Raw genomic sequence first — 72,089 nt, forward strand, 5'->3', positions numbered from 1 at the left:
ACTGCATTGAAGTTATGAAAGTTCAGCTGTCAAAATTCAATAATTAATCACAATAAGTCAGAATTTTTTTTCGAAGAAAACTTTAATGATCAGAGTTAAAAAAGTATGTACTGAATATTCGAGCAAAATGAATACGGTGAAATACACCATGATGAATTTTATCGGAGTACTGAAGAAGTTTTACCCATATCACACTCTTATGGTTCCATTAGAGCTATTATCTGTACCTGACCCAGACAACACCACATAATCGGATAATATCACGATCACGGTTTAAACTTTACAAAATAAGCACGTTTTCATCATCGAATTAGCGATGGTCGACTTTACAGACGATTATTCAAATAGACCAGGCAAAATGACTGCTGTAGGTCTCCGGGATGGCATAATTGAAGAGCGATCAAGACCATCTGCGATTGTGGAGGGTGGCTTACTAGGGTGGGAGGGGTTGATGGCCAGGGGGAGGGAGAGACGATCCTATCTGCCACGCGTTTCGCTAACGATAGCCATTCATCAGGCTAAGATCCCCCTCCGGACAGACAATCAAACCTACAACAATAAAACGCCTTCTAATGATTATTTTTAGTGTCGTATAGGCGAGTTGAAACACAGGCGCTTGTGGGGTGCGCTGTACCAATTTCACAGCTTATTGCAGTTGCATGCAAACTCTCGCACTGACAGCCGAACTGGCTACTTATTGCGATCTGCTCAGCGAAAGCACCAAGCACCGAGGGCTTGCGAGCAACTCAGCCGAAAGACAAAACCGTGAAACGGATCTTCATTTCATTCGTTTTTCGTTGTGATCTCCCTCTGACTTGATCTTCTTCTCACAGATTCCCTCTCCCTCGAGCGATCCTCGACTAAGTGCCCGATTTTATACGCCTCTAATCCTTTGTCTCACCGCCAAACCCAATCCAAGATAATAATAATTTACAATTCATCAACAGCTTTAGTGTTATCTCTGATCAAGACAAGTCAGCCGGTCTGTGCTAGCCGCTTCACAACAACTCGCTACAACAACTAGACTACATTCACATCGATTACCACAAGTATTTTATCAAAGTGACATGAACTGTAGTTTACTTCATTCATGTTAAACGGGGTATCACGACACATCGGTTGAGTGTGTAGAAATATTTACTTGTGTAATCAAGGGACTAAAGAGCAACTTCTTTTCCTTTGGCGAAATGTTTAAATGGCTAAAACGCCTGTTGCTGGATTTATTCTCATGATAATTAAATAGGATTACGTCTAGTCCCTTTTCATTGTCTTTCAAAATTTATGAAATAAGATGATTCCCAGAATAATCAATTATTTTTCTCTATTGGTGAAAATTGAATTGAGAACAAGTGATTCATTGATTAAATTGGATAATAATTGTAATAAATTATCACGGACATCTAATGTTACAATGTTGAATTCAAGTTTCTTGGAAATATTCAATAATATTATTCTAAGAAGGTCTACTTCCATGTACTGAGGGAGGAAAATCAAGGTTCCTTGCAAGGTTCCAAGTATATCAAGCTGCCGGTCCATTTATAGACTAGACATATTTTTTATATGAATAAAACTTTCAGTCGATGATACTTTCAATTCATAGCTTAATGGTTAACGATGGGAGTGAGCAATATTGGAAGATTTCCTAATGCTTATGCCATCTTGTAAATTTGTTCGAACATTAAAATCTCTGGATTAGTGCTTGATGGGACCCAAATGCGTGGTTCCTGGTAACTGGATCTAATAGCTAAACAATAATTTTCCTTAATATTTCAAATTTTATTTTCATAATCTCAAATTTTTATCTTATTTTTAAAATTTTACCTTCATATTTAATTTTTTTTAATATTTCAATTTTCAAATGAAATGAAAATATTTATCTGAAGATTTTAAAAGAGAATCTACTTGTGGAGAAGTTTATCTCCAATTATTAACAATTTAAATAAAATTGACAATTATGCTAATTAAAATTAAAAATTCCTTATTTTTTGTAGCGAATATAATAAAATATATGAAGATGGGGCCTACAGTTGTACATAGATACACATGGTTAGGGCTATAGCTCAGTCACATAAGAATGTAGATTTTTGAAGAAATACTTGAAAGGCATCAATGACAGAATATTATACTTTAATTGAGTAACGAATTAGAAACAGTACTTATAGCCTAAAAATAGAACTTACAGTACAAGATGTAGTAGGTACCTAGTCTCATAAACATATCTTGTTGAGTTCTCTATGTCTCACCCAAGAGATTATTCCAAAAAAATATATATAAATTTGGCTAATACCTATATTATTATTATCATAATGATTAAACAAAAAATCATAGGCCTAAATATCAGTAATTCATCAACCTTGTTCAATTATATTAACAGTCATTGATATCTCTGGACAACAACAGCACACAATAAAAAATTGTCATAAAAATTTACATATCTTATGACTGCATAAAGTCTAAAGTGTCATATTTGAGTAAGGCACAACGGTAAAATATACCTAGTTTCAAATCGAAAGTATCTCAATGAATTAATTTATTATAATATTGTATTAAGTTATGAAGTAAGTTATATGGCACATCCATGACAATTTCAAATGCAGTTGATGTTATGCATGAAATATGAATGAATAATCTACAGATAGTTCTAATACACTAGATAGTTCTTGTATAGAATTGATTATTTTATCTTATTTTACTGTCGATAAAAACCTATAAGCGAAAAACATATCATTAGTTTACAAATTATCGTACTTAAAATTACTGTGAATTTTGAAAACCTTAAAATAGAAATGACTCATGTTATTTACAAAAATGATGATATTATTAAAGCTCAACTGAAAGTAAAACTTTTCAAGATAGTATACTGTTTGATACACCATTGATTTCAGAAGGTTTATCATGAACCATGAAATTGAGGAAGCCATCGACATCATCAAGCTCCTTGGAAGTGAACTTGACGACGATCGTCGCTCGGCCAGGGAAGATTGGAATCATTTTGAAGGGTGCACTCAATTCTTCATTCGGTCCAACATTGCTGCAAATTTCAAGTAGATCATCAGCATTTGAACTTTGAAGTGCTTTGAAATTCAAGTATGTGACAAAGTTCGTTATATTATTAATCTTGCATCTAATACATTTTGTAGTCTGTATATGAATCAAATTGATAATATACATGGATAACCAACATAATGACAGCCTGTAAATAACATAGATTTATATTAGTCCAGGCAATGAATGCTCACGAAAAGGTATAGTGAGAAACTTTAGGAAGACAATTTTTGACCCCCCAGTTCTGTTTAGGGTAGTAAGGAAGTAAACATATCAAAAGTCCCCACCTACACCCTATGTTAAGTGGGTGGGGGTGGTTCAAAGATATTAAAAAACTTTTGTTTCTTCCATACATCTCGAAAACTATGGACATTACTATCCTATACAAAATAGGAGCTCACATAATTTTCTACAATATCAAGAGTTACAAGCCCTGAAAGAGCAAAAAAAAATGGATAAAAACCTATTATTTCAACAATTTTACCCATTCATGAGGGAATATCTCAAAAACCAATAAAGATATCACAAAATTCCACTGAGCAAAACTCATAGAAAATTCATCAAGTTTCATTTTAAAAATGTTAGACATGTCAGTTAAACGAACTGTTCTCAAGTAAGCGTCTAAGCAAAAATTAAAAAATGCAACTTTTAAACCACCCTCACCTCTATAGCACAAAGAGTAGGGATTGGGACTTTTTATATGTTCACCTCCTTACTGGTCCCAACAAAGCTGCAGAGTCAAAAGTTGTTTTCAAAAGATTTCCTCTAAGTTCCTTTGCCAATCGGCCTATTGTTTCAAAACTGAAGATTTAACACGCAACACTAAAGCTGCTGCAACAGTCGTAGGGGAATGCGTAAAATTGTGAAAATATACATTGAATTGAAGAGAATTCAATACTCTATAAGCTTATAGTCAGCATATATTTTTCCCATAAGTTGAAAAATAGCAAAAAAATGTTTTTTTTTTTTTCAAAAATATCACACTTTCAAGAGCGGATATCTCGAAAATATAGAAGATACAGAAAAAGTTGTAGAATAGATATTGCAGGGAAAATTATGTAAGCTTCAATTCTGTATAGAATAGTAATGTCCATAAGACGCATAGTTTTCGAGGTATATTGTAAGAAACCAAAAATGGTACCTTTGAACCACTCCCATCCCCTTAGCACAGTGGATAGGGATGGGGACTTTTGATGTTTACCTCCTTACTACCCTAAACAGAGCTGCGGGGTCAAAGTTCATAAACTAGATGAGGAAAAATGAAGTTATGAGAATTCAACTGGAATAATATTTTGAGAACTAAATTTACAAATCGGTTATTGTAGTCTAATATACAGTAAATGATTGTAATTCATTCAATCATCGCTTCATATAAACTACCTTAGAATCTTGTAATTTTTTCGTTTCAGACCTCTAAACGAATTCAAACAGAAGTTATTAGCAATGTAGAAATCCTTTTTTGACATTAAATTTCCAATTATCAACATGATAAGGCTGCAGCCACAAGACACCTTGCAGCTAAATATTGTTCCCTACTACCAAATTTGGAGTGTCTCGAGTTTAAGACATCATAAAAATGCTAATAGTATCTCGAAACTACACATTGTATTTCGTATATTACTAAAAGTCAGTTCTCATAGATTGAATATCCTCAAAATATTATTGAAAAGAAATCATTCTTTTATAGTTTTACACATCGATGATTTATTTTCACTTACCTAGTCAGTTTGACCTTATATTGTGATTCCAATCCAGGTCCTTCAATCGTAAACTTTCCTTTCTTCAAACTGATTGGGAGAGGATTGATGAAAGACACAGTACCTGTCAGAGGCTGTCCTATCAGTGCTTCTCCATCCAGCTGTACAAAGAGCATCATATCGATATCGAATATTAAATGGCGACATAAAATTGAATTGAAATTTAAAAAATTATCTAGTATCAAATAAAATATTTATTCATCTAAAAATTTATTCATCTAAAAGTAGAAGAAGGCCATAATACAAAATCATGGTTGTTGAACAAGGCTACATAAAATCTCTAATCTCCTTTACTGCAGTAATTCATCATTCAAGACTTTTTCAAATCAAATACTACATAGCATTCAGAAGGGAATAAACAAACACTCATATTATTATAAAGAAAAGAATCGGCTTTTACATGTACGGGGTAGTGAAAATTCACGATTGACGCATTATCACTCATGAACTAATGTACTGATTTACTTGCATAGAATAGAATATTCATTTTATTCAACAATAATACAGAAAATTTCCATACAGTTGAATAACGTCAGGAAGATTTACAGTCAAAATACTCTATAAAATATAATTCACACGGCAAGTTATTATGTAAATCATACATTAAAATTACATTGGCATACATAAATAACATTGAAACACACTACATTACATTTGAAAATTCTTCAATACTATTGTGATGGTGATAATATTGAGATAAATAAATTAATTATGGGTTTGTGTTTTCATAGAGATAAATTTAGTATGGGTTCATTCGAAAAGTGTAGAATTAGGACTTCAACAATGAGACTTTAGTGATCTTGTAGCTGAATTTTGTGTGTAAATTTTTATCGTGAGAAATTTATTTTTCTGTTAAAAAATAATTTTCTCACATTAAGATTTTGCTAACTTGCGTCCGGGAAGACTCCAATTTTATGCAGGGTTGAGGTATTCTCACGGAACTGTATCTCCGTTAGCGATGGAAAATACACGTGTATTTGGGAATATTTCAAACTTGCATTATTTTCCTTTCCCACGGAATTATGCTCGTCTCCACGTGGACCGTTGTCTCGTTGGTGGAAGGGGAACATAATTTGCGTGGAATAGTTCAGTTCCAATCAAGCCGCGGCCGAATTCACATAAAAAATCCAGAGGTAGCCTCGGGCCTCGAGGGCTCAAAATTAACGTGTGTGTTGAATTTGTTTGCTGTTTAAGTTTGTTAATATGTATTATTTTTCGCCGTGAGTTAAGTTGAAGTAGTTTATTAATTATATGAAGTGAATATGTCAATGTTTGTTTGAATTAGTAAGTTATCCGGGAGTAATCAGTGTAGTGAAAATTTCTAAATAGTAAGAGATTTATAAATTGATCGATTGTTAGTGCCATTATATTTTCTAGCTCATGCTAAAAACCCTTGAATGACCGAGTCCCTAGTATCATAAATTTGTAATTGAGAAATGAGTAAAGCCCACGCTACCTTCGTGAACAGTTAGAATCCAGATAAGCAGTTAGCAAAATCTAACATGCAGTCATCTTGAATTTTTAGAATGTGCAATGAACCGATATGGATTATTTTTGTTATTGTCCAAATTTGAATTAGTTTAATTCATTTAATAAAATTTTACAAATTCAATAGAATGCTAAAGTTTGTTGTTTAATAAAGTCCCATGACTCGCCCTTTAGAATTTAGGGATCTCTTAATTCTACCCCCATTCTGGTTCGGTTACAAAACTGGTGGCTTAGCGGTGGTATAGACTGCAAGAATGTCTATCGAATCATTTGTTTTTGAGCTGTTGGAATTTTACATGTATTAACTAGAGATGGTGTTTTTTTTTTATCTTTGTTGATTAATTGAGTCATGGGACAAAAGTTTATGTTGAAAATGTAGTTATATTGAAAGTATGAGCCGTTTTGTAGAAGAAATTTGAAGAATTTAATTGATATGAAATAAAAGTTGTAGAAATGTCATGATTTCAATCTTTGAAGATGATAAGATGGGTCTAATTATTGAAAACCGTGAGAAAAGTTATAAGTCTAGCTAGAAGTGTAATAGAATATCAAATTACGAGTGCGCCTAGAATAACAATGCGAAGGAAGTTGTTTTAAATCTCATCTCTATCCTAGTATTAGGCTAAGCTTATTTTATAAAACGTGTCGGGTAGTATGGAATGAAATTTAGATAATTTAGAAAAGAGAAATTCCAGTGTGTAACCATTGAGAATGTGTTAGAGTAAGTGTAGTCCAAGGAACTTGTTGATCAATACCAACAGATTAACAACAGAGAAATAAAGAAGATCAAGATTAGAATTGTTGAAAGAGTTGTGATGAGAAATAGGTGTATTGGAGATTGTGAATGATGAAGAGATGAATTTTATGAAAATCTGTACTAACTGTTTTGATGACTCAGTAATTATTGTTGGATTGAGTAGATCATATTTTATTGATAAGTCAGATCAGTTTAGTGCAGATAAATTTAGTTCGATTTAGTAAATTTAGTTTAGTTTGCTATGAGCCTGGCAGTGAACAGCTCAACAAAAAGGGAAAGATGGACCTCAGACATGAACCATTTTCCTTGTCCGCAGCGGGACTCTAAACTCAAGCTTATAATGAGAGTATTGGTAAGAGATTTGAGCTGATAATGTGAATGTCAGCGATATAGTACAGTGAGGTATTATGAAGACATGGATGGGTGATATCCATGTAGGAATCCGGAGGGATTTGCACTGATAACATGAATTTCAGCGGATAATACAGTGATGTATTATCAGGTTATGGATTAGGGAATCCGTGTAGTGTAGTGTAGTTGTTCTTTGTGTTTTTGTTTTTTTTTCTTCGAGGTAGTAACTATTTCTATGTTGGCCTCAAAATTGTAGTCCTGAATAGTGTACTGACCTACGATAGGAGAATGAGATAGAAAGAATATTTGGGATGAATGTAAAGTGTGTGAGAGAAAAAGTAGTTGAATTGTATGATGTTTAAGACGTTGAAGTGAGAGAGTTGATTAAGAGATTAGAGAGAGAAAATTGTGATGGAATGCCTTGGACTACTACTTGAGATGACTTGAGTAAACAATAGATTTACATCAGCAGAAATGAATAACTGTAAAACTGTGGCAGTAAAAATGATCTTAAATGTATTATGGAAAACGAGAGTGATCAATGAGATGGGATAGAGATAATAGAGAGAGTGAGAGAACAGGAGAAAGTGAAAACTGTATTCATAGATCTGTACTATTTTATTGACCTTGTGCGAAAGTAAACAAAGATGAACTTCTGTAATTCATTCATTATTATGATCCAGCTTGGAATTTACTACAGTTAAATGTGAGACAATGGAACATGATTGAAATGCAAAATTATACTAACTGGTTGATGTTGTGGTCTGATATAAATTGGAAGATAAATACCATAATAATTGTTTTTGCTCTTTGGAGAAGAGAATATTTTTAGTTGATTTCAAGTTATTCAGTTAGGGTTTGGACATGCGTTATCATTGTAAGAGAGTTTATTATCATCAGTTTACTTGATAAGTGAATTTAATTAGAAAAGTTATTGAATTGTTATTTTGGGAAATAGTCGATTTTTGCTAGGTAAAGGACTCGGTCGAATTCCCCCATGAGCTAGATATAGTTGTGTTTTGTGTTGGGACTGGCACATCCCCTTCAAGTGTGAGTGTGAATGTCTTCCCTCGGAAAGCTCGACATTTTCCAGTAAATTTTCTTCAACATCATGAACGTCTAGCCGAGGACTGAATGTCACAATTGTAAATGAAGTCGTGACCCATTCCTGGACATTGTATCCAGGAAGATCCGCTGCTCGTTCCAGTAAAACCGTCCAGAAGATGTGAGCCCAGGTCAACCACTGCCTGATACTCACTTTAGTCAACACCTACTGCGTAGATCGCTTTCGATACTGGGAGAAGAAGCTGTCAGCAACACAGTCCGATAACAGAGGAGATGAAAATTTGGCCAATAACCGAAGATTGACTCCTAAAACGTTGACACAGGTGTGTCATTGCCAGAACCACCCTTAAGCCCTAAGGAGGGCCAGACCAAGATCCATTTCAACCCAACTTGCGTCATAATACTGGCTCAACTACTAGTCTGTCTCTCACCGGAGTACTCAAGGAGATGAGAGCGTCGTCAAAGAATCAACTGCAACCGAGTCCCAAGAGTGGCAACGTATCTGCTCTGAGTGCTGCTTCAGCCTGGTACATGGGTGTACCTCCAGCTGCCTGAACGAGAGACTCTCCTAGGATGTGTGCGGGCGCACACCAGCCTCCCTCCGGGACGTTTACGCCCTGCGCCAGCATTGTGGGGTCACAGACTCATCACTCCTAAGTCGAGAAGAAGCTTCCAAGTGTCCAGTGTGCAGAATATTATTGTGAATAGTGTGAATGCAGAATCTTAGTAATATCGTCTTGTTTAGGGGAGGGGGTAGTGTGATGGTGATAATATTGAGATAAATAAATTAATTATGGGTTTGTGTTTTCATAGAGATAAATTTAGTATGGGTTCATTCGAAAAGTGTAGAATTAGGACTTCAACAATGAGACTTTAGTGATCTTGTAGCTGAATTTTGTGTGTAAATTTTTATCGTGAGAAATTTATTTTTCTGTTAAAAAATAATTTTCTCACATTAAGATTTTGCTAACTTGCGTCCGGGAAGACTCCAATTTTATGCAGGGTTGAGGTATTCTCACGGAACTGTATCTCCGTTAGCGATTGTTAGTGCCATTATATTTTCCAGCTCATGCTAAAAACCCTTGAATGACCGAGTCCCTAGTATCATAAATTTGTAATTGAGAAATGAGTAAAGTCCACGCTACCTTCGTGAACAGTTAGAATCCAGATAAGCAGTTAGCAAAATCTAACATGCAGTCATCTTGAATTTTTAGAATGTGCAATGAACCGATATGGATTATTTTTGTTATTGTCCAAATTTGAATTAGTTTAATTCATTTAATAAAATTTTACAAATTCAATAGAATGCTAAAGTTTGTTGTTTAATAAAGTCCCATGACTCGCCCTTTAGAATTTAGGGATCTCTTAATTCTACCCCCATTCTGGTTCTTTTACACTATAGTAACTCTTATCAACTAAGAACCTATATAAGTCTGTTTTAAAGGTATGCGTCCTAGGATTTAAATAAGTTGGCAGCCTATTCAATAATTTCACACCAATATAACTGATATTATTGCTATGCCTAGTATTATGATGGTGTACATCTGTATTTGTTGTCAAGTTGTTTATATTTTTTACCACTAACATAATTACTTTATGAATGAAAATACAAGAAACTGTGAGAACTGAAAGATTTCTGAATGCATCTCGGCAAGTGTGGTTAAAGCCTAAACCTGCTAAGTATCTTATTGCCCTTTTCTGCAAAATAAATATTTCATTCATGTTCTTCAAAGTTGTAGCTCCCCAAAGTTCAATGCCATAAGAAATGTGTGAATAAATCAATGGAAAATATAGGACTCTTCCCGTGTCTAGGGGTACATAGCGTATGATGTTTCGCAGGACAAATAAATTAGTACTTATACGGCTGGCAAGTTTTTCAATATGAGCATCCCACGAAAGGCCTCTATCAATTACCAGACCTAGAAGATTTGCTTCTGTGACATTTTCTACCTTTGAGTCTCAAATATTAATGACCGGTTCAAAGAAATAATTTTTAAAACCAAATTGCATACATTTACTATTATTTGGATTGACTGCAATTTTACATAAAGATTTTGAATTTACCGATGATGGATATAACTAATTTTTTGTTTCTGAGAATTTTCAACTTTGAACAAATGATTTATACAAAATAATAGATAATTATTTTTCATGTTTCCTGAATATAAGGAGATTGCATTTTACAACACAAAATTTTTCCCAATGCAAAGCACAAGAATAGTGTCTTCAAATGCTCTTCATCCAATTTTTATTGGAAAACTTCGCTACTATATACCAACATATATAAGTTTCTTAGAATTGATATAATCTCTAGAGTGCTGTAGGTCCACTGAATCGAAATCTGTATGTGGTAGAAAGTGAAACACCGCTAGCAATAGCAGACCACCAAGATAAACGAACGGTATCATGCGATATGAAATATAATGAATAGAATGGAAAAGCTGCTAAATCTTGGTTTATAAACTTTCAAAACTACGGAGTTGAAAATAGAAGTGATGAAAGTCATGAAATAAGCTACTTGATTGTATTTGGTCATAGATTAGTAGGATATTTACACGGTTTGTCAACCCATAAACCAAACAATTTGAAAACATTTCATACATATTTTATAATACAAAATATTTTGGAGCATGAGAGGAAATATTGGAGCAAATAAAAACAGGAAATCTAACATAATTACACTATAAGTTCACAAAGAATTTAGTAATGGAGCAAAACTGTAGTACCTACATGAAAGACTTTGTGTAAAAATATTCGAATTGATTACAGGTACACACCTTGAAATGCCCAAGGTGAAGCAACTCATATTCTATGAGATGTGAATAATTTGATAATTCTTATACAGAGCCCGGCATAAAAACCTGACGATTTTTGAGGGATAATAACTAAAGTGTGTTTCGTACAATTAAATCATATAATATATCAAATTAAAGATGAAATTTTGCGATTTATAGTGAATTACTTAGATTACTCTCAAAGTTTTTTAGTTGTAGATTATGTCATCCAAATGATTTCCGTTACTTTTCACGCACTCACTCAATCTAATTCTAAAATTTGCCATTGTTCGCCCAATCATCACTTGTGGTATTGCTTCAATTTCACGTTGAATGACTTCCTTTACTTCTGTGGATTATTGACTGCTCAATAACGGTAATTTTGTTTATTCACAAATCCCGAAAAATGAAAATGTTCTTCGTCACTTGAAAGAATAACGGCATCCTGGTAGACATTTTGGAATAATCTCGCAAGCGGCTTTGCAATGTGCCCAATAAATAGCATTAAGTTGTTGCACTAACATTATCTTATACGGATGGAATTTTAGGTCGGAATGAAGAATTCGACGTATACTTCGATCGGAAATGGCTAGTACAACAGCATGTTTCGCTGCTGAACGTCGTGGAGACTGTGTAAAAGCTACTCGGGCGTTTTTCAGGCGTTCTCACGATTCGTTTTCGTCCTCTTGGTTTCGTTTATAAAGCGGACAACGTGTTCCTGAAATTCTTTACCCACAACAAGATCGTATTCCTACCGGGAACAGGCGCGGGTCGATTCAAATTATTGAAATTTCTGCGACATAAACACTGTGTTAAAATAACTGAATCATTATTTTAAAATTAAGCTTCAATCACAATGGCTTGATGTTCACTTGACCACGACATACTGGCTACTGAAATGGCAAGAATAGACCTGTCAATGTACAACATTCTAGCCTTTTCAATGACAGTGGTTCAAACATAACAATTACTACAAAATCGTCAGATTAATATGCCGGTCCCTGTATGAAGAATTTCATTATTATAAGAGAGATTTCTTCTTGGAATATATCATCAATATTAAGCATTTAGACAAATGCTTAACACACTGGAGGCTATGCAACACACTGGAGGCTATGGAAAAACTTCCAAATCACGAAAATTTTACCCCCCTGGCATTCAATGCCATAAGAAATGTGTGAATAAATCAATGCAAAATATAGGACAACCAAACTAGAGCCCCCCAAATTTTTCCGACACATTTAAATAAGCCTCGCACAGAAAATTCGAAAGAAGCTTTTCTGTTCAGCTCCCGGAGATAAGCCTATATCCATAGTTCAATTTCGGTCAAATTCAAATGACGACCCGGGAAATTGAGTTTTCATTGAAATTTTGAGTTTTCCCAAATACGAAAAATTCTCAGCCAAAACTATGAGTTCACTGTGAAAACTGAACACCAAATCTGTTGCATACTACACTGGAGGCTATTTGTTTTCCACAAAAAATTTATTACAAGCTTTTTTTTCAGCTCGCCAAGTCATGTGTATAGCCATAGCTAAATTTCAACCAAATTCAAATGGTGACCCAGGAAAGGGAGTTTTCGCGCGAAGCTCAAATGAATAGTATACTTGCAAGAGCATAAAATTTACAAGAAAATCAACTTTTTCAAGAGTTGTTCAGTTACAAGAAAAGAGTCGATTGTCCTCACGCTGCAACAATTTCAACCTTTTTCAAGATTGGAGCATCTAAGCATTAATTTAGCTACTAACCAATTGATTATCAGGGGTGCTCACAGTGCGCAGTGGATGTCGGTTCTTTCGAGACCCAATATCGTTGAATCTTTTTTATTTGGTGGAGGGGGGGTACCAAAAGAAAGTCAGTGGTACTTCTAATATCTATATAAAATGATGTGGAGTATTTTTTTTTTTTGGATGTTGCCTACATGAGCGTGGGTAATATGATGAGATCATCAAACGTCCATGCCAACTGGCGGGATTTGAACCCACGACAAGGGAGTGCTAGCAGACCGAAGAATGTGCATCGTTTATAATAATATGAATGTCAATTATCCAATTAATATACAGAGTGTTTCAGAATGAATGTCCCCAATTTTAAAACAATTATATTCTATTGACCTATTTATTTGAAAAACGATGCACATAAATCAAATTTACATATTCTCACAGAAGCATCAAGTTTATGATGGTGTATTATAAGTGCTATATTTGAACTTCTTTCAAAGCTCAGACGACATATGAAAAAGTGGGGTTATTATTATTATGTCTGTTTCTGTCCATAATGTGGACCACACTGGGTGGTCACAGATAGACAAGTCAAAGAAAACAAAGCATGCACTTAAACAAGCAAGAGCATGTATCAAGCAAAATACTGTTCCAAAGCAGCACTCTCAACTGAAAAACTCATTCAGCGTATAAAACGGGTGATCCTCAAGATCCACACACCATGGTTTGTGAAAATGCACAAGAAACATTAAATTTGGTGAATCTCGTTCATACTCCACTGTTTGATAAGGGTTTGGGTTCTCCATATACGGACATTTTGTTGATTGACTTTATAGCTTACATAAAAGGTCGCCTCATCGCTGCGTACGAGATTCACCAAAAGTGAACGTTTTTTTGTACATTTCCACAATAATTATATGTAAAATTTTGTACGAAATATAATATTATGGAATAGTAGTAATATAATATATAGGGCTAGGGCCTAATATATATATATATAGGGTAATATGACTAGGATTACTGTTTTACCGTTTCTGGGGACTAAGGTGCTATATATGGGGGATGCATCAATGAGTTCTAAATTAGTGTAGCCATACCTTGATTTTGATATCAGGTTTCCTGACTCTGAAGTCATCTTGTGCAAAGTACTCAAAGTTGGTGTCGTTGACAGTCGCCATACTTGCAATGTTGAACGCGCATTGGTCAACTAGTCTCTTCGAGTACTCTTCCCAACTCACATCCATTTTAACTTCTTCCTCTGGAAACATAAATTGGAAACAATATCTAATATTTATTTTGAATGCATACTTATTTTAAATACTATTGAATTTGTTTGATTGAATGAATTTTCAAGCTTGTCACTCAATTCATTCCAAATAACGCGACTAGCTTAAAGTATTTAAAAAATAATTTTTATTTAAATTAATTTTGAATTCACTTTTAACTATATTTAATATTCATGGATCATACTTGTTTCAATAGAATATTGATGTTTTTATCCAATATTGTTATTGAATGGATAAATTAGTTCATTCCCTACTTCTATCATATCCCACTGTTGGAATGAAATGTTCCAAACACGTTGAAAAATAATATTTTGAGCAAAAGATTATCACTCTGCCTGTTTGTAAGTAGTTTGTAGAAGATTGTAGACCACTGACAAGTATAAATGTATCATATTCATTCTTATGATGAATTATTAAGATAAATATTTTTCCACATGAGTTGTAAATAGAATTGATAAAAATAGAGAAGCCAAACATTTTCCAACGAATTCTCACAAATCGGATTTTGAAAATATGCTATGGATTGATAACTCACCTTCCCCGGCTTTGACAACCTTCTCAAACCTCTGCTTTTTCACAGAGTCCTTGATGCGACCAGTATAGATCACTGTGTCCACTCGGAGAATAATAGAGATGGAATAGTTTGTGGATCGACTCTTGTTTTTCATTGATAGAATAACACTGAAATGATCAGAGTTATGACATGATATAAAACGATGAGGGAAATACTGTTAATTTGGAAGGCGATGGAAGATTGAAGACGATGAAATCATAAAAGTTGAAGGGATACTGTAGGCCTACACTTATGTAAAAAATCAATATTGAGTGATTCATTCACGATTTACAAATCCAAACGATTCATCACAGTAAGATTGCTATGGAAGCAATGCTGTTCCATACAGAATTATCTCAACATAAGCTTTCAAGGGTAGAATAACAATGTCTTGAAAATCAAGAAAATTAGGTCAATTTATTCCTGAACTGACCTCCACCAAGCTAGCTTCCAACCAGTTATTAAATTTTCTGATCATGAATTTAATGTTGTAAATATATAATTCAATCAATTTCTTCATTTTCCTTTAGCTTATCACAGTAACAGTTGTAGTATGTTTAAATCTTGTTTTTTTTTTACTTTTATAATCTACAAGGGTAGAACAAGCATTTCTTGGAGATAAAGTTTATTGGGCCGAAGTTGATAATTATGTGAAAAGAATATATCCTAGAATTCAAGCAAATCAAATTTGAAGTTCGAAATGAGCTTCCATTTTCGCTTATAATATTATTCATTCAATTATAAAATTAATCATGTTCAACCAGCACCTAATGTAATGTTTATCTTCGTTCAGTGTACTCAAAGTAAGTCCACAAAGGACTGTTGAGAAGAGCCAATAAGTTAAAGAAATTTGATTATTCAATGAAATTATAAGTCACTTATATTGAATTAGATAGCTCACCTGAAAGGTAGACCAATAACAATATCATCTAATAGCTTGAAGTCGAATTTGATATCATTGAACTCTTCATTGAGGTAATACCTGCTGAACAAGCTTTCACTCTGCCTCAAAGCTTTCAACATATTTGTTCTTTCTGTTTCAGTTTCTGGAAATAAATAATCAACAAACTAATCAACCATCTAAATATAAATCATCTTACCATAATAATCATATTTTTCAACACAATCACTCTCAAAACTTCTAGATTTTAGATTTAAAAATCTGAAAATAATAATTAATTTGACTTGGATAGCCAAGTGAAAATGTGGAAACATGTCTCATCACTTGGTAATTTTATAAATGTTTGATAATATCTATGGTATAGTAGGATACACGAGAATCTGAAATTCTCAGAAAATTATTACCATAATTGACAAGATTAAAAATAAGTTGTGTAACAGTACTGTAGTTCACTGATAGAGCAATTATTTATTTCTAAATAAAACTTTGTTAGAAATTATATTATTCTTAAATAAATATTACTTTGTTAAAAAAATAAACCGACACTTCTCTAAATTAATAATTCCATGAACGTTTCTTCTTCTATCAGGTCTGAAGGAAATAATTTATGTTTTGTGCTTGACTTGAAGCTGATCGCACAGCAAATATGACCCATGCACAGTGCTGCATTGCATAGAACATGATTTTTATTAATTACTGTAGATGAAGTTTCTCTTGACATCCTAGCGCCGAATGTGTTACAGACAGCAGAGCATCATATAGGATGCAGCAAGGCAATCTTCATTTGAGATTGCACTGCATGAGGCGCCTTCACATGTATCAAACGCGCTATGAACAGTCAAAGTCTATTGTGTCTATTGAAATAGAGCATCTTGTCTGATTTTTTGTTTTAGGCTACATCACGATACAAAATATATATTGATTTGATAAAAACATAAAATATGAATCGTTTGAGCTTGAACTTACTTTCAGCATGTTTGTAGTTTTCGGTGATATCTTCTCTAGTCCATTTACCAACAGCTTTAGTACTTATACATTGACCAATTCTGAAAAAATCAATTGAATGAATAAACGGATTTGATTTATCAGGAGAATTTCAAAACTATGTAGAGTGAGTTCCAACATGTATCTATATTAATTTTAGTATACACGTAAACCAGCAAATTAATATATAAAACAATGATAAATAATTATTATAAATAAAACCAGGTGATGGTCGTTACCTTTTAATATATGTTATACTGCAACCTGATTTGATGGTGTGCTAGAGACGTATTCGTTAAGGTGACTGTTCCATGTGTTGAGAATGCTGCTCCTATGTTGGAAGATTTCTGTATTTTTGTGTGGCCAAAAATGATTTTCTGGGAGTGAAGCTACCAGAATTGCAAAATTTGTATCAAGCAAACCGAACTTATTAAGAAGCTGGTCTGATGTAAATATTGTTATAACTGAAATATAATAAAATGCTTACAACTATTCTTGTTGATGTTCTCATACCTTTAGTGGATCGAGATTTATGTACGGTACATGCTCAATGTTCCACCTTATCCTACAATTTCGCGGTTCTTCTGCTGTTTGCCAGTATTATAGAAAAAAATTATGTTATTTCATTCAAATCTAATCATAATAATTTTATACATCGATATTTGCGAATTACTCTGAGAACAGGAAATTATATATATATAGTGTGATAGAATTTTCTTCAAATGAACATCAATCTTCAAGCAACGCCATACGTATTAAACACATAGCAACCTGATACTCATAATTCTAATAATTTATTTGACTTTTTGAAAACATGCAATGTATATTTACAGCATAATTCTTGAAATAATAACTCATATTATTTATGAAATAATTTCATTAATTGACATTATAATGAGGTTTAATGGTCTGAATTAATGAGTTTATTAATGTTTATTATGTTTGAGTTTGGTATATACATCAATAAATACAACTACATTTACCCAAGTATATCTTTACGGAGAAGTTTGAGGGGTTGTGACGGTCCTGCATATCTCCAAAATATTTTGTCAGCATTAACTTCTGAGAAGACGAAGGCTGTGTCGTAAGGTCTGAGTATTTCGGCATTTTTAACAGCCGCCACCGACGTTGGTCCGAGTCGGAACATGTCCTCACTTAGCTCTTGCGGCGTCGCGTCAATCACCTGCCAGCCTCCATACTTATCATCTTCGCCCAGATCATGTCTTGACGACCAAACCTCGTTCCACACGTGGAAGTTCCTGGGAAAATATTGTCATGAAGTACATTCAATGTGGCTCACCTATATAGCCACCTCTAATAAAAATCCTGTACATGAAAATATTGAAGATTAAAAACTGAATGTATATATTGATAAATTGATGTTGAAAAGAATTATGCAATACACAGGCCCGGTTGCACAAAAGCCGGTTAAATTTTAACCGTCGTTAATTTTACAAGAAACAATCAGAGAAGGCCTTTTTGATAAGACGGCTTCTCTGATTGGTTCTTGTGGAATTAATCACAGTTAAAATTTAACCGGCTTTTGTGCAACCGGCACAGTCACTGCCTTGACTTTTAATAAAGGCAGTCAATCAATCAATCAATCAATCACTAACTTCTTGTCTACTATAACCTTGACAGTTCAACAGTAATCAAATGGAAATAGATATGGCACCTATTTTCAAAATAAATGGCTCTATGTAATTGTTTTCATCAGATTAAGTCATTCAATCATAAATTATATCACATATAGTCATAATATATTACATTATAGTCATTAGATTATCATATATGCATATTATGCTCAACTAAAAATGCTAATATGATAATCTAATGACTATAATCTTATTATATTAAAGCTGCAAAAGACAAAAAAATTACTAAAAATTCTCAGCCAATACAGCTAATTGTATAATTTATGATTAAATGACTTAATCTGAAAAAAAAAACAATGACATATAGCCATTTATTTTGAAAATAGGTGCCATATCTATCTCCTATTAAATTCCTGTTGAAATGTCAAGGTTATAACAAAAAGTTAGTGACTGTGTGCCGGTTGCACAAAAGCCGGTTAAATTCTAACCGAGATTAATTCCACAAGAACCAATCAGTTATATGTGCCTATCTAAGGTGAGAGGTAAATATCTTTCTTTATCAACTTCGACAAACAGTGGAGAGGCGAGCTCCATGTTCAATGTTTTTTGCTAATTTCAATACAGTACGTCTTATTGAAATCAGAAATTAGACCTACTTTCGCCTGCATTACTGAAAATTGAGCTAGTATAAGAGTGTTCCAATTCACTATAATTTGGTCTCGCAATTTTTATAATTATTTCCAAGATGATAAACCTTTGAACATTACAGATTAGGCATAGGCCTATTATTAATTATTATTGTACTTCAAAGTCTCAATTATAATTGTCGTTATCTATTTATTCGCTTATATCACTGTGGAATAAGAGTGGAATGGCTGATACATTATGTTGGTAAAGTAAAAAATTATGTTCCTGATTTCTTGACAATAGTTACGGTACAATATCCATGAAAAGCCCCTGGGAAAACAAGTGGTGTATAGGGTATAGGCTCTCTCCACATTATTTCTTTTCATACTTTGGTAGGCTTATAACATTATTTTGATGATTAAATGTTTTATTCACCATATAGAATCGCTATTTAATTCTTCCATCACTGATCCGTTTTCATCAACAAAATAATCCACTGTCAGCGAATTCTGAGTGTCATGAGCAGCAGCATAAGTTGTAATAACCCTGCAAGGGATTCCTAGAGCTCTGCAAACTGTCAACAAAATTAATTGAAATTTCATTATTATTTGAAAAATTTTTTAATGATACAGATGAATCAAGTAAAATACTTTTGAGGACTGTTCATGACCAAGTAATAGAATGGTTATTATCTTAACTTCAACAAAAATCGCATACGGTAATGTTATGATCAATTAAGATCAATAGGCTAGATTCAAGTCATGAAATAACTCACTTGAACAACGAGTTCTAACCAGTGGCGGATCTAGAATTTTATTTTGGGGGGGGGGGCTGAACAGGGGAAAATTTTGTGAAAGGGCTTACATTTAATGAAGTTAATTGTTGAAGTTTTATGGAGTAAAAACGTGTGTTTCACAGTAAAAGTTTTCAGGATGTTTTGTTTATTTATTTAATAATGAAGGGCAGGCAATGTAAATGTAACTAAGATATTAAACAAAGTATTAAAACGTTAACGGATATCATACAATTGAAGACGTAGTAGTGGAATTAGGTCATTCTTGCCAATGAATATACTTTACCAGCTTTAAACTAATTATATTTGTATAAAATTTACATTCTTACAAAAAAAAAAAATTAGGCGTTTTGGGGGGGGCTTGAGCCCGAAAGCCCCCCCCCCGTAGATCCGCCACTGGTTCTAACGGCTCACGTTGTCCAAGTGAGTAACTTTTAAACCTACTACTAGTTTTAAAAAATAGACTGCTAGTCGTTAATTTATAAAATATCAAGTGAATTAATAAATAAGAGTAGTTCGTGATGGAATCCAAAATTGATTTATCATTGAATGATTCAATTGATGGAAAGATAGACGACAAAATCAAGATAGCCTATCAATAAAAAAAAGCGTATCATAATTTTTGTTTGACAAGAGGATACAAAAGTATTTCAATAACAATAAGATTCTATTAATATAAAAAATGCAATTATAACACCTAAGCTAATTTAAAATTGACAATGATATATGAAATGCTATTGTAATGGGTACAAAATTGAAATGGTAATATATTGAGTGTGTGTTTATTTTATTTTAAAATGGATGAGAGACAGTGATAATTGAAAAATTGGGCAGACCAACGTAGAGTATTATTTTTGTAATCAAAGTGTTGCTTTCAAATGTTGAAATTTAAATAAATTCCTGATCATTCTTTAAGCCGAGAGTTTATTTTAGGATAGAAACCTGTTATTTAAGCAGTAGTAAAAACATTGATATCACATGTGGAAGTCACGCTACCACTTCAATACCTTCTATTTTAAAGTCTTTCCCACAAGTGGAGGTTTACATTATCTTCAATTGAATTGAAGATTTTCATTAGCATTTGGCTGTAAAATTTTGATTCTCCTTTCTTAATACAGGTGAATTACCAAGTCCTGAAACTGATTTTTTTTTAGAACACAGGAATTGACACTTCAAATTCCTTCCAATCATAGAGAGATTCCACGATGAAAATGTTGGTTTCATAAATATAACAGGCTAGATCGTTGAGTTGAGTTGACAACACACCGGTACAAATGATCCCAGCAAACACCCAACATTGTCCATATTTGACTGGTTTCTTGTCCTTGAAGAACTTCTGTATGATTTTCATGCTGCCGACCCACTTCGAGGGGGGAGTTCCCCCACCAAAGTCAGCCGACCAGTTTCCCATCACAACTCCGTAATCATCTGGGGAGTTCACCTGCAATTTATTATAGTTGAATAATTTTTGGGGTTACTTCAATTTTTTTAAAATATTATAAAAACGAGTGGAATATAAAAAAATAGAGCTGATACCGTAAAGATTAATAAGTAATTAATATTCATGAAAATAAGATAGAAATTCAAGCATACAGACCTTTTTTGAACGTAATTATTAGCAATTTACGAGTGTTTAATGTATTCAAGCGATTCAAGTATTTTTCAATACAAAACGTGCATCTAATGATACCATATATTTGAAGTAATTATTTCAAATGTTGAAACTCCAGAGGACGATCGACTGTGGACTTATTGCTTCAGATTAGCCTACTGCTTCAATGCCGTACACCATTGCAGTTCCAGACTCAATTAAAAAAAATGTTGCTCATAATAATGGAGTATGTGTTTCGATAAATACAGCCTCAAATGCTACATCCACTGTATTGATTTTTATAATCTTGAACTAGAAGAAGTTGTATTTGGTGAATAAGATTTAGTTGATTTACATGCATAGCGACACCTCTTCAATTTATTGGTTCGATCCTTTTGAAATCCTAAAGCATCTATCTTAGCCAGTGAGACTGTAGATTCTATATAACAGTCCAGTCAACTTTCAAATGAATCCAAAGTTTCAAATTCTTGAGTTGAGATTTTAAACCGCTTGCAATCAATACTTGAGTTGCAACAAATCTCTTGCAATATTTTGTATTGTATTCTGCAATGTTTGAAGAGTATTTTTCATTGTGAAAAGTAAATATTTTTCCCTACTTTAACAAAGATGTATGTAAAGATCTATGAAAAAAAGAGTTAATATCAACCAGGGGTTGGGGTGACTTTGTCTCACTTTTAAAAATATATATGGAAAATATTATATTTTCTAGAGTTTGTCAAAGTTAAACCAACTGTTAACCTTTAAAATGAATAATGACATTGAAAACAAATGAAATCTACTTCAAAAAACCACAAATTATTTTTTGAAGAAAAATATTTCAGTTTTTGCTGCCCAAAGATCTTTTTTAGCGTCGAGACATGTTGGCTTCAGCTGCAGAATCAGCTAAAAATGAATACTAATATCTTATTAGTCTCAAGCAAGGTGAATATTTTGTTTTATTAGGTAGAATATAAATTATCATATTTTTAATTTTATTTGCATCATATCCTGCGTAATATCACAATTTTAGGTATGATTGTTTTATTCCGGGTTTAAACGAACAGCTGATCTTTTTCCGTTTGAAGCGAGATGGTGCATCAGGCCCAAGTTGTCTAGAATATCAACTAGTAGTTCTATGAACAGTAGACCTCACGCAGTACATTCTCATCCACAAGTACCTGATTGAAACTATAGATCTTATGTAAATACAGCAATAGACTGGCTTCTTCACACATCTGTGTAATCACTTGTCAGCTGATTTATGATGAATAAATCTATAGTCTGATTTTTACTTTCCTTGCCTTATTACCATAGGTAAGGAAAGTATTGCTTTCCGAAAAAAATTAAGGTACCCCAATTTGTAAATTTCTATACGTTTCAAGGTCCCCTGAGTCCAAAAAAGTGGTTTTTGGGTATTGGTGTGTATGTGTGGTGTGTGTGTGTGTGTGTGTGTGTGGTGTGTGTGTGTGTGTGTGTGTGTGTGTGTGTGGTGTGTGTGTGTGTGTGTGTGTGTGTGTGTGTGTGTGTGTGTGTGTGCGTGTGTGTGTGTGTGGTGTGTGTGTGTGTGTGGTGTGTGTGTGTGTGTAAGTGTATGTGCGTCTGTGTAAACGATATCTCATCTCCTAATTAACGGAATGACTTGAAATTTGGAACTGAAGGTCCTTACACTATAAGGATCCGACACGAACAATTTCGATCAAATGTAATTCAAGATGGCGGCTAAAATGTTGTCAAAAACAGGGTTTTTCTCAAAAACGGCTCCAACGATTTTGATCAAATTCATACCTAAAATAGTCATTGATAAGCTCTATCAATTGCCATAAATCCCATACCTGTAAAAATTTCAGGAGCTCCGCCCCATCTATGCAAAGTTTGATTCTAGAATCCCAATTATCAGGCTTCGGATACACTTTAAACAAAAAATTTCTAGCGGAAATGATTGAACATGAAAATCTCTAAAATTAATGTTCAGTAACATTTTCACCTAAAATTGAAAATAAGCTCGTAATTCGAGAAATTATGATTATATCAATTATTGCAAAAAGAACTGTTGGCAACAACACTGTTGATTCTATTAAATCATTCACTATGAAAAGATAGCAGACATCGTGTGTCTCCAGCGTTATTGTCCTGTCACCAGCTGGCTCAGATCTTTAAATAGTAGACTTGAAATGCTCGGGAACACTAGCGTCAGGCCTTCAGGTTATCAATGGCAAGGAAAGTTGTGTGAGTGCGCCACACCAGATTTTTACTCTAAAGGTACGTACAGATATACCAGGACCTCCTGAATAGTATTTAGGAGGTCCTGGATATACGCGCCACGAACATGAGCAATTCACTTTTAATCAGCTAACTATATCTGTATTTTTACAGAAACGGTAAAATACAGATATAAAATGCTTGGCATCAGCTGATTAAAAGTGAAATAATGCTCATGTTCACGGCGCGTATATCTGTACGCACCTTAATATTGGCGTATGAAGGAGGCTCCTTTTACCTTTTATATTATCCTTGAAATGCAAAATTTCCAAAAACCTTGTATATACGTCGACGCGCAATTAAAAAAGGAACATACTTGTCAAATTTCATGAAAATCTATTACCGCGTTTCACCGTAAATGCGCAACATATAAACATTTAAACATTCAAACATTTAAACATTAAGAGAAATGCCAAACCGTCGACTTGAATCTTAGACCTCACTTCGCTCGGTCAATAATACTAATGGATTACTAATAAAACTGGTACTGTGGTTCATTATAGAGAATGGGAAGTGGAAACTTCACTGTTCCTAGAGATTTGAAACTGTTTTCGTTCAGCATCTTATCAACAACTACTAATATATTATAATCAATAACATTGTCAATTTGGTTTTCAGAACTTCAACAAATAATAACTATGAAAAAGTGAATAAAATTGATAAAGAAAAGCTCCTAGCTTGAAGGGCACGAACCAGCTGGAATGAGAGATTAGGATAATTAATAATTAGATCATCATTCCGCTACCTACTTACCAAAACTGGAAAACGACAAATTTCAAAATATCACGAAGATATTGAAGCAAGCCTAACTTTTCGAATTAACAGTAGTAACTGATTTAATAGATAGGGTATGGTATCAATTAATCTGATAAATAAAGGTGCTTTAATCTAGAAGCTTGAATACACCTCCGTACTTTGATCGCATTATCAGAAAGTAAGTTACACTTGTATTTTCATTATAATCCACATAACGCTTCTATGATCAGAACTCAGTTATCATAGCGTCATTCACTTGCTATCAACGTAGCTAACCTCTCAAGTCAATTGAAGCAGGAGTAATAAATTATTGACTATGCTATAACACAATATTACAATCTATTCATTTGTCTGTTATCCTCATTGATAATCAACTGAAGTATCAACTTCCCGTACTACAAAAATCAACTATCTCTACTACCCCCTAGGAATGCATAGATTAGAAGAGACTACTATATTACAATGTTAGCCTATATTGTTTTTCCTTGCATTTCACAGTGTCTCACCAACATTAATATTTCAAAAGTTACTCGTATATTATTTATTATATGATTGGTATTACTCGCTAGTTGCTGGCTATTATCAATAATTTATAGTTAGTTATCTCAATTCAAAATGTGACATAATTTTCCTTTTTTCAAACATACCTCAAAATCGATCTCTTTATTTATTCTCCTTTTACTACAGTGAAATGTTATTTGTTTACATTCTATAATGATATAAATGTTAAGGGCTATAAATGTTGTGATCGGTTATATGGTATAGTAGATAAATATAGTACATACGTGCTAGATTTAATAGTATTTGATAATCACAAATACATTTTCCTTCAAAGAATTTTTCGAGTTGGTCGAAAACAGAAAAAATGAATTATAATGAGAACAGATGCAGAACACAATTCTAAACACATTTTGTTCAGTTATATTTTCCCGTGAGACGCACCGTTTACGAGTAAATTGAGCCTAATGCTAGGACAGTCAAATTTTCATCCATCAATGATATGGCAGTTGAAGTTATCAGTCTGGTTATCAACTGAGGTATTACATGAAGTCTGGTAATTAATATGAGGATGAATAATTATTTATATACACTTGCGCTCAGATTGCAATCAGACCATAAGAAGGCCAATGAGAATCTTCAAGTTGTGTCTGTGTCTTCTACACTCACAGACACTGTTCAAACAAATTTTATGAGTATGATTATTAAGAAGAGTAGCTTGTTGCCATATCTATCACTGCAAATATTTAAGGAGAGAAATTATTTCTCGAATTCCTGGGCATATTATAGTAAATAAGTGGCAATGAGAGTGAATATGAGATAGAAAGTGAGGCTCACTCACAAAGACATGATGTTGAAAATATCTTATTATATCAAAATTAGGAATCTTAATGCTTTTTCATATAGAACTTGATAGTTTGGCTTCATTTTCCAACTTTCAAATGAAGAGCCAGCCGGAATGGTGATTTCTTGTGGAGTGGAGTCGATGGGATAGATTGTCGTGACCGTAGACGACTACTTGTACCCTCGTAAAAATATACCATTGCCGTCAAGTTGTTCCCCCCCCCGACTAGTTGTCACCTCCTCAGAAAGGATATACAACTAGACGGGTATGGCTCACGTCTACTTGTCCCCTAAAAACCGGTTTTAAAAGGGGACAAGTAGTCGGGGTGTCAAGTAGTCGGGGTGGCACCTTGTCGCGTACCCGACAAAGAGGTTCATCGTTGTTATTGTTTTCCTTTGTAGTCTTGGATAGAATTTGTTTTTTTTGTGATCTTAATAAATAGTTTTTTTTTGTTCTTGTTTATTATTGCCTTAGGTAGTTTTTTTTTTATAGAATAAGGCATGCCTTGTCACTTGTCTGGAATAAAGAATGAAGTTGGCAGGCGGTATGGCTTGACACTACACAGAAGTAGAATTAAATAATGTGTGATTTTATGGAGGCAATTGATGTTGCTCCGATTAACTGTACAGTATGTGTAGATATGAATGATTTTTCTCTGAATTTTCCCACTTCTCAATCTATAGGGACCAGTGACCGTGCGGATTTCTCTGTTATCCACATGAACAAGTACAGTACATGAACATGTACAGTATGTGCAGATATGAATGATTTTTCTCTGAATTTTCCCACTTCTCAATCTATAGGGACCAGTGACCGTGCAGATTTATCTGTTATCCACATGAACATAAAAAGCTATAAAAAAATATTGACGAATTTATAATTATTTTACAGAGTCTTAAGCATAAGTTTAGCTGTATTATATGACTGAGGCATGGCTGTCTCATGAGAGTGACCTTTTAGAATTACCAGGGTATAAGCTCCACAGATCCTATAATAGTATTAACCATTGTGACGGGGTGGTTGTATACATAGACAGCAAACTCACATCAACTTGCAGGGAGCTCTGGCTGGGTGGTGTGGCCATTTGCTTGTCCATTTGCTTTGTCTGGGGAGGAACTTCTTGTGAACTCCTTGCTGTGTATCGAAGCCCTAACTCTAACTTACCTAACTTAACTCTATTCGTGAATGCACTAGATAACCATTTTAAAGAAACAGAAAGCAGTAGAGGAGTGCAAATCCTAGTCGGGGACATAAACTGTGACACTCTGAGCATTACTCCAGACTCGCTAGAGAAAAAATACATTGACATTTTGAGAATCAGGATTGACAGTCTGTATAGATAAGGTTACCAGACCAGCCAGTGGAGCGTGTATCGACCACTATTTTATTAAAATACCCAATCCCTTTGATGCTTTCACAATAATTGTTCAAACTGCTGTGACAGATCACTATGCCATTTGTCTAGAAATAATATCAAATAGAAAAAAATACATTTTACTTTTAGAAAAAAGTTACCAACTAAAAAGCAAGAGTATTTTTTTAAAGTCAATTGGCAGGGGATCAAAAGTGCTATTTCATTGCAGAATCGGGACCTAGTCACTGAAGAGAACCATGTGAATGTGGCTACGCGCCATTTCTCTGGAACTATCCAGAAAACAATAGATGATAATAGCCTACTAAAAAAAATTTGGCCACAGCAAAAAATAGCAAATTGAAGCCATGGATTAGTATGGGACTAATACAATCTATCAGATATCGAGATAAACTAAAAAAGAAATTGAATAGACAACCTTTCAACATAAACTTGAAAAATCAATTCCTCCAATATCAAACAAGCAAAATACATTTATTATGAAAGCAAAATCGATGATGTTTCAAACAATCCTAAAAAAATCTAATCAACTGTTAACGAAATATCAGGTAGATCTACACAAAAACTTACTTTCCCTGTCAATGAATTCGATCAAAAATGGAGAGTATTCTGTGCACAGAGTGTTTCTGAAGTTAGCAACAATTTCAATAAGTACTTTGTCTCTGTTGGAAAGCACCTGGCTGACTCGACCATAACAACTTTGGGTGATCCAGAAGTACTTGACTTCAATCATGCTGTCGAGTCTTTGTTTAAGCTCCGGTCTGTTACCTAAGATGAGATCAGACAGATGGTTGGCAGCATGAGAGGAAATAGGGCCCCTGGTCATGATCGCATACCAGCAAGACTTATTAAAGATAACATCCACTCACTAATACATCCTATTCAGCATTTAATGAATTTAAATTTACTAACAGGTAAATTCCCAGACAATATATCCAAAAATATCCAAAATAATTCTAATTTATAAATCCGGTGCAAAAAATAACTACTCTAATTACCGTCCCATTTCGCTACTCCCCATAACTTCAAAAATTCTGAAAAATGTGTTAAGATACAGCTGATGCAGTATTTGAGACAATACAATATTCTAACTACCTCTATTTATGGTTTCCAAAAATAAAAAAATTCATCCGATGTGTTTTTCAATTTATCAAAACATATTGCAGATAACACAAAGAAGAAAAATAAATTAATAATAGCTTATCTGGACTTAGCAAAAGCCTTTGACTCAGTTGACAGGGAAAAATTAGTCCTGAAACTGGACATGTTGGGTATTAAACAAACTGCTTTGAAGTGGTTCAAGAGCTATCTCACGACAGAGAACAATATGTTCAAATCAAGTATGTCAGGAGTGACTTGGAGAAAGTCAATTATGGTGTTGTGCAGGGTAGAAGTACTTTTGGACCAATTCTTTTCCTCATTTACATTAACAATCTTCCTCAGTTGAATATTAATATTAAACTTTTCTTATTTGCAGACGACACAGCAGTGATTTCTACTGGGAAAAAATGGGAAGAGGCTTATAATAATGCACGACTGACGTAACTGGAATTAAATAATGGTTTGAATGGCTTAACAGTGGATACAAGAAAGACCAAATACATGCCCATTGTCACCCGAAACCAGCAAGATCCTGGGCCTAGAGTATTGAAACTTCACTCATGTCAAGACTCAACTTCCACTGGCTGTAGTTGTGAAGTTCTAGAACAAGTTCACCAGTACAAGTATCTGGGCATAACATTTGATCGCGCCCTCAGCTGGGGTCCCCATGTCCAACTTGTCAAACAGCGACTTAGAAGGCTATTATATTGATGTAGGCTAGCCCTACGTGGATATCATGTGAGCACGGTTGTCAAGGTGACTGTTTTGGAAACGAATTTATGAAAAGATAACATTAGTTTTATGATGAGCATTCTAAATTAATGTGGTATTTCATTTTTATCTTGTTCAATATTGTAAACTTTTAATGAATAAAGTGTTAATAACAAAAGCACATTATTACAACATTGGTGTCAGAAGTGGGATTGAATCATTAAAAATTGTGCTAAAAGTTTGTTACACAAAAAAAGTAATGCATGAAAACAAGAGCAAGATCAAAAATGGAGATGGAAGCATTCAACAAGTTGGTAAATTCACTCAAAGAAGTTATGCTAGAATCTATATTTTATTTGGGACAAAACTTGCAACAGGAAATTGAAAAAAAATTTAAACCGTTTGAGATTGTTTATGTTAGTGTTGATGGGGGAAAAGAAAAGATGATGGATGACCAGAAGAATAATGGACAATGGTTTGATCTGAACTTTGATGAGCCTTTTAGGTTGGCTCTGATATTTATGTAGGTACAACATTTTTAGTGTGCCAAAAGTTATAGTGATTTACTCACAGGGGAATCTGATCACATGAAGAGGCTTACAAGAGATACAAGCATTTGGAGTCAATTTTCTTGTAGCCTGGTTTGATTTAAAAATTTTATGAATTTTAAAACACAATTCTATGAATTTGAATTTCTTTCTAATAAAGAATAATTTCAATCTAATAGATGAATTGAAAATGATCTGACTGATTGTGAAATGGTTTCAAATATTAAAAGTTATTCAATGACAATGCTAAGATATGAAGGGCATTTCTATCTCTCGACCTAGAGTATCAGAGATGAATAGTTGGAAGCAACAGACCGTCAGAAACAACATTGTTTAATGTCTCAAGGAAGTTACACATAGAGTGTGTGCACAGGTAACTGCCTAGGGTGTACAGGCTACGACATGCATTAGGGTATGCATAAGTGAGAAAGGCAGGGCCAAGTGAGAGTATCACTAGCTCGAATGGGACTCCTCAGTCCTCAGCTTGTAGATGAGAGGAAGTACAGCTGTCCAGAACTGCAGAAGCATGGCTGTCTGGCAGGGAGGAAGCATGGCTTGTTTGGAACTGCAGACATGGAGGTCTGGCAGGGAAGAAGCACCGCTGTTTGGAGCTGCAGAAGCATGTCTATCTGGCAGGAAGGAAGTGTGTCTGTCTGTCCTGAGGTTTAGCTGAGCAGAGTATTTTTACGATTTGGGGGTTTGAGACATCGTTGGTGGGGATGTGACGGAGCACAGAAGGTTGAGGATCAAATGCTGCTATATACAATTGTTCAAGTTTCATTGGAAACCGAAATAATTCAAATTGTTTGTTCTTTGGCCAAGAATTGAATTTGGCAATTTAAAAAAGAAAATGTTTGCTCGAAATTATAAAGAACAAGGGAAGACATGTACTACATTGTGAAAAGGATAATTGTGTACAGGATTGAGAAAACTGAAGGAATAACCAAACCAAAGGTTGTACACTCATCGTCTAGCATCTTATCAAGGAAATCTGGATATTGGAGACCAATATCCCTAAGGGGGGGGGGATAGTGATGCAGGCTAGCCCTACGTGGATATCATGTGAGCACGGTTGTCAAGATGACTGTTTTGGCAACGAATTCATAAAACGATAACAAGAGTTTTGTGATGAGCGTTCTAAATTGATGTAGGTAGTATTTTATTTTTATCTTGTTCAATATTGTAAACTTTTAATGAATAAAGTGTTAATAGCAAAAGCACATTTATAACAATATGATTTCTCTCAGCTAAGTCAAGTTTTAAGTAGAAAGCATTGCAAGTCAGTCAATTTTGCTTATGTTCAGTCCATCATTCAATATGGCATTCTTATTTGGGGGGACTGCCTGCTACCCTTTTGGAGCCACTTGCGGTGTCGCAGCGGCAAAAAATCAAAACTATCCCAAAGAAAGAATACCGCTATCCAACCATTCAGATATTCACTGAATTTCCGGTGTTGAATATAAGACAACTCTACATAAAATCGTTATTAATTTATCTCAGAAACAATAGATTTAATATTTTACCAGAAATAATTCATACTTATCCAACAAGATACAGAGTAAACTATGGCTTTGCGATGCCCCAAGTGGTCCACGCTCTTGAGTTGAGAGCAACTTTCTACCTAGCCCAAATGGTGCATAGGACATTACCTTTTGAGATAAGGATTATGGAGGAATGCAGTGTTAGGCACTGTATACAAGGATTGAGAGGTGACTGTACCTTTTGGGCTGGGAAATTACAGAAAGTCTGCTTCGGTCAGCATACTTGCATTGAATTAATTTGTTTATTTCCCGGAATTCATCTATTTCTTGACTCTATTAGAGAGAATCTTAATACTCTTTCTCCTTCTTATGTAATAAATCGGCACCTTTGTACTGATATCATTTGAGTATCTGCCGATCACTGCTCCTGTATAATAAATCTTCAATTTCTTTATTTTTCTTTCCTAATTTTTCCAAGATTTAGAAGTATTATTAACGTGTTATCGCTAAGAAATCTTCAATATGTTCTTTTTGATATTATCACTTTCATTTCATTTAAATTTACCTTTTTCATTGATCGTTTACTTTTATCTTTGTTATGGATTTGAAACTATAATTTACAGTACCATATGTTTTGGTATTATGATATGTTATAATATTGTGATTTATTAAGTTATCAAGTTAGTAAAATGTAGTTATGGTACTTCCGTACTAGAAAACCATGCAGGCCATTGCAGGCTATAAATTCATAAAACGCAATAGATCTAGATCGAGTACGTAACCTGGGACTCACCCCTACACACAGACGTAAAGTCTTGTAGGGGTATTCTTGAAATAATAATACTATTGAATTTTATTGTATAGTGCATTTTAAAGAATAAAGAATAAATTTGAATTTGAATAAAAATTTATACTGGGACAAAGTCACCTCAAGTTTAACCTAAAAGTGACCACGTTGTATTTAACTAGTAACAGAACCCTCACCAGTTCAACTATAGATATTATAGATATACCAATTGAAATATAATAATAATGCCAACATAATAATATGTACTAACTGATATTACAAGTATTTCAGAAATAAGTTTTCTAATATGAAGTTTTCCGAAAACGAAATCACAAGATGAAGCAAGCAGTTTGGTTTTATGTCGATAATTCAACTAATATATCGAGATTCGACAAGATATCGATTGTAGAACCTCGATAATGATCAGGGGCTACGGTTATCAATGTTGAACATCGATTTCGGATAACAGAGATCGGAGATAAACTGATTTCAATATTTTTCCGCGAGGTGGGACAAAGTCACCCCGGTCGTCGGTAATAATATTTTATTACTTATATATATTAGGGTGCAATAATTCGATTATTCCATCATAGGCTAATTTCTCAATAAATATAAGCATAATATGCACCTACTATAATCCACCTACCTATTCGTACTACCTACCTCTACATTCATTTCCTTTATGCTAATAGCTCAAAGAATCTAATGATTTTCAATGGAAATAACTTTTTATTCGAATACCTAATTAAACATATGAGTAAAAAAATTCAGACAAATGTAGCTGTATCCTTAATGGTTTTAGTATACACATGTCAATAATAGGGATGCAATTCTAGATTCATGAACGAATGTCATGAATGTCATTACTTGTTAGCAACAATTTTCCACATAATATATTGATCAATACCAATAATGAAAAATAAAGCATTCAAAATTATATACGGTATGTGAAAACCATCTCTTCGATGACTGCAGTCATCATGATGATGTTTAGACAAGAATTTCGTAGCTAACTAATTACACAAGAACATAGCTTACCGTACTATTAGATTATAGTCTCTAACCACTCAATGATGATTAAGTGGTAGAATGGACATTACTGTCCAAACTTCGCCACGTCAAAAAATATAAAAGTAATTCTATTGTATAACCTTACCGCAGCAGAAAGAGCTCTTGTGATTTTGACAGGATCATTGCAGCTTGAAGGAGGCAATTTGCCAGTATTTGTCAATAGATAGACTGAGCACTCGAGAATATCCTTCTCGAACTGTGCATATTTCCATACAGAAGGCCTCATTCGATTCAAAGTTCCACGCCATATCAGTCCTGTATCAGCTAGTACATACTCTTTGCGCAATTCTTCTCCATCCAGGTAAACTTGGTCATCTGGAATTGAAATATAAGTACATATCTATCATAGTCAAGAAATGAAGTAGAATTAATTGTACTGGTAGCCTTGAATGCATCATTGAAAAAGATAGTTTCTCAATAATTGGACATCATTATTTTTCACATTGAAACAATTGTGAAATATAATAATGGAAAAATGGGGAAAAATGTGAAAAAATAGTGAGTTTCTACTTACAAATGGGCTTAACATCTCATGTATTTTGTCTGATAGTTTAAAAATAGTTACTGAGAATTGTGTGTGGTATTATTAATAATTTTTAATAGGTGTTTATCTAACAACTTTAACAACCTATATTTTTACATACAGGGGGTGAACAAAAACAGGTGGCGTAGGAAAAGTGAATAATTCTTATCTTTCTTGCACTCCTCCAACTCAAGGGCACAGTTAATACTGTAAGATATGTGTTGAAAGTTCTATCCCTGTTTTATAAAATGAGTGGGGATAGATATTTGACAAGACAGTTTGGTTACACGGCAAACTACACGAATGCTGGTGAGACTTCCCAAACCCAACTGTACCACCTTTCAAAGATGTTTCATTTTTCTGGGACCAAAATTTCACAATATACTTCCTGAGGAAATAAGGAAGCTGAAGATTTGCAAACAATTCATCCGTAAAACAAAGTGTTGGCTATGGCTTCATTCACCTTTGGAAATTGAAAATTTCTTCAGAGTGGTAAGCTAAGTAAATAAATTGTCATAAAACCTAAACATTTTTCTTCTTCTTCTCTCTTCTGTCTTAATTTTTTTTTCTGCCTTAAAATACCTATTGGTCGATTTATAGGTGGTGGCTTCCTCCCTACTGTTCACATGAAGTTTATATTACTATGAGATATATGTAATGAGGGGAATGCTCTGATATGTCAATTGTCGAATATTGATGACTGTGTGAATGCGTGTGTGTATGTGTCTTATCTTTTTCATATGTCCCATTATTCAAACTCCTATTCACGGACAAGGGCTTTGCGGAAGCTCTTTTGTGAATAGTATTTTTGTTTGCATCGGTTCTCACATAAAATGTTAAGGTTCATTTCCATCATCAGTTACATTATTCCGAAATGTTGATATGAGTTGTGTAAGTACTTATAAGTTGTTAATTTCTACTGTATTATTGATACATTATGATATAGTGCCAAATTAACCTTTCAGAAGTGCCTAGTATCTTTTAATTGTTATATCTGATGAGATGTTTTTTATTTTGTTGTATTGCTGATGTAAACAATAAACTTGAAACTTGATTATGTTATTTTAATCTCCCATTAATTCATGTTCAATTATCATTAAACTTCCAGAGGGAATAGATGATTTCAACCCGCTCCCCATTTCAATTCATTCAACAAAAAATGTAAAAAATAGCTATCATGAACATCTTAGGAACACAATAAAAAAGTTCAGCAAACGAATAAAAAAGTTCAAACTTTGAATGGAATAAAATATGTTGAGACAAAAAATACGGATCAACTTATGCCTTGTATAGAGAAAATAGTATATTAATTATTATAATTATTGTATCTAAAGAGATATTTTTGGTGCAGTAGGCCTATATAGGTACTGGAACTGCATTGATTTCTCAATAGCTGATTTATTGTGAGAAATTTCAAAAAGAAAAAAGTTGACATGATTGAGTTGACATTAATTTGTTTAAAGATTTGTTTGACCAAAGCCTGTTGAATCAAAGTACAACATAAATAATTGGTATTTGATTATCTAACACAAGGTCAGGAGGCAGAAGTTGAACTTCTCCAATTGAGAGGAAAATCAATATTTTCATTGGAGAAAATTTATATTTTTTCTCATAAAGACTCACCTTGGCACCAAGGATTGAATAGTATGTAAAATGGAGCATCAAGATTGAAGCTTAGTGCACTGTTGTCCACTAATTTTGTGTCAATATCCATTTTCCATTCTCCAACTATGCAATTCGCCGCTGGCGTGATCTATCACAAAACATTAGTTTCAACTATTAATAGATATTCAACTAACAATGGATATTCATTATAAAGAGAAAAAAACTAGTTGGAAGCCTTCGCAGGTACCTATATAAAGATTAATACTAATTGGAAAATATGAAATAAATAAAATATTATTAGTCTGATAATGGAATGAATATCCGAAGTCGGTCGTGCCAGAAAATTAGATAAGAAGGATACTAATAATCTATAATACAGTCTAATAGAGGAAAGAACTGGCTTGTAAACGTACGGGATGGGAAATTTACGAATGACGCATCATCACGTCTGAACTACTGGACTGATGACAACTTGAAATTTTGCATATTGAATTGATTCTTAATTTACCGAGGATGATTATAGGCGTATTTTGAATTTCTCAAGATTCAGTAGGTCAAGTTTTTCATAAATGAGACCCTTGCGGAGCATGAGTTAACTGAAAAGTTATTAATAAATTTATCAAGTAGTCCTGGAGAAAAAAATATCAAATAAAAGTTTCACTGACTTTTAAATGAGAATATGTTAATCTATCATATAAATAAGTTGTAGATTTTACTAAATACAGATTAAGTTTTCAATTCAGGTTCTACATCCAATTTCCAATGAACAAGATTATTTCAACTTAGCTCAATATTTTGTGAGCCTATAGAATCATTAGTAAGAGTCAATCTCTGTAGTTCCTCTCACAAATAAATTAATTAATACATAAATGAATTGAATAATAATGCACTATATGATATTCAGATTTCACCTTAAATAAAGGGTATAATAGAAAAAATCCAGGTTTATTTTTGTCACATCCACATCTTTTTTATTGAACTTGTACTTAGGACTGTAGTTTCGCGTTGAAACCATCTCATCTTCAGCTGTAGTGAAAATGAAGATCTATACGCTTGTGGTGAGAAATAAGACTACAGCTGAAGATGCGTTGGTTTCAACAGGAAACTGCAGTCCTGTGTACAAGTCCAATATGTGAATGTGACAAAAATAAACTTGTGTTTTCTCAATTATGAAGAAATTCCACAATATCAACTCATAGTCAACGAATTTTATTTAGGTTATAATATCCAAATTATTTTGGGACAATAGTGTCTTCTGCTTAGTATGAAATAAGTGAATAACCAATATTGAGAGTAGGCCTACCTGAATAGAAATGACATTTTCTGAGGACCGATCAATGGTCGCAGTCCAGGAATCCAGAGAGGGCGCTGATTTGAGAAGCAGAGGGACTGCAACCAGTGTTCCTTGGCCATGATTGGGTTTCTTCGTATCTAAGAAAAGGCAATAAATATAACTTCAAGAATATACGACATATATAGTGAAGAAGTAGCTCTGTATTAATTAGGTACTGCATTAATTTGAGTTTTAACATCAACATGATTGTAGCGCAATGTCTAAATTTTCAATTTTATTTCAGACTTTTTAGGATTATTCATCTAACGAGACAATAGGTTACTTCTATTATCTATCATTCACTAATTGAGTGAAAATCAAATGTAAAACTCTAAAATGAAAACTTAACCATGCTAAAGCTTACAAATCACAATATAAAATTTGAACATTAAAAAATAAAATATGAAAAATGTGTATGGTTAAGAAAGTTTATTCCAAAGACTTTACATTATATCATTGCTCTTACAATACCTACTTTAAAGAAATTGACTATCTAAATAGCAAAGAATAGTATTATAATAGTAGACTAGGCCTAGTATATATGAGTTTTGGCTTGAAAGTTGAAAGTTCTGCCATCCATAGCTAAATTTTTGACACTAGTATTCTTGTTTGATAGAGATACTATTTATAAATTAGACTACTATAGAAGTAGACTATTATAAGGATTTTTCACTCCTTTAAATTCTTCAATTTTTTAACAAATTGAGTAAAGTTGATAAGGTAGTTGTTTGAATTTCAGCCAATTTATTACCGTACACGGTAATCGGTTACAAACAGCTTTATGTAACAAACATTTCAGGTCTAATAATGAAAAGAATTTATAGGTAGTATATGTTTAAAATATCTAAATAAATTCTCAATCAATTAATGAAACCATCTTTACGTAGATAACAAAACTAAACTAAGTAAACAACTTATTATTAATCAAACAGTTATCATGTGATTGAATAACATCACATGATACCCAAACATCTTCCCCTTTTACTTTCTCGAACATTTTCTTTTTCAACCTTTCCTTTGATTTCAACTTCTTCTTAAAAACCTCTCATTTCTCCTTTATATTCTTCCGCTATTGGACTTCACCACATAAGACCGTGGGACATCAGCTTCATTAATAACTCTATTCCAGGCTCCCATAATTTTGTTCGCCATCGCCAATCTTGGATATAAAATAGTCTGATTTTCTTTGAAATAAGAGACACGTTTCCGTGTTTGTTCATCGTATGCTGCTTTTTTTTGAAATTTATGGTTCTCTATTTGCACTGCTATTTCTTTCCGAGGAAGTTGATGAAGTTTCAAACTATCTTGAGGATAAGGAAACTTTGCTCTCATCATTCGACCAAACATTAACTGAGCAGGAGAATAATTGAGACTCGCAACACAAACTATTCCGATAACCATCCACACACACACTAAATGACGTCACCCTTCTTAGAGGGTGTGAATTTATTTATTACAGTTTTTTATACATATTACGTTGTGGAGCACGGGTGAATACTAGTATTGATCTATTATAAATAGTATAGCTGGTACACATGACTAGTGTATATATAGCTCAATATAGGCTATCACAAGCATGCTTAAAGTTTTTTTAATCATGAAAAATGAATGAATTGATAGATTTAAGTAGACTAATGGAAAACACCAGATTTTCAGACCGGCAAAATTCTACGGAGACAAAATTTTTAAATTTGATATTTCGAATGATTTGAAATCTTTGGCAATAAATTCTTATTTTATTCAATCTGGAATAGATACAATCAAAAAATTACATCAAAAGCATGCATATAAATACATACCTTACATTATACTCAGCATGCATACCGTATACATATAGGTTACATCATGCATCTATAAATAACAATTTAAAAGATGTTGATAATCCATTGTTAACCAGGAAATTGACCTACTGCAATGGGCAGTAGGTTCTGCCATACCTACTTCAGTGTACTACTACAATGGGCTACAATTTTCTCTGTCAGATTAATTATTGTGTTAGTGTAGGCCTTATTCATGTAAATCATTTGTTTAAAGTCAAGGTAAAAGAAGTCAAGACACCAATGTTAATTTGTTCTTATTGAGTCCTCAATGGGGAAATTTTTCATATACGTTATAATTTACTACCTGTATTGAATGGGCTATAGGCCTACTAATGTACTTTACTATATTACACATATTACTCGTAATAGCACGTTATCTGGTTATCAGTTCAGGCTAATAATATAATAGCAATAAAACAAAATTTTCAACCACGAATATGATTATTTGTTCAAATAAAAAGTGTGGAATTAAGTCATACTTTGAAACTTCAATATTATCAGTTCTAATAGGTGGACCAGTATAATGAAATTAGGAATTCCATATTCTCAATAATACTTGTTCTAATAGGTGGACCAGTATAATGAAATTAGGAATTCCATATTCTCAATAATACTTGGGTAATAATAATATTAAACAAAACCAATCAAAAATACTTACTAGCACAAGTGAAAATGAAAGAAATCGCATCCAAGTCAGAATTGAAGGCTCTTGACAGGACAAGGTCGATTTGAAACTGTTGGCCTCGTCGTACGACAAGCTGTGGCTTGCTTTCCCTGCGAATCGCATGGTACTGCTCTGTGCGGTGCTCCTGTCCATTCAGTGACAGACACAGGTCCACTTCCGTCACCACCAATACATCCGCAACAGCTGACCGTGACCCATCCACTTCTGCCATAACAAACAAATGTATAAGTTACAGTAACTTCTTATGTATATCAGTGATATCGGTAATTGGGAGCTCATCAGCTCTTTGGAAAAAAGACCGAAATGTCATCTAACTTGATGGAGGTGGTCAATACGAATCAAACATTAATGTTATCAACTTTCCAGGATTTGCAAGATGATAAATATGGCAGAAATAAGTTGAAATTATCAATTGAATATGAGGCTTGAGATTGAAACTATAAAATTTCCCACCTATTTCAGTATTTTTAACTTTCTTCATTTTTAAACCTAAAATAAAGTTATTTATTAATTATTTTATTCATTCATTGAACAAAAAACAAGTTATAGATGATACAAAGATGTTATAACATTTTATACATCATAATAGATTTTTGTATTTGGAATTAACAGATAGGGTATACTTTTTAAAGTAACACAATAACCAAGTACTTTAGATACACTATTCTTAATAGTTTCATTCGATTTGTTTGCGACTTCATGTTCAAAATGTTTTCCCTATAAAGATGATTTTTATTAAAAATACGAAATGTTGGATCATATGCAAAGATTTATTTATATTATCTTTCACCACTTTTCAGAAATTCGCAGCAGTACTATACAATTTTGAATAGGTACGAACTATTGGGAAAACATATTATAATCACCTTCCTAGTACACTTCGAGATTTGAAATAAAAATACAATGGAATATCTCGAATACGTATTCTCTGAGTGTTAATCTTTGGTGAAAACAGAAATTTTAAACTTAACCTCACTTTGGACTATTTATGTGCCAAAATCAAGGAATTGAAGAAGTTTTGGGCAATTGCCTGTTTCTCTTTCCAAATATCGTGTTTGTGACTGTTCTAATAAATAAATAAATAAATAAATAAATAATACCGTAACGGTGTATCATTCATGGCTCAAGCAAAGTACCGGACAGTAAATTACAAATTAAAAATTATAAAAGTAATGAGAGCTGGAAGTTCAAGATGGTTTACTTGTTATACTATTGTCAAAGTGTTCAATACTCAATATCAAGTGAAGGGCAGGTATAAACAAAGACAATATTCGAGACACACACACAGTGTGCATATTGCCATGCCAAGGAGAACCACTCAAAAGCCCAGCCACAAAACAAAACACACCCACACCATCACCTACACCATCCTTCCACACCAGACCACTCAATATCACACATTATTTCACAACTACTTACACGATGTGCCTATTTCCGGTTTATCATGAGCTACAAATGTTGAATTTTTCTTTAGATTTTGGAGTAAGTTATAGTGAATAACTATAAATGTCGTATAAAAATAATAATAGCGAATGAAGTATGAGAATGAAATAATAACAGTAAATAAAGATAAAGTTATAACATTGAAACTTTACGTGAAGCATCTTTGTGTATGTTTGGAGTAGGGCACTCTAAACCGAATTCATTCAATACGGTACCATTCATTCAAAGTACAGTATGGTACGGTATAGAGTGAATTCAAAAAATAAATGAAAATAACATTTATAGGCTACTTTGAAAAACTAATCAATCAGAAATAATTAAAAGAGTGAGAGAGTGGAGAGGAAACAGAAATTCCTGATTAGTTCAGAAAAATCTCCAATATAGACCCTAATGTCCAAGAATCATTGAAAACATAAACTGATGATATCTGTCATCAAATTAAATGTTTAAAATAAACTTTAATAAAATTCAACTGCTATGATCAACGATTATAATAATCATGCAATCAATAAAGAATTAATTACACAATATAATCAAACTAAGAGTTACAAATTCAAGTAGAAATCCAATTTTACATGAATAAAAGATTAAATCGATGGATGAAACTGAACATTGAATAATTTTTTTTGATAAAATAAATAGAAATTGATTTTTAAAATAATTATTTCATAAAATATATGTTACACAAATGATTTCTAGGAAGTAAGATATGAGTATGATAAGATATAAAAAGTAAGTCATTCATTCCAATCTAATTACATAGGTATTAATACGAGTGGGTAGTAAGATCACCTACATTTTAATGAATTGACTGACACACTCAGAAAACAGCTATCATCAAGATTCAACCATCTGAAGTTTATGCACTTCCTACTATTATGAAAAAAGTTGGATAAATACATTGATAACTATAATTGATTATATAGGTGCTGGAAGTATATTGTGTGGGATTAGCAAGGGCATCACTGAGTGGGAGCTGCTAATGTTTGCTTCCAGCAGTGTCACATCATATCTTCTTATATATTTTTAATCAGATCTCCATTTCAAATTGATTATTGAACATTAAAAATCTCATCTATACAATTCTACTGTTGAAAATGATAATTATTTATTCTTTATTCATCCATACAATGTGTGCGTTCTGTGTACAGTAAATTGTTCCAGTTCCAATCGTAAATTGTTCCATCACGTCCATCATCTAGTGCAAAATGATGGAACGCCATTTCAAAATCGTTGGTTCAAGCTTTTGGCGCGCACATATAAATTTGATTTACACTAAACTGTGTCGTTTACTATAGTGAGGTCCACTTTATAATGGCAGTGGATAAAGATAGAAGAAAAGCGATGCCGATTCTCTGCATTAATTAATTATATTTCTACACTGTCAAAAACATAATTGTCATCGTTGTGGACCTAGAAAAGGATAGTACCACCGGCTTTGTCGAATGATAGACAAGGATAGCAAAACCAAAGTTGAACAAATACTGTCATTATAACGTGGACCTCACTATAGCTGCATGAATGAAGAAAGGCTGTTTTACAAACCTACCGTCTAGAAGAGTGTAAATTTCTTTTTCCTACAGTTACCTTGAAAAGTGGCCATTCCTGCACTGATTACAGAACGCAAAGAATTACTTTTCCGCTCTAGTGCGGGAAAAAATTTTTCTGCACTCCAGATTTGCAACATGGCAACAAAAAATAGTTGGTGGGTTAAATGGAGGATTAGTGCACGAAAACAAAAATTAAGTTGGAAACAATGACTGTGGTTAGATTTAGATAAGAATCATTTCAATGGCTACCCTACATTTATGATAAAATCCCAATCTAGAAATCCAAAACAAGAATAATGTTTATCTAAATCATAATTTAATAATAACTTTTCATCATTTAATAATAAATAATGTTTATTTTGCTATTGACAGTAATAATTATTACAACTCCAAGCAATGATAAATGTAGCAAACACACATTTTGAAATTCGAATTTTCAGGTTAAATAATTACTGTTCGAAATCCATGTCAATAAAATTAATAAAATAACATTAGAATATACTACAATAAAATATTTTCGGTTGTCTATGTTATTTTATAAATATTTTTCAGTTTACTTATAGTATTTTTCGGTAATTCTGATTAATCATAATTCTAAATATCTGAATACTGTTTTTAGCTGGATGAAACAAAGTTAGGTACCATTCTTCCCGCTAGGTCGCGCGCTTGTCGGTTCAGCTATTTTGCAGTCATCCCAACCAGCTGTTGGCGTGTACTTTGAACGCAAATTTTTTGTTTTATCTGTATTTTTCTGATTCTTGAATGAATAAAAATGAGAACTTTGGCTGAGAATTTTCAACTTCAATTGGATTATCAATTTTTAAATGAATTAAGGTTGTTATTAATAATAGCATCACACTCACAAACATTTGATGGATTTCAGCCATCATTTTATCCATAATTACCCACTTTTCATATTTAATGGTAATTGTAGGAAAAATTTAATGTGAAATATGTGCGCAAAGTTCCTCTGCTGCACTCAAGAAGCCATTCCGTAAACGTTTCTTTTGGTGCAGCAAACTGTCACTTTGCGCAATAGTTGCACAAATAACTATTTATTCCATTACTCTAAAATTTCCTATCAAGAAAAAATAATTTAATGAATGGTTATGAAACATCATATTGTTGGTTATGGATTCTATGCTATGGTGAACTAACTATCAGCGCATGCGCAGAGAAGCAAGAAGACTACAATAGTCGACTAATGAGAGCTCAGATAGTTGGAACTGTACCAGGTCGGATAATTTACCACACATCGACTGTGGGGTAGGATTTTGGAGCTGGAACAGGTTTCTGGAACAGAATCTGTCAAAATTCCTCCCATGGAACGCGGAACTTTTCACTTGGTAAATTGTGAATTGGACAATTTACCACATTCCATGTACACAGAACGGGCCCAATAAGTACCGGTACATCATTGGAATGATAGGGAGAGGAAAAATATTTGAGGTAACCTTGTGCTATTCCTCTCCTCAATTGATGGAAGAAATGTTACAATAAGTTTTCTCAATACTTTTTATATGGGTAGGACAGAATTGAATTGATGACGGGACAAATCTCCAATATATATTATAATCAAACTTACTAGTTTCATTTTGAAGAATGTATTACTATTTGCCAATGTTGGTTTACAACAATAAAATTGATTTATTAATTAATTTATCATTTTTCAAGTATAAATATATTCTAAATGGTTCGAGGTATATCAATGAGCGATTTCCCCGTTATTTGTTCTTAAAATTTCGTATTTAAATCATGTATTTTCGATCACTTTTCATTTAAATAAATGAACTTGCACTTAAATTTACCAATCCAAGACGGCGTACCAAATTCTTGAGTCACAGAGAAATAGTAGCCTATTTTAAATTTCAGTAAGTTCCTCAACCAAATCTAAGTTCCTCTAAATCTACTCTCAAATTATACCCTTCAATATTAATTCATGTCAAGCAGTTCTCAAAATTTTCACTCACTCTTTATAATATAGGCCTACATAGGGCATAGTTAGTATATAATAGCAAGGATTCATAAATGAATTATCACAATTTTTTTTCGAATAGCGTGTGGTCCAATTATTACGTAATGGAGTCATTGAATACGTAATTCAAATATGATTATCGTTATTACTTCTGCATCATCAAGATAAGGATGAGAGCAAGCCACGTGAAAAGTGACGAATGCCTTTCACAACCCAGCAGACTAAACATTAATAACATTTCTTTTGAAAACAGATGGCTTTCTAATAACTGTCAGCTTGGTTTACTTCACAGTCAAAATACTCGGAACTGAACTTTTCTACTCTCTGAGATCACAGTCACAATAAATCAGAGTCAAACACATTTCCCTAGAATATTTTAGAATTTACCTAATGGCCTTCAATATCTGGCCCATTCAAAAAATTAATAAGTAAAAGAGGAGATAGAATGGAAATACTTTTGATAGTTCATTTTTACTCTGTTTCTATGAAAAATATAATCCAGTCAACGAAAGGTTCAAGAGGGAATGTTTGGAAGACAGTTTTTGTCACCGCAGCTCTGTTTAGGATATCTAGGGGGTGAACTGGTAAAGATATCAAAAGTCCCCATCCCTAGACATCAGTGTTTATTTTCACTGATTCCACACATTTCAATATAAATTTTCATTTTATCATTGTGAATCTGTATTACATCCATATACCTATATCCCTATATCGAATCCCTACCCCCTGTAAAAGGGGGTGGAAATGAAATAGATTTGAGCTTCATGTGCTCATTAAGAGTTGATTATGAGCTTATAGAGCATTAAATTCTCTTCAATATGATGTATTGATGAAACAGCAGTTTTATCAGTTGGTGAAACTGTTGAAGCTTCTACAGAGAAATTGCAGGTGGCAGTCAACAGAATCAATGTTTGGACAAAACACTGGCTTAAAGCATGAAGCAAATGAAGCAAAATCAATTCAAGTCAACTTTACAAACAGAAGAGTTCAATATATCCCCTTAACACTCAATGGGAATATTGTACCCTATTCCTACACTGCAAAGTATCTAGGCATGACGCTGGATGCCAAGCTTAGGTGGAAGGAGCATGTGAAAAAGAAAAGAGAACAACTTGGCATAAAATTCAAGAAAATGTACTGGCTACTTGGGAGGACATCAAAGTTGTCAAATTATAACAAATTGCTTCTCTACAAGCAGATTCTCAAGCCGGTGTGGACCTACGGAATTCAACTCTGGGGCTGCATCCGACCATCCAATATCGACATCATCCAGCGCTTCCAGAATAAAGAATACCATGAAGAATACCAAATAAAGTACCATAAAGAATAAAGAACAAGGTACTCAGAAGTTGTGTAGACGCTCCTTGGTACATCAGGAACTGTGATCTCCACCGCGACGTGGGAGTGGCGACAGTCATCAGTGAAATCCAAAGATTTGCAGAAAAGCATGAGAAGTGCGACTTGATCAACATGTGAACGTGGAAGCAATCGAGCTGCTCAACGTGCATGGAGTAAGAAGACTACAACGCAGAAAGCCACACGAATTAGTTTAGTGTTCAATTGGAAGTGCAAAGGCAGAATACTGTATCCTTTTATGCTAAAAATAATCTTTATTTAATCCTTGACCAATATAGAAGGCTTAACCAATGGGTTTTACCTTTACAAACAATATTCTTATCAATTTAAGTCAAAATAGAATAGCTTATTAGTCTTTAACTAGGTGCTATAAAAATCAATAAAAAAATATATGTTGTATGATTTCACTATTTTATCAATTTTTCTATGACTGTTTCAGCGATGCAGCAGTTTAGTGATCATTATGAAGTCTTCAGTTTGGCAATAACCAGTAGAAAGTAGAAATTTTGGCAACAATACATAAGTTTAAAGAGAACATTTTGGAGGGAATGTTGCCAAGTTATTTAGGTCTTTTTATAATGATGAATCGGTGGGAATGATGGTTAGTGAACAAATAATAAAGTTAGTTCAAATAGTTATTACCTGAATCGATTGATTGATCACTGGTCATTGATTATAGGCCTACCCATCTCAATCCAAGGAATTTACAGCAAACACACAGAAGTACTGAGCATGGTCATTTCAGACTTGCAACAAGTTCACATTGCATTCTTCCAGTACCGTAGGCCAACTACATGACAAGCAATTCTCAATCAGCTTTGTATTTTCGCCCTATTTGGCATGAGCGATATCCATTGTTTGATCTACTTCATTCAAGGGAAGTTATTGAGCAGCTAATTTCTAGAAGGATGAATGACTTGTACGTTAGGCCTACTACTTTAATTATTGCGAAACTGCAACTAGAGAACCATGGCATTATAATAGTTAGACTTTGAGCTTCTTATTATAAATAAGATAAGGGCCGCCCGCTAATGTGTAACTTGATATTAGTCAATAAATGACAAAAAGGGATTGCAATAAATTCATTTTGATGAAAAAGTATTAATTAAATATTTTAGGATTTTTAATATTTGTGATATTCTGTCCATATTGTCCATACCATGTTATTATGATATTATGTCCATACCAACATTTTGTGAAAATAATAACTCTTTCTGGGCTCGAAGATACCATAATTAATAGTACTGCACCTATTATAACATATCAAACGATTTATAGACGAAGAAAGTTGAGACGGCAAGTTACTGGCCGGCCAGTACACGTCACTTTCCATCAATTTCGATTTAGATGGATGTTTGATTAGGTAATAGAAAATGGTGGCAAGATATCAATAATTCATAGTAGCCTAATCTACTCATAGTAGGTAGGCCTACTCCATTATAAGTCACTTTGGTTGCCACCAATTATTATAGAAGGCTTAGGATTATAACTTATCAATTAAAAAAATGGTAGGCCAAATTATTATTGAAACATAATAATATTAAGTAGAGTTCTAGCTCTACGAGTCCCACAACTCTACTAATTTTAATTAGAAAATACTTTTCCTGTAGAATGGTCAATAAATGTTGATGTTTCAATTGACATTATCATGAATCTCAATTTACAATGATTCCAAATACGTTTTGGAGATGTAGCATATATCACCATTCAGCAAGTCATAAGAATGTCTTTACTACGATACTATTTTTAGTATTAACAGCTTTCTATTATCTCTGCAGGCAGGATGATGCAATGTGAATGGAAGAGTGGGCTGCTCCATTGACCTTGACAATCATGTAAATATTTACGTCATTAATCTCAACTGAATGAAAACATTCACCTGGCTCCATTAAATCATTTCTTAGTCCTTCCATTCAACATCTGAGCTTTATTATATTTTTACTGTCTCAATCTAAAAATGGATAAATTAAACTCTTGTCTTATTCTTATAAAATTTGAGCTCTATTGCAGAACCGGTCATGAATCAGTATTGTAGTTTGTAGATCTATAAAGGGTATCACAGTATATCAATTATTGTGATGAATCTCTAGATTTTTGGAAATATCATACAATTTTGAAGTATCACCTTGGGCATTAGCTTTTCATATTCTCACTATTACATTATTTATCAATGCGACTCATGAAGTAAAAAATAGAGCAGAAAAAATAAAAATAGACAGCAAAAAATATAAAGCATTGACATTCTTCTCAATTCTAGAATAGGTGGAAGACTTATATCATCAATAACATTATGACATTGTACGTGCGAATACAATTTTAAATTGTACATAATATAATTATTAGCATTGGTTCGAAATAGATTTTACTCAATTGGCTTCATCTGAAATGGCACAAAATAAGCAATGGTACAGTACGGTACAAAAGCAATGTGAGATGGATGATAACTTTTCAAATATGGTCGCGGCTTGATTGATAGATAGAAAGATAGGTAGTGAATTATGTGAAAGCAGAGGGACCTAAGGACATCCAAATTGAGAGAGATAAGATTGATTTCCAAGGATTCAATAGGTGGAACTTTATTGGGGTTGATACCATTAGAATTTATAAATAAATCGACTAAAAAATTGTCAGCTTCAGCTATTGATAAAAGCTAATATATATTCTGAGATATTGTTTAATATTATTTATATTTATAATATGTCTAAATAAGAATATTATTTAATATTGCACTAATATTTTTGGAGTAAATTTATTTTGGCATAGGGTAAACTACAGTTATTGTATACTCTCATATAGGAACTGTATAGCCTAGGCCTTTTATAAGCATCTGAAGATGAAAACACATCTTATCTTTCTGTCTAGTTGATACTCTCAACACCTCTACCTTTCTGTGCAGAGAAAAATAGAAACTAAGAAACTAGTTACGATTGTTGCATACCATTAAAAATCTCTAGGTAATTCCAATAAGTTTATAATGTTTATAAATGAGTGGCTGTGGCAATTTAAAGTCTAAAAGTTTAATTTCATCAAATAGATAGGAAATAGGAATAAGAATAGAAATCCAAGTACGATTTTTACTTTCCTTGCCCTATTACCATAGGTAAGGAAAGTATTGCTTTCCGAAAAAAATTAAGGTACCCCAATTTATAAATTTCTATACTTTTCAAGGTCCCCTGAGTCCAAGAAAGTGGTCTGACACGAACAATTTCGATCAAATGCAATATAAGATGGTGGCTAAAATGGCGAAAATGTTGTCAAAAACAGGGTTTTCACGATTTTCTCGAAAACGGCTCCAACGATTTTGATCAAATTTATACCTAATATTGATAAGCTCTATCAACTGCCACAAGTCCCATATATGTAAAAATTTCAGGAGCTCCGCCCCATCTATGCAAAGTTTGATTTTAGATTCACGATTATCAGGCTTCAGATACAATTGAAACAAGAAATTTCAGGTGGAAAAGATTGAGCATGAAAATCTCTAGAATTAATGTTCAGTAACATTTCCACCCAAAATTGAAAATAAGCTCGAAATTCGTGAAAATGTGATTATCCAATTGCAAACTGTTGGCAACTGTTGATTCTATTAAATCATTCACTATGAAGAGATAGCATACTCCGTGTGTCTCCAGCGTTATTGTCCTGTCAACAGCTGGTTGAGATCTTTGAATAGTAGACTTGTGATGTGCGGGAACACTAGCGTCAGGTGATCTTTTTTCATAACGGCAAGGAAAGTTGTGTGAGTGCGCCACACCAGATTTTTAAAATTGTTTACTCACAACATGTTTCAGCTATATATGATGCCATTAAATAAATACTTTTTCGCCCCACTTGGATGTAATGAGCTGGTTTTCGTGCGTCATATGGAGGCCGAAAATGACTGTTTTCTGACCAGGCCGGTAAAAGTTTTACGGCCCTAGGGCTGTAAAATAACCTTGAAGTCAGCTGATTCTGATTTGATGTGAACGTGTTTACAAAATGGTTTATGAAACGGAATCAGTTTATGCTTCTAGAGTTGAATAAGTATTCTGCAATAAGATAATATCATTTTATTTGGATGAATAGATTTATATATTATAAATTATTCAAATTCGATTTTCAGAGTAGGATAGAACTTCTAACCTAAACTTCCGAAGTCAACGACAACAAGCATTGTTGACGTTGACATTCAGATTGGCCAAATTTCAGTGCTAAAACAGCTGATCAAAAAATTTTTCATTATTTGTGTTTATTATTCAAGAATCAAAACATTTATAATAAAATCATCTTATTGTCAATTGGAAGAATAAAAAGTATAAACTCAACCTCTTACATAATTGAACATAATCTTTTAGGTTATTTAGACAAATCAGAATAAAAAATAAAAATACTTGGACAATTTCCTGATATTCAGATTACCTCAGATTTGCTAGAGCTATGACCTTCCTTTGCTTTCGGAAGTGCCTAATAAACAATAAATTATTCTCATATTTATATTGTTTATTTTTCTGTGTGGCGAAAAATAACGTTCTCACCATGGGCAAAAATGTGTTTCTGGCTCTCAATCTTTTCTAGTCCTCGGCCTACGGCCTCGGACTTGAAAATCGATTTCGAGCCAGAAAAGTCTCATTTTCGGCCCTAGGTGCGAAATATACTATTGCAAGCTTCTTATTTTTGATCATATGTTAATTTTGATAAAATCATGCAAATTTAAATCCAAAATTTACAGTCCTAGTTTATAAAATCATATGAATGTACAGACATATGTTCAAAAATAAGAAGCTTATTGCAATAGTATTTATTTTATGTAGTTCTATTTATTTTTCATTCACTTGATAATGGCATCATATAGCCGAAACATGACGTGAGAAACAATTTTGAAAATGGTACTTGGATTTCTATTCTTATTTATATTCAAGAGTAGCCCTAACGGGAAAAAGACAATAGGAAATAGGCTACGAATGAATATACTATCTAACTCATAATCTCATTCAACAGAGAAGTTCACCACAAACGAATGCATGAATCAATCGACGCATCTTACGTAGTGATTCTGAATCACTATCGCAGCCATAGAAATCTATGAGTTAGCCTACATCACTTCATTATTTAAGATTTAGTGGCTTGCTGACGACTAGCTAGCATTGTCAAGTAGTTCTGTATTTTTAACTAACTTCAGGTTCACCACACAGCTAGGTTACAAGGCTACACAGTTAATTAAAAATAGCTGCTTCTACAAATTTGAAAGAGATGTTGAATGCGTGGACACAGCGATGAAGGAACCAAATCCTAAGGTTTTTGGAATTCGTTAGCAAAACCAGGTCATCAACGACGCGCCTCATTCACTATCAGACAGTTTAATTCTTGTCCAGCAGAATGGAAACAACCAATTCATACTATTTATAATAGCTATTTAGATAGCTATAGGTACCGGTTTGGAGATCAAGGGCCGAAGGTGAATATATGTCTCAAGGTCGAAACTATTATTAAAACCAATGATTCCAGTGAAAGTTTTCTTTGGAAATAGTTTTGCTAACACATCCATAACAATGAAGAGGATAGGGAAGGAATTGTTTAAGATGTCGAACGCCTCCTTATTCTCTCAAGTCGCAGTAATAGAGTCCCTCCCAAACAAGGTGCATGATTGTGCTTAGCTTGCTAGGCTCGTGCGTGAATGCATTCTACCCTCATTTATGGGAAATATAATTTTTGAGAAAATGCTAAGTTTCAAGCAACAATGTATATGTTGTAGCAGCACTAAATTTGTTTTAAGAATCATAAGTGATTTCAAAAGTATCAGGAAACCCTCTGGGGGACGGATTCTCTCACAATCATCTCCTGATTAAAAAATAAATCAAACTTTGAATTCTTGAGTCATACTTACTAGAAACTGAACATTTATTTAAGCTTGTCCGGAACTAATATTCAAATCTGACTCCATGATCATTCGATCTAATCGAATAGAAAAGATTTTTTGTTTTATCAGGAATGAACCGAATGATTATATACTGTCACATGCAGTAATAAAATGTATATTCAATCGAGAATATGCATCAAGCCTATGATTACAAAGTTGTGAAGCTAATACCATTTTAGTATTTTTTCATTTGAAAAGAAGATAAAATAATGGGAATTTACTTTTCTAAATAGCATTATTCTTCATTACAGCACGATAAAATAGAGTGGGTGACTATAGTGTGGGATGTTTGAGATTAAATTTTTAGAGGTCACTTGAATTGTAAACGATATATTTGGTTAAAACACCTTACTAGAATCAGCCATAAAGGTAAGAATGACCGATTACGTTCAAACTGCAGCTCCTACGGATAGTTGAATTGATTGGATCTGGCCTTCAAAAGATTTAAATTCTTGTGTTGTTGGACAAGAAGACAATACCGACAGTACTTGGCAACTCTTTCTTACAACCACTCCTGATTTTAAAGCTCTCAATTCTATTGTTATGCCACTCTCAACAAGCAAGTTGATGAAAGTTATTTCAAAATGCAACAAGATCAGTAAAGAATAGCATTGTATTCAGTGATAAAAGTGACAATATTCAACTGGCTTGAGTGAATGAGATAAAAAATAATATATTGTACCAGTGTTGAGCTTATGAGTTAGTTTTTTCTTCCGGGTTCAGTTTATATCCAGGTTAAAAAAAACAACGTTTTATTAGTGGAATATTTAGTTATGATTAGCTTCTTAACTAAAGAATGGTCTAGAGCTCTATGAAATAATTTCAAACTTTTATTTAATTATTATATATTTTTTGTTAGGGTTACTCTTAATTATCAAGAAATAAAATTGAGTCAGTAAAATTTAAAAAAGTGTACATGAATTTTTATTTCTTGATATTTATAGGTAGGCTATGTAATGTATAGCCTACATAATAAAAAAGTACCGTACATGTAAATTGGAATCGAATTCTGAGTGTTGTGCCAAAGAGCACAGAATATGTACCAGCATTAAATTAGTAATTAGATTCTCTGAGAATTTTAGTGATAATTTCATGAGGTGGATCCATTGTGTTTAGCACCTTTCCCATGATGTCGATTCCAGCCGATGATGCCCTTGAAATAATCATGCTTTGATCGAATTACTCAGTTTATTTTCCTTCTAATAATCAACGTAATCTGTGAATTTGAACTCCTTCATTTTTTCCAGTCCAGAGAACAAGCAGACATTGATGGAATGGTAATGCTGAAAGGTGATTGAAATCTTCTAGTATCAAGTAAAAGTTTGCGTTTTCTACCCATGTGATTTTATCAATTTCCTTGTTTAAATTTCAACAAGCAGGCGAAGAAATGCTTAAAATAACTATTCTCACGCTTATTTAACAAAATAAAACTGAATAGAAGATGTGAGCTATTTGTTGGAAAGCTTTTCGAATTATCTAATTTCATGTTGTGTAGACCTACGATCCTCTCTATAGTAGACAATAGTCTATACTTCAGATTTGAACTATACATTTTTTCCAGTCATTCTTTTGCTGAAGAACATAATTTTATTTAAAATGAAGTTCTTGGAAACACACTTTTATAAGGCCTAAATTACTGTCTCGTATCTGCATGTTGCAGATACATATTATATTACTGTACCAATGAGTGAGTTCATGAGTTTACAGATGACCTCATAAATTATTGTTGAATAATAAAGAAGGCTAATAATAGCTAGAGCAGTACTTCGCCAGAAGAATTTTTACGGTGAAGGATCCATTTTCCGAATTGGAAATAATAATATTATTATTGCAACTTGAAGAGACTGTCTTCATGTTATGATGACATAACATTACAAATTGTCTAAGAATAGATCCAGTTTTTCAGATTCACTCTGTCGTAGCTCGAGTCTTAATTCTATTTATGGAGTAGTGCTTTGAATGAAGTCATCCAGTTCGCTGGAGTTCATAAAACATGTGTCGACACATAAAATATGTGTCACAGACGTAGCCTAGTGCAACGTAGGCCTACTTGATTCCCACGACTATTTACAAGCTGAAAAGTCAGGACAGCTGCACTTGCCAAGTTGATTGTTTCTCAATAATGGAAAAGCAATTATACTTGGTTGCACAATAATTAGTTGTGATGAAAAAAAAACAATGGGAGCTACTAGTAAGTTAGAAAAGTTTTACCGAAGAAGTCAAACTGTTGTGTGTTACAAGACAAGAGAAGCACCGCACATTTATGATATTTGAAGACACAGATTGAACTATCAGAAGAAGTAAATAATCACCTACTTGCATGAATATTATTCAGGTCATTACAAGTGTACTAAAATATAGACTTATTCTTCCACATTGGGTGGATTGGAAAACATACCCTCTAAAGCTTTGAAGAAATCAGGGAATTGCTGACACAGGTGAAAAATATAAAACAAATCTGAATTATCTAGACACTTGATAATGTCAAGTTTAGCCGAAACTATTGGTGTATAAAATAAAATAAGGGTACTAGACCACTAGTAATGTTTGTGATTGGAATATCATACTTATATCAATAAATAGGCTAAGATATTTCAATAAAAAATTGTTTTAATAAGATTGTTAAGTTACTATAAAATATATTTTTTTAATATTAAGAAACCCTAGAGAAGTAGATGAAATTGATAGAAATTTTCATTTGAAGCACATCATACTCAAGCTCTACTTACACTTACTTCTTGATTTATTTTTGATTGGAAAAAACATGCTTTTTTGGAATGGATTGACATGAACTTGAGCCAATTTTTATTTTTTGAATATTACCTTGGAATACCGTATTTAGCCTATAAATTGAACCATCAAACACAACAAGCAAAAAAAATTCAAATTCGTCACTATCCACTGGTTTCACAAACTGTATTTTTCTTGAAATAGAATAATGCATTTGGAAGTGCAAAATCACCATTCATCAAATGAGTTGTGTGCGGTAACATCTATTTTGGAGAAGAAACAAACCGCTCTCAATAATATCCTATTTTCGAACACAGTAGCGTTCATTTTAATTTTTTCAGAGTGTTACATTTCTACTGCAGGCTGGCAAGCACAAATTAATAGTATAATTATAATACTGCGAGTAGATAGAACTACTGCACAACCTATAAACTTGTAATAGAGTTTCTATTCGGGTATCTGGTAGAAATTGCAGTGTATAGAATGAAAACATAATATTACATAGTTCGGTACCTATAGCTATAGGAGATCCACTTTAAGCTGTCAGCATTGGTTGAATCGGAAGCATTTATGTTTTTTATAAGAAATTCTGAAATTTAAAATGAATCTCACAATAGTATTTTGAAGATATATAAATGTATATGTTCCAGCCCTTTATTACTTGGAAGCAATTATGTTTGTTATGAAGAACGGGCATAAATTTGAATCAAACAGATCCCAACATGCGTATGGCACGCGAAATAATAATTCCATCTCATATTACCCAGTTCATAGAACAACTTTGTTCGAGAAAGGACCATATTATTCTGGAATAAGGTTCTTCAACCAGCTCTCCACATCATGGAGAGACTTAGATGTTGAAACTCTTTCAAGAACTCTGACTTAAAGGCTGTTGGAAAGAGCACCCTACACATTGGGTGAATGCTGTGAAGCTGTCAGGGGATAGAGGCAACTCCAGCATATACCGTAGAATAATACTACAACTTGAGGTGCTGCATGCTGCAAGAGCCCTGCTCAAGCGGCTAAACGCAACAAATTAATAATAATACTTGAACCCGCAAACGTGTAGGCCTTATGAACATTATGATGACACAGGACTTAGTCTACACATTATTTGTAGAACAGACTTGTTGCCTAACAATTGCTTAAGTTGAAATAGTGATCAAAATGGATTTACTACTGCATCGTTGATTTCAACATGAAATTGATTTGATTAATTGATATCAAATCAACATAAAATTTAGAACTACGAGTTCACTTCCACTTATCCCTACTTCCACGTTCCACCAAAAAGTATCCAACTAAAAAGAATGTGTTTGATGATTAGAATTCACCCAAGAAATCGAATATATTACAGTACCAATTAGATTTGTACGAATATCTCTTATTTTCCATTAATATGATCGCGTATAGACCTTTATAGGACATTGAAAAAGGGGAAAAAATTAGCCAATAGTTTATGCTACTGCTGGTAAACAGAAATATGCAGGACTCAGGTTCCTTTCGTTTAATAATTCCAATCACAAATATTTTAGCAACGCCGGACACCCTTTCATAATACAGTTCACTTATACTGATGTATAGAACTAAATTAGGAAATTTTTCGAATACGTCGTGAGACTGTCAAATCGATAACTTCATGATTATTAGGTACCTACTAATATTATTCGAGATGATGCATTAATAGATTCAATCAGGTATTAAATCCAATTATAAAACAACTCCAATCACTTGATGGTTATCCATTTTAATTGATTATACAATGAAATAGGTTAGGTTCTAGTTTTGTTTACAAATTTCAGCAGCAGAGGAAACATCAGCTGTCAGTCATGAGCAACCGTTCAGCGCCACAGATCGGTGATCAGGTTTTTTACTAAGTGTAAGAAAAAACACGATGGAATTGATCAGTGGCGTTGAACGCAGTGAGTATAGAATAAGACTATAGTAGTATATATAATATATATTCTACTATAGTAGAATAATATTTAGTTCTATACTCGCTGGTTGAATGCACCCGATGCGGTAATCAAATCACACACGCTTATTTACTCATTTTCTTGGGTCAGCACGGTTAAATGGTCAATGTTAATATAGGCTACATGTATGAAAGTAAAAGTAAATTCGTATGGCTTTTGTCGGTGGGGAGTCCCTTGCGGGAAGGTTCTACCTCGCTTGAATATATCATTTAAGCCATCAATGGGCCTCACGACTGTCATACTTCCGCCAAGACCGACATATTATGAACAATTATATTTCTGAATAATAAGATAGCCTTATTCTCTTCAGATTGGTCTTGAAAAATGCGTCATATTTAAAAATGAAATAAGCGATATTGGTGTTGTTAATGAAATATTCAGGGAATGAAATTTGTCAAAATGGAAATAATAGATAATGAGTATTCATATATCTGGTTAGTATGGCCATATGCATTAATATACCAACCTCGTCTATTCTTGTTCTATATATGGCGTAAATGATGTGGAGAACTGTGAGCTATACGATTTCAAGAATAGGAATGAGATCATAAGCAGACCGCCGCAGATTGGAGGAAGGCGTTGGAGTGGTTTTTGAAGTAGATTTGTTTTGGCGATAACATGCAATGCGTGTGGGGGTAATAAACATGTAGCCTATGCCTGTGAGATGAGTGTGAACTGGGCATGCATTTGAGTAGGTGAATTTCAAGAAGCATTTAGGTGAGAAGTGATATTTCCACTGTAATAGGACTTTACACCATATACCACATTATAAACAGTTGAAAATCGTCAATGACTTTATAAAAATACATTGACACTTGCGTCGTTACTGATGAGAATAATGTCATACTATGAACCATTACTTCCATATTTCTGTCGTGCTGTAGCCTAAAGTTAGTTATTCTGCTAATGAACTTTTTGCGTTACATTTTTGCATTCATAGAAGCATATAATGGACCAAGAGAGATGTAGGAAGTACAAAATCTGAATTTCTAAAACAGTCTGATTAGATATCAATTTCCGATGAATGTTATTCCTATCCACATTTATTAAAAATAACAACTCAATTTCATACTCAAAACAACAAATCAATTAATATGTTTGAAATATCAAAATGTGCTCTGATGTATAGAATAGGTAGGCTACCTCTTTTCTGAATTTTTTTTTTGCATTTCAGATAATTTGATGATAATATTGATTATCAGTTCAGACTGGTGATGTCTCCAAAATTGAATTATTAACACGTTTAGTTAGTTGAACATTTGTATTTCAAATACCAAGAACACTGGAGTTTTCAGTGGAACAGTTCTGGCAAAATACGCTTCAAAAGTCAATAAAAAAATAATGAATAGTGTGTTACCATTTTGATGTTTTAGGGGACAAATTTGAAATAGTCCATTTTTCAGACAAATTTTATAGTAAAGTTTGCAACCTTCATATGGTACAGAAGTAAAGGTATTTCCAGATTATATAACTTATAGAACAGTTTTATTACTTTGATGATCTCAAAAGTATTCAAAGAGAACTATGGGCCACTCTGTATAATATTAAATATTATTCTAGTTTTGGTAATGGAATTGAGTTTTATTATATATTCCTGCAACAAGATAAGCTAAATAGTCTTCTGATTCTAGACAAAATTAATTAATGGAGTTTGCTACTATACGGTAAACTTCTATGATATTAATTAAATAATATTCATAATAACTCAAGTAGAACTTATTTGTTATTAAAAGATCGGAATCAAATCGTTTCAAAACTGGGATTATGATTATTGAATATATTTTATTGATTTTATCTAATAAAATCATTGGAAAATTATCAACTTCAAAGTGAAGACAATAATTGATAAATCAAATGTTTTTACAGAAAAAAGGTACTTATTGAAGTTGAAAGTTTGCTCATTTATGAACAATTCTATAATGGCGATAATAGTACGATTTTTCTATACAATCATGAAAAAGTAGCACAGAAATATTTTCTTCAACATAATATAGTTATTTTGTGAATGCATTGCAAACTATTATAGTGATAAAGACTAGGTAGGTACTATTTTTTGATAATTTGATATAGAACACTTGAATAATTAATCTTATTTTGTAATCATTAATCTTTACCATGCAGCTCTAAAATGAATATGAATATTGAAATGATCTAGTCCGAAAAAGATTAGGCTACTGGCATTGAAAGGCATTCTTCATTTCCTACATGAGGCCATGAATGCTGTTCTATATTCTCCATATCACACCATGATTCATGGAAGTTATCTAACTGAATAAACAACCAAAGGACTTCCTTGAATGGATTATTTCTGAATGAAAACATTTTTGCTTAAACCACCGGTTATCATAAAGATATAGGCTATTCTTATATTAAACATTAATCATGAAACTTTCTTCTCGGAATATACACTATCAAACTTTTCTTCTTTATCACGCTATTTGCAACAGCAACAGCAGTGAACTTTGGCTTATTGAAAGGGGAATAACTCAATGATTATTCTCATATCAATTCAAAGAATGTGATTCATAACAACAGTATGAATAAGCTTATGACATTGAATTTGCCCCCACACCACAACCACACCCGAATGCTCAGAATTTTTTTAAAATTTCAAATTAACTAAGAATAGGCTACTATTAAAATTCCCCCATACTTTAAAAGAATTGCTTCTAATCCAACTTTGAAAGTAGCGACAACTAACTATTGTAATTTAACGTAGCACCTCTTTCAATTTATTCAAACTTTCATAAATGGAACTATGATTACGAGTATTTTTTTTCATTGTATCAAACAATAGGAAAATGAATAATGAAGAACAACAATCCAACATTGTAAGTATTGACTACTTAAGAATTTAGCAGCAAATGGTGCTTCTTGCTGTACAAATAAATAGGTAAGATAAAAATACTTGTTTGAGAAATGATCGGCTACAAACTGAAAAAGCGGGGGGTTTGGTTTGATGAATATCATCAATATTATCTGCAAGATTTTGTTTTGGATTTATAATGATTAGCTATTTTGGCTTTGATGCATAACTCACCATAGGCGGCGCTGCGCTCCGAGGCACGAGGTGGACGAGGCAGTCCATCGGGAGGTTTGAGCGGCACAGCACGGATCGGCTTCAGAGGCGAAGAGTGCGAATCCGAGCCAGCGTTCGGCTTGAACACGGCCCGGAAGTGCGAGAAGCAATTACCCATCATTGGCAGCGAGTGGCACCAAATCACCGCACTAGCAAATCACGAGTTCCTCTTCAAATCAAATCTTTATTTGTATCAGAAGACAGAAAGTGATCGGTGTTGAGCTGTTGAGATTGAACCGAGAGGAGAGCACGAGAGCTGCCAAACTGACCTTGTGTACATTCACTGGCGAGCGCGTAGACCAACTGACACTGAATGTAAACAGAACCAGAGAGGAGCCAGACAGCAGACAGCACCCTTCCCTTCCATGCACTCAGCATGTGCACAAGGACTCTCAGCGCACCTTCCCACTTCCCTCCTACTTCCTCCAAACACATAATCGTCACTTTCTTCACAACTTGATAGATGACAGAGTGATACAAGTGTCACTAACTCTTCAACTTTTCCCTTCAACTAATAAAATTAACTGAGAAGGAAGATGTAAGATTGTAATAACTGCTTCTACTTGTATGTGATCTTCTTCTAACTATGTAGTCTGTCAAAATAATTAGAATATTCCGCCCTTATAGCTATAATTTGATGATAATTATTATAACTTATTATTATTCTATTGTAATTTATAGCCCTTTTGAAATTTATAGGCTAGAGCATAACTTACTAGAAATTCTTCTGTATCATAACTTCTGATAATAAGCTACGCTTATTATTATGTACTAGCCGTCAGGCTCGCTTCACTTGCCATATCCGTCAAGTCAGGGGGCTCCTCCCCCTGGACCCCCGACTGGATCGTCCAAAAATGAGATCAGCGGGCTCGCTTCTCTCGCCTGCATTTTTCATTTGAACATGCTTCATTCCATCAGAAAGTCAAAGCTGATAAAGCGCAAAAAACGCTGGAAAAATGCAGATTTTGTGCGTATCTTTGGCGTTATTTCAAATTACTTCTAACACAACATTATTACACCCTAGCTTAGCTTCTGTACTAAATTTGAACAATTTCTGTTCGTTTGTTCTCGATAAATCTGAGAAAAAGCAAAAAACGCTAATTTTGGGCGTATCTTTGACGTTATTGCAAATTCCTTTTAACACAACATTATTAGCCTACACCCTAGCTGATCTTATCTGTACTAAATTTGAACAATTTCTGTTTATTTGTTCTCGATAAAGCTGAGAAAACGATAAAAACGCAGATTTTGGGCGTATCTTTGGAAATTTTTCCAAATCCGTTCTTAGTGCGCCTCTAAAAGGCCAACTGAACATACCTACCAAATTTGAACGTTTTTGTCCGGTAGATTTTTAGTTCTGCGAGTGAGTGAGTGAATTAGTCAGTCAGTCAGTGTGTGAGTACCATTTCCTTTTTATATATATAGACTAGTAGATAACCCGTGCTTTGTACTGGGAAAATTTTGTGTTGTAATATGCAATCTCCTTATGTCCAAAAAAGATCGTAAGAGAGAATAATTATGTATTATTTTGTCAACATTTCTTGGAGAATATTCAGAGTTAAAAATTTTCAGCAGAAAAAAATGAGTTAGAATGGTCTTGAAACGGCAACCTTCCATTCTTGAATCACGAGTGCTAACATTTACGCCAGGAATTCACTTGAAGAAAGTTCTGTTTGGTTGGTGATAAACTTTGAATCACGAGTTGAATAAACTTGTTTTTTATTATTAAATAGCTAGTGAGCCTCCTGGGCTGAAGAACTCGCTCTTACACTATATCATTCTGATTTTGAAATTCGCAGCTTGTAGGCTCTTCTGAGAAAGATTTTGAAAAACCTGGAAACGTTTTGGAAAATGTTGCTACCTACTGGAAAATGTGATACGGGTATAGAAAAGATTACATTCAGAAGCCTATCAACCAAACGTGGGGATTCGCATTTTTCAACATCATATATACTAATATACATTATAATATACTACAATATTAGTTTATATACCATCTACTATCAATACTGCTGTGCTGTAAGTACTAATATCTGAGTAGCAGTAGGCTACAGACTTTTTGAAGTCGACATGCAGAATTCACAACTATATAGACTGTAGTAGTATTTATTCAACAATCACTCTATACTGTGCAATACAGTTCTATCAGTTGGATAAAGAGTGAATGACTAATGCTAATCATAATTTAATCATTTGAGAGTGTTTTGCTCAGGCCGTATTCTGATCTTAGCAATGCATTTGACTGCGTGGAACACAATATCCTGCTGGATAAATTGGCATTTTATAGAATCACTGGGAAGAGTCTCAGTCTTTTAAGATCCTACCTTAGTAAACGCAAACAGGTTGTATGTATGGGCAATAATAAATCAGATCTTGCCAGAGTGAAGTATGATGTCCCCCAAGGATCAATTTTGGGAACTCTCTTATTTGTGATTATGATCAATGATCTCCCTCTCTCAATTAACAGTAAGACTGTGTTGTACGCTGATGATACCACTTTTCTTCATTCTCACTCAGATGCACACACACTAAAGAATATGACAGCTGATACGTTAATAAAAGCTTCCAAATGGTTCAGAGCGAATGGCTTCAAATTAAATGAAGACAAAACTCAGTTTCTGACATTTAGCCAGAGAGATCACACACTAAACAACAGCAATAGTATCAAGTTCCTTGAATTAATGTTTGACCCAAAGTTGACTTGGGAGCTCCACATAAATTTCATTACTGGTAGGCTAGCTAGAGTTTTATTTACTGAGACAATTAAAAACTTTAGTTCCAGAACTCAAACTTTGCCTTTTTCAAAGCATAATTGCTTAGGTATCTCAATATATGGGAACAGCAGCCACATGAACAAAGTATTATTATTATTGAAAAAAAGCAGTCACAATTTTGTCAGGTGCAGACTATCTGAGCCACTGTCAAACTCTTTTTAAGAGACTTAAACTATTGACAGTCATAAATTTGTATATTTACTATGTGACTCTTTATATGATGAAAAACTTACCTAATTTGAAGACAAGATGCAAAAATCATGCTCATGATACAAGGTATAAACATAAAATTTATATACCATATCAACGTCTCTCCACAAGCATGAAGCATTATGACAGCATAGGACTAAGAATCTATAATAAGTTAACTACAGAGATCAAATGTTGTGCTAACATTGTTCATTTCAAAAGGCTCGGCAGGAGAGGGACCATATCGAATTACTATCTCCATAAGCGTAATGTTAATTGGGATTCCATATACCGTAACTCGGTTGATTTTCATCCGAATGTTCCAGTCAATATCTCATTTAAAAGGTCTGTTAATTCTCTATTCAAGTTGCGAAGTGGAAAATTAATATTTCTTGAGAGAACGTTTAAACTTATCTATTACGTGAGAAACTTTTATGATTTTTCCTGGCGTTATTTATGAATATTTTGGAAATTCATCTCGCAACATGAATTCGTTTTGATGAGTTCTGTTAAAATTAATTTTTTTCATAAAAATCTACACATCCGTACGGTTTTTGAATGGAATCTAGTGAAGGAAATTTTCGTCTGCAAGCCACTGAAAAATGGAGTTGTTAAACAGAGTACGTTGACAGACCGCCATCAGTTGCTGTCTGGAGGGGTGCCGTTTCATGGGCTCTGTTCCTCTGTAAACAATAGCCCTATACTTTCACTTCCTTTCCAAAGTTATTCCCAGAAATATTCACAAGTAATAATGCATCTTGACCTGAGTGTGGACAAAATATAATCGATCTATATTAAATGGGATTAGAATTAATTTATTGTTTCCAAATTTTGAAATGAATTTAAATAATAGTGGGAAAATCATGTTACAGTATTATTTAAACTAAGTTAATTTAATTTTTTTATCTTTTGATGCATGTATTTTCAATACATTTACTGGTATTTTTGTAAATTTACTACTATACCGTATTGTGTTTGCATAAAAATTGGTTGGTATTTCGAGTGAGTACCTATAGGATGTAATTGTATTCTATACTCACTGGGTATTTTTCGAAGGTCAGAAGTTTCATGAGATTTATCTTTCCCTAAAAAAATGTGAACTTGAAGTAGGTGACCAATTCCTTTTCAAAAATGGATTGAATACTTTAATATTAATTATTCAACTTACCATCATGATTTAATATAAGTAAAACTAATTAACAAGTATTTCACACTAAATGGATGAATTTCCCCATATATATAATATGCCCCACTCATAGATATCATCATATTATTATTTTTGAGATTATACTATGAACTCAATTTGCTCAATAGACTCCGTGATACATTATTTTATATGACTGAAATCAACAGAGGGCTAATTTTGTTGATGCATGATATTCAGAATCAATTCATAATTAATTCAAAGTGGAATATATTTTATTCCTTTATAATTCTGCTAATAACCTGTATTTTATAGGAAAACGTTCAAGTGGTCCTGCAGAAATAAATATTATTATATAAGACATTTTATCTCTCTCTCTCTCTCTCTCTCAACTTTATTTCAGTTGAATAACTGAAATTAATGTTTTTATAGAGAGTTAATGGGAAGGATATTTTGAATATTCTTTCCAAAGAATGCACATTGATATGTCCAAAGCTCCGCCAATTTATGAAGATGCATAACAATATTATCTATAGTTATTCCAAATTGTTTTTTTTTCATATAATATACAGTTCAATAAAAATAAAAATCAAAGTACTCTTTAAAAATTGTCTACTCACAACATGTTTTGGCTATATGATGCCATTATCAAGTGATAGGAAAATATATATTTTTTCGCCCCACTTGGATGTAATGAGCTGGTTTTCGTGCGTCATATGGAGGCCGAAAGTGATTTTTTTCTGGCCGGGCCGGTAAAATTTTTACGGCCCTAGGGCTGTAAAATAGCCTTGAAGTCAGCTGATTCTGATTTGATTTGAACGTGTTTACAAAATAGTTTATGAAACGGAAACAGTTTATGCTTCTAGAATTGAATAAAGTATTTTGCAATAAGATACTATCATTTTATTTGGATGAATGAAATACAAATAAGATATTAAAAACTATTCAAATTCAGTTTTCAGAGTATAATAGAATCTAACCTCAAACCTCATAGTACTGCGTTTATCACGAAACCTGTGGATAATTTTGGAACTACTTGGGCAATATCCATGAACGTTTTCACAAATAGTTTATGAAACGGAATCAGTTTATGCTTCTAGAATTGAATAAAGTATTCTGCAATAATATACTATCATTTTATTTGGATGAATGAAATACAGATACGATATATATTATAAACTATTCAAATTCGATTTTCAGAGTAGGATAGAACTACTAACCTAAACTTCCAAAGTCGACAACAAGCATTGTTGACGTTGACATTCAGATTGGCCAAATTTTAAGTGTGCTAAAACAGCTGATCAAAAAAATTTTCATTATTCGTGTTTATTATTCAATAATAATTAAAACATTTATAATAATATTATTTTATTGTCATTTAAAAGAATGAAAAAGTATAAACTCAACCTCTTACATAATTGAACATAATATTTTAGGTTATTTAGAAAAATCAGAATAAAAAACAAAAAATACTTGGACAATTTCCTGATATTCAGATTACCTCAGATTTGCTAGAGCTATGACCTTCCACTTTTGCTTTTGGAAGTGCTTAATAAACAATATTATTCTCATATATACATTGTTTATTTTTCTGTGTGGCAAAAAATAGTGTTCGCACCATGGGCAAAAATGTTTTTCCGGCTCTCAATCTTTTCTAGTCCTCGGCCTACGGCCTCGGACATAAAAACCGATTTCGAGCCGGAAAAGTCTCATTTTTGGCCCTAGGTGCGAAATATACTATTATTCATATTCAAGAGTAGCCCTAACAAAAAAAGGCAGTTCAATAATAATAAATTATTTTCTTTGTCTATATTATGTAAACTCATCTATACTTTTGCTGTATTGTAAGCTTTTGTATTCATTATATTGTGTATAAGCCAGTATATATTGTAATCTACATAAATAAAGTACTCAATCAAACAATCAATCGGAGGGAGAGAGTGAGAGAGACACCCGATCATGTTTTAATGAGAAGGATGTAATTTTATATTCAGAGTCGACAATAATTTGTCGAAAAACTGCCGATTTATGTAGTTACATCACAATATTATGTTATTGATATCCAAATTGCATTCAATCTTCATTCTCATAGGGTAATTAGTAAAATTCGTTGAATAAATAGCAATACTGTCATTTATTGAAAATTAGTGTATAAGCCAGTATATATTGTAACATCCTGAGACATGCAAACGGGTGACTGTAGAAGCAACATTCGTCCAAATTTCCTTACTACTATTTGCTACTGCTTTGTATGATATTTACTTTAAACTGGCAGCATTAGTTGAACGGGAATAGCATTGATATCATTCACGAGGTATGCTGACATTCAACCCAGCTGCTCTATAGTGAGATTCACTCTAAAATGTCAGCATTAGTTGAACGTGACGAGCTTTGATGTTTTTTACAAGGTATGCTGACACTCAACCAAGCAGCTTTACAGTGAGACAAAGAGTCAGCATTAGTTAAAGGTGAAACATTGATGTTTCACATTGATAATGCTGACTGTTGAAAGTGAACGACACTATAGAGTACCTGAATCGGTCATCATTGAATGAATGAGAAGCATAGATGTTATTTATAAGGAGAGCTGATAGTTGAAAGTGAATCTTCTCACAGTAAGTGTCCAGCTCTCAAAACTTTTCAGCAGGGCTATGAAAATTTCTAGGCCAGTCCCTAAACCTACAACAATCAATTAGTTACGGAAGCCTGTAACAGTGAATAGATTTTTCATTAGGGGAGAGCTCTCTTAGAAAGACTGACTATTTCGCTCTTCCACTCCCTCTAGCACTCTCACTCTTCACACTCACACAAACACACATACCTTCTTCAGAGATTTTGTACTTCTTCTAGCCAAACCTATTTTTTATAGGAATGGCTAATGGATTCTAAATTTGCCCGGCTATCCTGCCGAGTCTTAATTGGTTTGTTGAAAGACCGTTTTATTGTTTGAACGAATTTTTTATAGTACCTGAATGAATGTACTTTGTGTTCTATATTTTGTTTACTGTGTGACTTTGTCAATTACCAATGTTGGTTTACAACAATAAAATTTATTTATTACTAACAATTACAATATTGCATTAATATTACACTTGAACTGATTTCTCATTCAAATTATATTCATGATTATGACCTTTTAGATAGTTTTACTGTATGAACTGTTCTGAATGATAACATGTAAGACTCAACTCCCTCGACCAATGACGCACTCCCCATCCCTCTCCCTCAAATTCAGCAAGATTTCCTGTTGACGTAATCCAATGTAGTATCACTACATCAATACTCGAATTTCCTTCAAACAAAACCCTGAAACTAAAATTGTGAGTAGGTTATTGAAAACAATGAGCAAGTAAGTAATACAAAATGACATTTATTCACTCAAGTTAAATGGAATGGAAGTAACTAATAATAAAATAATAAAATTGAAAAGTGTTTCTTACATGATTTTGGATTATATTTCACAATACAATTAATTTTTATTTCTATAGGATTTAACAAATCGATCTATGAAAATTCGGGATACTTTTGGGCTGTGCCAGTTTTTTCTTCCAAAATAATATCTATGAATTGTGTATTTTTGAATCAAGAAATAAATTACGACTATCACAGTTGAAACATTTAAGTTTATCACTTGATATATAAAATAGAAAGGTGTGGAGGATAACCTCCATTCATGATGACTCTGTGTTTCCAGTAGAACAACTACTTTATTGCCAACCTTATCATTCGAAATATATTATGATAATAATACATAATAAAGTGATGACATTGATGATGTTTAATATAGATTGAATAATAATGATAATTGAACAATAAATTATTAAACATAATAAATCAAACATAGTAACACCTCACTTAGTAATATATGAAGATTTGTTCAAATTAAATTGAAAAAATTTAGTGATACATTGATTCCCTTTTAAGAAGTATTTTTTTCCAGTGATTTTTTCAATTGACTAATACAAAGATTATATAAACTATACGATTGGGTTGCTTACATAAGATTGAATTATTATAGGAATTGAATTTTTCATTTAAAAAAAATGAACTCTAACAAGTTTCTGGAGAAATATGAAAAAAACATGATGGTAAGAGTAATAATAATAATCCATGTCTCGGTTTTCAGAACACTTATTAAATCAAATGGAACATTACATCTATAAGTTTAATAGTCAATTCGATTTAATAAGAATCCTACAAATCATTGAAAACTTTACAAATCGTTAAAATATTTTTTGTCCACAAATGAAGATTTTCCATTAATGATTGTCTTATCAATAGTGTAGAAAACTACATGAATGACACTCCATAGGTTGTCATGAATTCGAAATAAGAAATTTCCAGGCAATGCAGATTCACACAATACACTGTAATAATCATGCATTACGTTATTGTAATATCTACCTATTATTTAACTCTTGTATGAAATACACCATTTAATGAGTGTATTAACAAATGCACATTATACATTTCAATTTGAGACACTAACACTATACAAATGTGCGTGCATTTGTATAAACAAATGCACATTATAAATTTCAATTTGAGACACTAACATTAATGAACTAAGATGAATTGAATCAGGAGCATATCACTGAATGAATTAAGAGGAATAGGTCTCACTTCTTTACTTGAAGTTTCAAATAGCTTCTTATTGATCTACTGAATTACCATAATTAATATTAATTCTCTGGATAAGAGTTGAAATCAATAAGAAAGTGGTTTGTAGAATTAAAAAAAAGTGTCTCCCACGTTCGACAGTCAATGAACACGCACACAAAAAATGATTTTTCGAGGCCCGACTAGAACAATGTATAAACACACAAAAAGAGAGTATTTTTTAAGGTAACTCTAGAAAGACCCCGAAGAGAAATGTATATGAGGTGTGAATCCCTGATTAGAGTTCAGATAATGTGATGTTGATGATGTATTGTGTTATTGTGACCTAAGATCGCTTTCTGTTTCTTCATTTATTAACCAAGCTTAGTGAGGTTAACGTTCTAAAGACCCAGTCACACCGACTCCGATACCACTGCGGGAGCGAAGTTTTGAAAATCTCTCCCTGTATTATCAAGTATACCAGGTCAAACAGAGTTTGCTTAGCAGGCGAAAGTACCGCGTTCTGAGAGTTTTTTATAAGCTCCCATAGCAGATGCAAAGCAAAACGGAGTGGCTTGTCATATTTTAATAAACTGAAGGAGATTTTCATAGCAAACGCTTGCATGCTGTAACGATCCATTTTCGTAGAATGTCAAAAATTGAAGAAAAAAAACATCAAAAGAGCGAGAAATGAAGTAAACAATGGAATAGTGTCAGTCATAATAGAATTTTAAAAGAATGCGCCAAAATCTAAACAAAGTTTACCTGCTATATGCCTACCTTACAAATCAAACAGCTCAATAACAAACTGATAACTAGTGCAGGCTCAGTCATAAATATAATTTCTCTTTCATTTTTCAAAATCCTAATGAAGTAAAATAATTTGAACAATGTGATTTATCCTCTTTCCTCCTCATTCCTTCAACATAATACTGGCAAGATGACAATAACCTTGGACAATGTGAGCAACAACCCTGCTGGGCAAGGACTAATAAGGGATGAGTGACGAGTTTTCCGTTCCTCTTGTTTCTGTGTCTCATGTTGTCATATGCTGTTGAGAAAGTCGGGACTCGTGAAACGTTTTGCCGAAAAATATACAGGGTTTTTACGAACTCCCTACCAATACTCTAGGGCATTGTTCCTGGTTAAAAAATCTAAGAATCATAACTTTAAATTGTCCGGAAGTCTTCAGTTACTCACACAGCGGCCATTTTGCTTTTCTCACTTATTATTTTTTTTCTAGTTAATGGTTGAACATACGAAATTGAAACTTTGCACAATCATTTATAACAACTGGACAAAGCTACAAAAAATATGATAATTTTTCAAAATCATAAGACAAAATGGCGGCCATTTGAAATTTTGTTTCTTAAATAACTCAGAAACCGATGGTTCTACAAAAGCTTTGCAAGAATACCTATTTTAGTAAATTTAATTGCCTATAAATGAATTGTCTGATTATCTGATATTATAAGATTGGCAATATTAACTGAGATATGGCAGCTTTAGTGGTTGATGACCCACTTTAGAGGGTTATGAACCATTATTTTATTGTTCGAAATTACCTAAACTCGCTTACTATTAACATGCAATGCACATAGAGATTGTTGCATTATTGAGGCGACTCTATCAGCATGCCTTGGTTTGAACTGCAACAAAATTTCAGTGGTTATCTACCACAAAAACTGCCATATCTCAGTTAATATTGAAACAACGTTTTAAATGTCCGGATTTTTTTTATGAATTTGAAAATGTATCATGATTTTTTCTTAGCTTTGTCTAGTTGTCATGAATGATTGTGCAAAGTTTCAATTTCATTGACCGAGCGAAGTGAGGTCTAAGATTTAAGTCGACGGTTTGGCATTTCTCTCAATGTTCAAATGTTTGAATGTTCAAATGTTTATATGTTGCGCATTTAAGGCGAAACGCGGTAATAGATTTTTATGAAATTTGACAGATATGTTCCTTTTTTAATTGCGCGTTGACATATGTACAAGGTTTTTGGAGATTTTGCATTTCAAGGATAATATAAAAGGAAAAAGGAGCCTCCTTCATACGCCAATATTAGAGTAAAAATCAGACTATAGAATTATTCATCATAAATCAGCTGACAAGTGATTACACAGATGTGTGGAGAAGCCAGTCTATTGTTGTATTTCCATAAAGGTCTATAGTTTCAATCAGGTACTTGTGGATGAGAATACTGCGTGAGGTCTACTGTTCACAGGACTACTAGTATTTTCAACCATTAAATGGAAAAAAATAATTGACCGAGCTAAGTGAGGTCTAAGATTCAAGTCGCCGGTTTGGCATTTCTCTTAATGTTTAATGTTTGAATGTTTAAGGGCCGGTTTCCGAGCTCGGGATTTAGCTAAGTCCTAGACTTCAACCAGCTTTAAAACTCTGGAGTCAGAAAATTGGCTTTCCGGGGCAGAGCGTTAATGTAGTCGAGGACTTAAATAGACTCTGGAGTTTAGAGATCACGTTAGACTCTGGAGTTTATAATTTCGCTTTCTGAGTAAAGGGCTTATAAGTCCAGGACTTAAATTAGATTCTAGCCTCTTTCAGAGTCGAGGATTTATCAAAAATCGTTAAGTCCAGAACTTAAAACAGCGTGATTTTAAACCCTCGACTGGGAAAGGGTTTAAATTTAAGTTCTAGACTTTACTAGGCAGACATAACCTAAAAATGCAGCTAAATATAACTTCAAGATAAAAATTCTAGTAGGTATAGAAGTTTTCTCTGACATAACCTGAAACCCAGAGAAGTTTGAGTCGATAGTTTTTGAACTTTGTGAGTATTTTGTGATCGACAAGAGCCCAGTTTTTTTATGGAATACCTAGATTATATAAAATATGTTCGTGAACAAGTACCGCGACAAAGACCAAGAAATCCTTAAGTTAATCCATTCAATTCAGAATTCACTTGATGATGAAGAGTTTCAGGACAGGTTCCGTTTTTCAAAGGAGAATACGCGTGATCTAATCCGATTACTGTCTCCAAAATTAGGAGTTTATGATAGAAGAACTCCACACAGCATTCCAAAATGGAAAATGGTAGGGGAAGGTGTTGTACCTAGGGACAGATGTACCTAGGGACAGTAGTAGTATTTCTTTTTATAAAATGGGTAAATTTGATTTCCTATAGTGGCAACACTGCATTTTTTGTGTTCTTTCTTTCCCTCCATTCCAGTCAGCCTAAACCACTCTGTTTAGAAGTTATTTTAATATTTTTACTTTTTGCTCTTAAAAGTAAATTTTTCTCCTCAGTTGAAGGATTTTTTTACTGCTGACCACGTATTTTCATCAATCAAAGTAAGTACACACTTAATAGTATATTTTAAGAGCTTCTTTTAGACATTATTATATCTGACAAAATCCAAACCTAAAATGGTTCTTTTTCATAAATAAAAGAGATATGCACCCTGATGTACCTGGGGACAGTTATTATGATGTACCTAGGGACACCAAAGGCTGGTGTCCCTAGGTACATCATGTAACAAACTTTTTTTTCAGAAACCAGGGTCTCTTAAAAATGCCACGGAGCAAAGAAAAAAAGAAAAGAGAGCAGCCAAGTAATGCAGCCTTCATCTCTGCTGTAAGAGATGTTGTGGAGAACCATTATTCTGTTCGTGGGGCTGCTGACAAGTACGGAATCTCCAAGTCAGCATCGTCCTATGAATATGCTCCAAATTACGATGTGAAAAAGGTGTTTACTGAAGCTCAGGAAACTATGCTGGTGGAATATATGAAGCAAGCTGCTTACATGCATTATGGCCTCACCATTCTTGATCTACGCAGAGGAAACTATAAGCATTCCTCTGAATTTTCATTACGTAAACCTGAGGCAACTAGCCTATACAGGGCTACCTCTTTCAACAAACACAATGTTGGTCTATTTTTTGCAAACTATATTGAAGTCCTTGGCCGCAGCCAATTCGGCCCAGAAAGAATTTACAACTTAGATGAAACAGGCCTGTCAACTGTTCAGAACCCACCTAAGGTATTAGCCCCTAAAGGTGTGAAAGCTATTGGAGGTATGACATCTGCAGAGCGCGGTACTAATGTAAGCATGATAGCAGCGGTGAATGCTCTAGGGAACACCGTTCCTCCCCTTTTTGTGTTTCCCCGCGTTCACTTTAAAAGTAACATGCTAAAAGGAGCACCACCAGGCTCAATTGGAGCAGCAGCACCATCAGGTTGGTCCAATGAGAACATTTTTAACCAATATTTTGAACATTTTGTGAAGCACACCAAGCCAACCATTGAGAGCCCAGTTATTTTGCTGCTAGACAACCATGAGAGCCACGTTTCTGTGAGAGCAATCACTCTAGCTAAGAAAGTTGGTGTGCATATGGTCACTTTCTATCCCCACATCTCTCACAAAATGCAACCTCTAGACCGCACAGTCTTTGGTCCGTTTAAAACTTACTACCATAAGGCTATTACTGACTGGATGACTTCACCTGGCAACCAAGGGAAACCACTAACAATCTACGATGTAGCTGAAATTGCTGGAAAAGTCTACAGCAAAGCTTTTACACCGTCCAACATAATTGAGAGATTTAAAGTTACTGGCATTTTCCCTCTAGATCAAGATATTTTTAAAGACCACGAGTTTCTGCCAGCTAATGTGACAGATCATCCTGCTCCTACCTCTAGCCCTTGTCTTCAGGACTGTCAGGTAGACCTGCCAT

General features: G+C 33.4%; 1 protein-coding gene across 1 annotated transcript; it reads right to left on the reverse strand.

The window, feature by feature from the left end:
• Positions 1–2,108: 2,108 nt before the first annotated feature.
• On the reverse strand, positions 2,109–59,055 carry LOC111058498 (annulin). Its single transcript, XM_039424272.1, has 14 exons — positions 58,649–59,055; positions 38,656–38,886; positions 36,148–36,275; positions 34,863–34,992; positions 32,802–33,031; positions 20,964–21,138; positions 19,340–19,478; positions 17,666–17,941; positions 16,665–16,744; positions 15,699–15,843; positions 14,780–14,925; positions 14,056–14,216; positions 4,764–4,903; positions 2,109–3,031 (listed from the first exon to the last, which is right to left on the reverse strand). Exons 1-14 carry the CDS (start codon positions 58,806–58,808, stop codon positions 2,848–2,850), a joined length of 2,325 nt encoding a protein of 774 aa, XP_039280206.1. The 5' UTR covers positions 58,809–59,055; the 3' UTR covers positions 2,109–2,847.
• Positions 59,056–72,089: the final 13,034 nt, after the last annotated feature.

The sequence above is a fragment of the Nilaparvata lugens genome, chromosome 3, assembly GCF_014356525.2.
Source record: "Nilaparvata lugens isolate BPH chromosome 3, ASM1435652v1, whole genome shotgun sequence".
Classification (NCBI taxonomy): domain Eukaryota; kingdom Metazoa; phylum Arthropoda; class Insecta; order Hemiptera; family Delphacidae; genus Nilaparvata; species Nilaparvata lugens.

Excerpts from the sequence above, each read along its gene's own strand:
- LOC111058498 (XM_039424272.1), bottom strand. The coding sequence starts at position 58,808 with ATGATGGGTAATTGCTTCTCGCACTTCCGGGCCGTGTTCAAGCCGAAC. Across the intron at positions 33,032-34,862 it reads ATTCAATCCTTGGTGCCAAG|ATGACCAAGTTTACCTGGAT; the intron begins GTGAGTCTTTAT and ends TTTCAATTCCAG. Across the intron at positions 16,745-17,665 it reads CTCCGTAAAGATATACTTGG|AATTGGTCAATGTATAAGTA; the intron begins GTAAATGTAGTT and ends TGATTTTTTCAG.